Source organism: Silene latifolia, chromosome 2, assembly GCF_048544455.1.
Source record: "Silene latifolia isolate original U9 population chromosome 2, ASM4854445v1, whole genome shotgun sequence".
Lineage (NCBI taxonomy): Eukaryota > Viridiplantae > Streptophyta > Magnoliopsida > Caryophyllales > Caryophyllaceae > Silene > Silene latifolia.
The window spans coordinates 168197736-168269824 of NC_133527.1; the positions used below are offsets into that span (position 1 = coordinate 168197736).

At 36.9% G+C, this 72089-nt stretch overlaps 4 protein-coding genes and 1 long non-coding RNA gene across 6 annotated transcripts; 2 read left to right on the top strand and 3 right to left on the bottom strand.

Moving 5' to 3' along the window:
- Window positions 1-18395: 18395 nt before the first annotated feature.
- Window positions 18396-20066, bottom strand: LOC141631038 (2-methylpropanoate--CoA ligase CCL4-like). Its single transcript, XM_074443765.1, has one exon. The coding sequence runs from the start codon at window positions 20064-20066 to the stop codon at window positions 18396-18398; it is 1671 nt and encodes a 556-aa protein (XP_074299866.1).
- A 12648-nt stretch (window positions 20067-32714) lies between these two features.
- Window positions 32715-35609, bottom strand: LOC141643316 (uncharacterized). The gene is made up of 2 exons (XM_074452428.1): window positions 35520-35609; window positions 32715-34893 (listed from the first exon to the last, which is right to left on the bottom strand). Exon 2 carries the CDS (start codon window positions 34880-34882, stop codon window positions 32993-32995), a length of 1890 nt encoding a protein of 629 aa, XP_074308529.1. The 5' UTR covers window positions 34883-34893; window positions 35520-35609; the 3' UTR covers window positions 32715-32992.
- Window positions 35610-49219: 13610 nt separating this feature from the next.
- Window positions 49220-56283, bottom strand: LOC141643318 (nicotinamidase 1). 2 transcript variants are annotated; one of them, XR_012543680.1, is made up of 7 exons: window positions 56045-56283; window positions 55788-55971; window positions 55235-55368; window positions 54888-55073; window positions 54374-54436; window positions 50224-50340; window positions 49220-49328 (listed from the first exon to the last, which is right to left on the bottom strand). XR_012543680.1 is itself a non-coding variant. In XM_074452430.1 (6 exons), exons 1-6 carry the CDS (start codon window positions 56183-56185, stop codon window positions 50299-50301), a joined length of 750 nt encoding a protein of 249 aa, XP_074308531.1. In that variant the 5' UTR covers window positions 56186-56283; the 3' UTR covers window positions 50013-50298. The 2 variants fall into 2 exon arrangements, 1 of the variants encoding a protein (XP_074308531.1); XM_074452430.1 differs by lacking the exon at window positions 49220-49328 and having other exon boundaries at window positions 50013-50340.
- Window positions 49327-53694, top strand: LOC141643317 (protein NETWORKED 2D). The gene is made up of 2 exons (XM_074452429.1): window positions 49327-49580; window positions 50567-53694. The coding sequence occupies exons 1-2, from the start codon at window positions 49487-49489 to the stop codon at window positions 53542-53544; spliced, it is 3072 nt and encodes a 1023-aa protein (XP_074308530.1). The 5' UTR covers window positions 49327-49486; the 3' UTR covers window positions 53545-53694.
- Window positions 56284-61666: 5383 nt separating the features above from the next.
- LOC141631045 (uncharacterized) lies at window positions 61667-63174 on the top strand. The gene is made up of 3 exons (XR_012537581.1): window positions 61667-61747; window positions 61851-61903; window positions 62998-63174. It is a non-coding gene; the product is annotated as an uncharacterized LOC141631045 (long non-coding RNA).
- The last annotated feature ends 8915 nt before the right edge of the window (window positions 63175-72089 follow it).

Below are 72089 nucleotides of genomic sequence, written 5' to 3' on the forward strand. Positions count from 1 at the left end.
ACGACCCTAACGACGTTCTGTAACGTCCGTCTGGTCGGCCGAGGAGTCCGCCTCCTCGTAGAAACCCTCCTCCCGGAGGTACCAGCCTCAGAACCAGTCTGAGCTCTCTTAGCGTCGGTAGCCCCAACAACGGGCTCCACACGCACCTCAACGGCCCTCCCGGCCCCAATAGTCTCCGCAGGGGGTCCCTCCTCCTCGGAAGCGTCCTCCACTACCGCAGCGGGTACACTAACCGGCCCCGTCCCGAACAACTCTTCAAAAGTCGCAGCAAGGGACCCAACCTGTCCCGAACACTCTCCTGCAAACAAAAAAACGTCAGCCGAAATTTCGGCATTATGATGGCGTAAATTGGATAAACCCAGAACAAACAAACAACCTGCAAAGGAAAACAAGGGCAATCCCGCCCAAATCCAACCAAACCAAACAAAAAACAATTCACAAAAACGCACAAAAAACAACGACTCGCCCTTCTTTTCAAGCAAAAGACGAGTCAAAACAACCACAGCAAAAAAACGGCACCCCAAGACCCACACGAGGTCCGCCAACGAACCAAAATGCATTCTCAATGCAATGAGGAATTTTTCTACGGCTCAAAAAGGCAATTTATACGCCAATTTGAGCACAAACCGGTCAAAAATTCAAAAACGACCGCAAAGAGGCAAACGTGATTTGATCACGCCTCAAGGTGACCTAAACTACCAATAAGGTCCATTTCATGGCAAACTGACTCAATTCAAGCTCAAATAGGCGCTTATTTTGTCAGACATAAGACCGTCACAAAAGGCAAAAATTCCAATTTTGCCCACAATATCCAACAAAGGTCCACAATGGCAAATACGGTCTTTCCCGACTACAATGCAACCTAGTGGGACCCACTACCCAAGCAAATAAACTTGGCATTGTGAGATGAGACGGTTTCTCCACCTCACTCACGTTGTTTGAGCATAGGGAGCGGGAACGGGGACCAAAATGCAAACTAAAAGCACCCCTATACTCCCAAACGGGTTCCTAACCTAATGAAATCATCAATTCCACTCGAAATGGGCTCAATCAAAAACGCCCAAATCAATTTTCTAGGGTAAAATTTTCGCCCGAATTCAATCTATGAAATGACCAACAAATTTAAATGGATTCAAGAGGAAATACATACCTTGAGATGACATTATGGTTGATAGTACGAATGGAAGTGAGCAAAGGTCCTTTAATGGCGGATTTTGTGTCGAAGGATTGAAGATGAGTGATGAATGACGAGCAGCCAAGCCTCGCGTCTTTTACAGAAAAATAGGGAAGCCCCCTTGGTTCGCCAGGATGCTCGCGCCTAAACCAGGCTTCCCCTTGCTCTATTCAGCGAATTTTGGGCTTTGGCCCAATTTCCCGTAATAAACTTCAAGTTTTCAATGACAACATTAAGGACCGTCATTTTCTCAAATACAAAAAACAAATAGTGAAAATATAAATTCACTATTTTCCTTCAAAAATTTTAAACAAACGGCGATCAAAACCGCCATTTTCCCCTAAAAAAAACAAAATGATAGTGAAGATTCAAAATTCACTATTTCCTCAAAATTCAAACGACGGCAATCAAAACCGTCAATTTCAAAATAATAGTTGGAAATTAAATTCAGCTATCTCCCACACATGTCAACGGCGACACATAAACCGTCACTTCAAACATAATAGTGAATATTCCAAATTCACTATTTCCCACACATGTCAAGGGCGGCACATAAACCGTCACTTCAAACATAATAGTGAACATTCCAGATTCACTATTTCCCACATATGTCAACGGCGGCACATAAACCGTCACTCCAAACATGATAGCAAAATTCAAAATTTGCTATTTCCTTCAAAATTCGAACAGACGGCGATCAAAACCGCCACTTCAAATTCAAAAAGCAATGAATAGTGAAGATTCCAAATTCACTATTTCTTCAAATGTCAACAGGGGGCTTCCTCGCAGAACTCGCTCTTGTAAAAAACAGTGATAGTGAAAATTCGAATTCGCTATTTCCACGGCGGCATCATGAATCCGCTACTTTCAAAACAAGACCATCCGACGCGGCTATTCTCACGGTCCATTAACCGACCGCATCATGGCTGGCGAGCCTTACAACGCATCGCGGCTGGCGAGCCCTCCTCATATACGCACCATGGCTGGCGAGCCTTACAACGCATCGCGTCTAGCGAGCCCTCCTCATATACGCACCATGGCTGGCAAGCCTTACAACGCATCGCGGCTGGCAATCCCTCCTCATATACGCACCATGGCTGGTGAGTCTTACAACGCATCGCGGCTGGCGAGCCCTCCTCATATACGCACCATGGCTGGCGAGCCTTACAACGCATCGCGGCCGGCGAGCCCTCCTCATATACGCACCATGGCTGGCGAGCCTTACAACGCATCGCGGCTGGCGAGCCCTCCTCATATACGCACCATGGCTGGCGAGCCTTACAACGCATCGCGGCTGGCGAGCCCTTCTCACATACGCACCATGGCTGGCGAGCCTTACAACGCATCGCTGCTGGCGAGCCCTCCTCATATACGCATCATGGCTGGCGAGCCTTACTACGCATCGCGGCTGGCGAGCCCTCCTCACATACGCACCACAGATGGCGAGCCTTTGTCCGCATACGCGCAAGGACATATCCGAAGATGCCTCAGGTATGACTCCTTCTTATGGCTGGCGAGCTTTTGTACGTAGTCTAACGGACTTTAAACGACCCGCACGGATAGTAGACAGACTCTAAACTGTTCCCGAGGACACGTCCTTGGCTTGTACTCTCGAGTCGCCTTGGCGTCGCCCTTCCCGACGGCAGGTTCTTGGACCGAATCCTGTCAAGCCGCCTCGATGTCGCTTGGGTCTCCAGGTTGTAATCTTCGATTGACCTAGGGGCTCTACTTTGACTTTCGCCCTGTCCAAGCCTCAGTTAAAGTGGGGGCTCTGTAGATACCCAGTATCTGCTGAGACTCCAACAAACACCCGATAATTATCGGACTATAACATGTTTTGGAATCGCGGCGTTTGATTGACAGTTTGTGTACAACTTTACGTCGGAAAACTTAAAACGATTTCGAAAATAAAACATTTCAAAAGTACCTGGAGTGTTTAATGCACGACGACGGGGTCGCAATGACACTAACTAGAGTCAAAACTGACACCGGACCATAAACCGACTCTAAAATTCAAATTCCGACTCCAACAACGAGTCAAACCGAGTCAACCACAAAAAACAAACATTCAAAGCCTTCTATGCTAAGATTTCCCGGATTTATGAATGGTCAAGTACCAAACATATGACTACAAATCCTAGGATAGAACAAATCATGATTGCTCTTGTGTGAAAGCGACAAGACAACTCGAAGACCCGCGACGTAACTCGCGCCTCTTTGAGCAGCCTAGGTGGCCACGTCGCTCAAAACTCACACAACCACTCATTCTCCAATAAATACCCCTCAAATGCCCCCATTTGAGAACTTACGCGAGCGTCCGCCCCCTCCTTCTCCCTTAAACTTCTATACTCGAATTCCTAAGTCACAAAATCGACACGTGTTTACGACCTACCGATCGTAAACACAAGCCTTACACATATTGTTTGGTACCGTCGCCGTGCATTCGACCGACCCATTCGACCAACTCAACATTAATCAACATGTTTTAATTAACATATTTTCAAAACAAAATCCTTTTTTAAGGCACTCTTTTAAACTTCTTTGATCGCGAGTAGTCACAACGAGAAAACCGTCTCTAAAGTCGTCTACCACGCAAACATCAATACACGTAAGTTTGAGGGTGTAAACAACTCATTTATTTCATGTCTTTACTGTTTTTATGAGTTTATATGCATGAACAATGCATAACACGATTCAAATATAGGTTAGACGAGCCAAAACCGAGTTTTGGCCTGAGACAGAAGCTCCTTGCTATGCATGGAGGCTCGCGCCTCTTGTGGGTGTCCAGGTCAAACTCATCCGTGTTTGTTCTCATCTTTCCTCTTTATTTCATTTCTTATTTGTAATCGGTTTTTACCATTTTAGTTCATTTTTATGACAAACTTTTTAACCATAAATCATAATCACCCTTGGTTCCTAATACCATGACGGTTTAATCCGTGACTCGGTGATATTAATTGGTTAATTATATTTTAAAGGAAATTCTTTTCTTTTATTTACCATTTTAATTCATTTTTATGATAAACATATTTTGACCATTATAAAAATCATCCTTGGTTCTTTATACCATGACGGTTTATTCCGTGACTCGATAATTTTATGGTTAATTACATTTTAATGGGTATTTTAACACCCTTTTATTTTATTTACCATTTTTCTCATTTGTTTACATTTACAAACATATTAGTCATAATTCATAATCATCCTTGGTTCTTTATACCATGTCGGTTTAATCCGAGTACGATGATTAACTTGACTAATTACAAAGAAATGAACTTAACATGATTAGTTCAAATCAAATATTTTACATTTTTGTTTGTAAACTATACTTTTCAAACATGCAAATCCGACAACGAATGTTACTAACACAATAGTAATTATTTCGAGTCATGCAAACAATATTTGCAAATCTTTCATCATAAATACGGTTTTAAATAACCTTTTCTAGAACCAGGAGACGCCCCCTTAGGTCGGTTCATGGCTCGCGCTCCAAGCGGCCGTCTGTTTCCATCTTTCAAAACCAGGGCAGAGCCCTTTATCTCGCCAATAGGCTCGCGCCTTAACAGGCGCTGGCACTTTTTATTCGACCCATTTTGGTACTTGTCTAGGACGATCTCGATTTCGGTTTATCCGAATACGTGACGGATCAGATTGACAAGTTTACGTTTTTTACACTTTGTCATTTGACACCCTTTTTCAATAAATGGATCGTGTTAAGCATCATAACCCGAACTTGGTAAATGGATGTTTAATTTCCGTTTTCACATGTAAATCAATCTAAATCCAACTTGACATCTTATGCTTGATATTTGGATTAACAAACCGAGTTAGAAAGCTCACATGTTAGGTTAACACTTTTGGATGTGCATTCATGCATTTACACCGTTTTATCAACTTTTGCACTTAAACAACCACGATCGATCAGTAGAGGCCGCTAACGCGGGCGGGATTGGGTGTCCGATTAAAGGGCTTCCCAATACGTACCCTCACCCCTTACTCAGAACCTTTGGATAGTGGATGGCCTTATCCAGGGCGTACGAGAGTCATTTTGGAGGCGTGTTGGGTTGGGTGAAGTCGGGGTTTTGGAAGTGTCGTTGGTTGGATCGGATGTGGTGGTTTCCGCTTTCTAATTGATGATTCACTTTTATTGTTGCTGGTGTTATTTCCTGTTTTTTTCAATAATAATATCCCTTTGTTTATGGGTGCCATGTCCCTTAATCATCAACGAGGATTTTAGTAGTAAGATGTGGATTGGGTTCGACAGAAGATGTCGTCTTATGGCTTTTTGACTGGATTTTTGGTTAATGGACTGCCATTGTCCTCTCTTCTTCGTATGGTGGCTTCCTTGATATGTTGGTCGTTTGGCCAAAGGGTTCGATTTATAAGGTGTAGGAGATTTATCTCTGCCGATGGCAGACTTCGTCGTCTCGCTCATCTCTATTTCTTTCTTCGTTCTTTTCGCAAGAGTAGAAGTACACCTTGTCATTGTCACTTTAAGGCTTGCTTGCGTCGATGTATTCTGGAAGTCAAGTGTGCTTGTGAAGCTGGATCGGTTGTTCGTGGCCATTCCTCCGCCCCTATCAATCCTATCATCGCGGATCTAGTTTATCTTTATGCTGTAACTTCAATTTTAAATAATTTCTATGTATGTCTTAGGTATGGCTCTGTAGTATTAGATTTAGCAGTCGGTTTTCTGGTGCTACGTAGTTGAGTAGCTTACATTGTCACTAGTAGAACATTGTAAAATATTCTCTTTCCATTGTCAAAAAAAAAAACATAGAAATGTATGTGTATGTTGCAACCACTAAATCTTAATAATGATTCAAATTAAACAGGTTCAAATGGGTCTAAATGTCATGTCTAGTGAATTGAAAATGAACATGCAAACGTTGCTTTAAACCCTATTATGTGAATCGTTTCTATGTCAATTTAATGCCATTTTAATTCGTCGAAGTTGTTTAGCTTTAACTCGTCAAAGTTGTTTAGCATGTGGATTGATTCAGAAAACGATAAAAGGAGAAAAACAAAGAAAAGAGAAAAGGAGATAATAAACCGGACCAAGCTGGCCAAAAGCCAACTCCACCGACTCAACAAATAGAAATACGACTTGGGACAAAGCAAAATAAAAGTACAACTCATTAATTACAACTTGATCTATCTAAATAATACAAATGCCCACAAAAGTAATCATATCATAGGGTGACCAGGACTTTAAGGGACAACCAACCGAAAGTGAGTTCTAGTTGTTTGCTTGGTCTCATACGATGCACCACACACACATACTCATTGCTCACCCAAGGTTACCGTGTGCTATTTTCGTTTTTGAGCGGTTTTGCTCGTGCCATCAAGGCTCAAAACCATTGGTAATGTGATAAAGGAGCAAAGAGGGTGTGAAATAAGCAGGAGGACACTCAAAGTACCCAACACCCCCCCCCCCCCCCCCAAGGGAGACAAACTCACATGCATACAGACACTGCTCGCCCTGACGCGACTTACATGACTCCAAGTTAGCTACCAAAAATGCAAGGTTTGCACACTCGACACTTGGTTTGCACCTCCAAAGGTCCCCCACACCGAGAACTAGGCACCAGACCTTTTCGCAGAAAATGACCCGTCTTCCGAGACCCATATCTCAGTAAAAAAAAAACTCGGAATCACGATTTTTTGTTTTTCAACATCAATTACTCCAAGTTAGCTTTCCAACCATATATCAATCTCTGAACTCCAAACAGGCGATACAAAAACTTATCGCTATTCTGCACACTCAATTCTTAATTTCCTGCTACATGCGATACAATATTCTTTGGCCTATGAAAAATTCACATGAACTTGAATTTTATATTAAACAAAAATTCATGTGAATTGCCCGAAAAGTGTTTGATTGACATATGAGCGAGCATTAAATGAAATTCAGGCAAAATCTCATCTAAAATTGCCATCTAGGGGTTAGGTACATGATTTCCTACATAACGGGGCAATTGAAATCTCATAGGAAGTTTCCTATGTTATCTATATACAAGATTTCAAGCATCTTCATGCGTTCACGTCACATATGTAGTTTTTTTTTAAAACATTAAAGGTGTGACCCGCATCAAATAATCTAGAATTAATTTCGCAAAAACCACCATATTTTATACGTAAATGTTTATGATTTGTACGTATCTTGCAAAAAAAATATTAAATAATAACTAACAATTTAACAAGAATTTTCCCAATTTTGATTATACCAATTTTTCCATTATTAATAATCTTTATTATTAAGATGATTGTCACATATGGAGTAAAAATTAAGAAAATCAAAAGTAAAATAAATATATACAACCTACGAATTTAAAACTCCGTATATATTAAACTAAGAAACACACAAACTATCATCTCACTAAATAATTCTTACTTTAAATTTGCAAATAACTAAATATACAAAAATCAAACATAAATCTCAAACTTCAATTAAACAAAAAAATTACATATTTAAAAATTTATAAATACAGATATAACTATATAAGAATAAGAATTGATTTACAAATCTGATTAAATTATTTACCATTACATATTAACTATTAATAAAATATACAATTCACAAAATTAATATAGTAAACTGTTAATTATATATTTATTTATTGGCGATGGGTTGAAGAACATGTTTTTGTAAAAAAAAAAAAGAAAAAAAATAGACGCCAAAAAAGGTAAAAAAAATTGACTGGAAAAAATATCAGAACTAGCAAACAATACCAATTCTGGAAAAAGTATTAAATCTTTTTAAGATCGGGTAATACCTTAGATATTAATAAAATTAGCTCATAATATAAGGATTTTTTTTTGTAATGGAGTAAGTTAAAATTGAGTGAAAAGAATGCAAAATATGATCTTGGAATGATGATGAACAGTGAAACGAAAGGAAGGGCATTGCAGTAGTGATATTATTTAATAGAGTTGGTGATATTGACAACTGAGAACATGAGGTTAAGAAGGTGAGGGGCGGCTGAAAGAGTTGACAAATACGGAGAAGAATATATTTTTGGGTTATGTATAAGTGTACAACTGTATAAGGTGGGTAGGGTTTGTAATGGGTAAACAAGGCTCGGAAGTTTGACCCGTTATTTACTGTTTAAGTGACATGGAGTATTTCACATAATTAGCCCATTGTTTGTTCTATTAGAAAATATATATGTTAGTGATGTACGTCTTCCTCAAGACGATCTTGACAGAAAATGAAAAAATGTTAATATTTCATAATAAAAAGCGACAATTTAATGATAAAATGTTATAATTAAAGTTGTCACTTTTTAACAATAAAAAATGATGGTAACATATTTTTTAGGGAATTTTTGCATTTAATAGTAAAATTGTCACATATTTGTCTATTTTATTTTAGACGAAAAAAGACCGTTTAAAACAAAAATTTATTTATGATGACAAAAAAAAACAAGAATTCATCATATTAGTGTTGACCTATGAATATAGCTGGAAAAAGTGCAACATCGGCCGACCAGATAAGTGTGATCCGAACTTGACACGTTAAACTCAAACTAACCCAGCTTAAAATGGCCCTAAATGACTCAATCCTGACCTGAAACGACCCAAACGAATGAGAATGATTCGGCTCAATGACCTGATCCGGGGTGACCGACCCTGAATATGACCTAGTAATTATTGACCTGAAAATGATCTGACCCGAATGACTCATCTGTCAAGTCTACCTATGAACATATAATTATCATCTTAGAACAGGTTATATGGGTCGGGTCAAAATACAAATAAGGAAGTGTCAAAATACCCTTAAATACTTGAATGACATGTTCAGGTTAAGAGTCTAACTATCATTTTAGATCAGATTATATAGGTCAGATCAAATACCCGTAAATGCATTAAATTTTACATTAATATTAATGGTCATCACAAAAATTCATTTCATTTTATTTTTCTCATTTTTTATTCAGCCTCTCGATTACTGTTTCAAGGAGCAACTCACCACTTTAGCTAGCAAAAGAACAATACATACTTCAATGAGTACTCAATTAGTTAAACTTAAACCTTTTTATAACTTAAATTCGACATTTAGAAACTCCTATTTGTAAATGTAAATAGAATATAACTACATACAGAACTTAATCATGTTTTTTAAATAGAATTATTAGAATAATACTCCCTCTGTCCCGGTTATTTGTTGTCCTTTTCCATATTGTGGTGTCTTAGTGAGTTGTTGTCATTTCTATTTTAAGAATGAATTTGATGAATAATTTGCTCATTCACACTCAATTTGTTTCACTTGGCATTTAGTAATTGACCCATTTCTTTTTCCTTGGTCTTTATGCCAAAATTAAAGGACAACAATTGGCCGAAATAAAGGGAGTAATATTTATTTACACAGGTTTAAAACTAGTTTATTTTAACAACCAAACAAGTGCATCATAATATAATTCTAGCAAGTGTTGCTAGTTACCGCCACAATCTTATAACTTCTCACAACCCTATTTCTCTTTTAACATTATCTTTTATATATATATATATATATATATATATATATATATATATATATATATATATATATATATATATAGATAGAGAAGGGTTCTTCTAAGGTCCTTACATCCATTGAGTCCCTAAGTCCTTATAAGGGCCTTTGGATGGAAGGGATGGAGGGATGAGATTACATCTCAATGGAGGGCTACAATTCTCCCTCCCTAATCTTCTTCCCTAATTGTGTATAACTCTAACTAATTGTGTACAACTCTTCCACCATTCTAATCTCCCAACTCACTTCCTCATTCACTCATCCTTTCTCATTTCTCACATTCACTCTTTCTCTCTCATTTTCTCCCACCCTCTCTAAACAAAAAAAAAAAAACCAAGCTATACAAAAAAACCCAAACTAAAACAAAACAAAAAAAAAACCAAAAAAACTTCCCCCAAAAACCCCCACACCACCCCCGCACAACCCCGCACCACCACACACACACCCCGCACCACCCCCTAGCACCCGACAACAACAACAAGACCACACACCTGCCGGCCTCCTCTCCAACCCCCGACACCACACACCTGCCGACACCGACGACGCCCTCCTTGCTGCCGCCACACACCGACAACCCTCCACCAGCCGCGCACCCTTTCACGACCCGACACACCCAGATCCCGACCTCCCTTCCGCCGTCCTTCCTTTCTCCTCCTCCCGCCGTCCTTCCTCCGCCGCCCGTCCTTCCTTCCTCCTCCTCCCGTCCTTCCTTCCTCCCCTTTTCCTCTTCCTTTCTCTTTTTTTTTTCGTCCCAGCCCGCAACATTTTGTTTCTAATATTTGGGTTTTTTGTTTTTTTTTGTTTTTATTTTATATGGGTTTTGTTTTATATGGGTTTTGTTTTATTTTGTATGGGTTTTTGTATGGGTTTTGTTTTATTTTCATTGTCCATTTTTTTAATTTTTCAGATTTACTTTATTTTGTTCTTTGTTTTTTGGTTTTTTGGTTTTTGTTATTTTGATTTTTTGTTTTATTGTTATTATTGTTATTTGGTTTTTATTTTTTTTAGTTTAGTTATTTTTATTATTATTTGAGATTTGGTATTAATTTTGTGTGGTGGTGTTTTTTTTAGATCTATTGGTTTTTTTGTGTTTTTGTCATATTTACTTTATTTTGTAATTGTTATTTGGTTTTTAATTTTTGTTGGTTATTAATTTCTTTGTTGGTTATACACTTAAAACATTAAAGTCATACTATTTATGGCTAAAGTTATACACTTAAAACATTAGAGTTATACACACGATATTTAAATTTGTTTTTTTTTTTTATTGTTATTTGGTTTATTTTACATTTCGGGTTTGGTTGGGTTGTTGGTTTTTTGGTTTTATTATTATTATTTGGTTTTTTGTTTTTGTTATTATGAGTTTTTTTGGTTTTTGTTATTAATTTTTTTTTTTTTCATATTTTTCATATTTATTGTTTGATTTTTTTAGTATTTACGACTAAAGTTATACATTTTATGACTAAAGTTATACATTTTATGACCAAAGTTATACAAAAAAAGACTAAAGTTATACAAAAATTGGACTAAAGTTATACAAAAAATTGGACTAAAGTTATACAAAAAGTTGGACTAAAGTTATACAAAAATGAACCAGAGTTATACAACAATGAACCAGAGTTATACAAAAATGAACCAAAGTTATTCAAAAAACGACCAGAGTTTTACATCTTTTGACTAGAATTATAAATATTGTGACTAGAGTTATACATTAAATGCCTAGAGTTATACATTATATGCCTAGAGTTATACATCATATGCATAGAGTTATACATTATATGACTAAAGTTATACAATTTTGGACTAAAGTTTTACAAATATGAACTAAAGTTATACATATGAAGGACTAGAGTTATACAAAAATGGACTAAAGTTATACAACTATGGACTAAAGTTATACAAAAATATGGACTCAAATATATAATGGACCTTAGATTTTTAGATTTGTTTTAGATTTTTCATATTATTTTTTTTTGTTTTTTTGTTGTTATTTTTTTTTTTGACTAGAGTTATACATCAAATGCCTAGAGTTATACATTGTATGTCTAGAGTTATACAGATTGTGACTAGAGTTTTACATCTTTTGACTAGAATTATAAATATTGTGACTAGAGTTATACATTAAATGCCTAGAGTTATACATTATATGCCTAGAGTTATACATCATATGCATAGAGTTATACATTATATGACTAAAGTTATACAATTTTGGACTAAAGTTTTACAAATATGGACTAAAGTTATACATATGAAGGACTAGAGTTATACAAAAATGTACTAAAGTTATACAATTATGGACTAAAGTTATACAAAAATATGGACTCAAATATATAATGGACCTTAGATTTTTAGATTTGTTTTAGATTTTTCATATTATTTTTTTTGTTTTTTTGTTGTTATTTTTTTTTTGACTAGAGTTATACATCAAATGCCTAGAGTTATACATTGTATGTCTAGAGTTATACAGATTGTGACTAGAGTTTTACATCTTTTGACTAGAATTATAAATATTGTGACTAGAGTTATACATTAAATGCCTAGAGTTATACATTATATGCCTAGAGTTATACATCATATGCATAGAGTTATACATTATATGACTAACTGTGGTTCATTTTTGTATAACTTTGGTTCATTTTTGTATAACTTTAGTCCAATTTTTGTATAACTTTAGTCCATTTTTTGTATAACTTTAGTCTTTTTTTGTATAACTTTGGTCTATAGTTGTATAACTTTAGTCCATAATTGTATAACTTTAGTCCATTTTTGTATAACTCTAGTCCTTCATATGTATAACTTTAGTCCATATTTGTAAAACTTTAGTCCAAAATTGTATAACTTTAGTCATATAATGTATAACTCTATACATATGATGTATAACTCTAGGCATATAATGTATAACTCTAGGCATTTAATGTATAACTCTAGTCACAATATTTATAATTCTAGTCAAAAGATGTAAAACTCTAGTCACAATCAGATAACTCTAGGCATATATGTATAACTCTAGACATACAATGTATAACTCTAGTCACAATCTGTATAACTCTTAGATGAAAAAAAGTATCTCACAAAAAAAAAACGAGATTTAAAAAACGAAATCGAAAAAAAAAAAAAAAAAAAAAAAAAAAAAAAAACCGAGACGAAATAAAAGACGCAAAACTGGAAAAAAAAAAAAAAAAAAAACGAGTTTATATAATTACGGCGGTGGTGGAGGTGGCGGTGGATGTGGGCGGTGGGTGGTGTCAGTTGGGATAGTGGTGGGTGGTGGTGAATGAGGAAGAGAGAAATGAATGATTTATTTGGTTTTTTGATTTATTTGGATTTTTTGATTTATTTGGATTTTTTGATTTATTTGGATTTTTTGGGTTTTTTTATTTATTTGGATTTTTTGGGTTTTTTTTATTTATTTGGATTTTTTGGGTTTTTTATTTATTTGGATTTTTTGGGTTTTTTTTTTAGAGAAGAGAAGAGTGAAATGTGTGAGATGAGAGAGAAATAGGTGGGTAGAAAACAAATATATAGTAAATTAGTGGTTAATTAGGGTGGATTAGTAAAGTGTGTTAATTTGTTTGTATAATGACTTTTGGTGGGTTCATCTCATCCCTCCATCTCCCTCCATCCAATGGCTCACAAAAGACCTTATGGACTCAAATATATAATGGACCTTAGTTGATCCTTCCTCTATATATATATATATATATATAGAGAGAGAGAGAGAGAAGAGATCAACTAAGGTCCACATTTATTTTGAGTCCATAAGTTCTATTATGAGCCATTGGATGGAGGGAAATGGAGGGATGAGATCAACCCCAAAAAGTGTGTTTATAAAGCTAATCTCACCATCTCTCTCCTCCTTCACTAATCCACTCTAATTAATCACTAATTTACTTTATATTTCTTTTCCACTCATCCATTTCTCTTTCATCTTACACATTTCATTTCTCTCTTCTCTCAAACTCTAAAAAAAAAACCCAAAAAATCCAAAAAAATAAAAAAACCCAAACTCGTTTTTTTTTTTTTTTTTTCCAGATTTTGCGTCTCTGTTTATTTCGTCACTTTTTTTTTTTTTTTTTTTTTTTTTTTTTTTTTTTTTTTTTTTCGATTTCGTGTTAGAGTTATACTATTTATGACTAAAGTTATACATTTGGTGGTGTTTTTTTTTAGATCTATTGGTTTTTTTGTATTTTTGTCATATTTACTTTATTTTGTTATTGTTAGATCTAGTTTTTAGATTTTTAGATTTGTTTTAGATCTTTCATATTATTTTTTTTGTTTTTTTGTTGTTATTTTTTTTTGACTAGAGTTATACATCAAATGCCTAGAGTTATACATTGTATGTCTAGAGTTTTACAGATTGTGACTAGAGTTATACATATTATTTTTTTTGTTTTTTTGTTGTTATTTTTTTTTTTGACTAGAGTTATACATCAAATGCCTAGAGTTATACATTGTATGTCTAGAGTTATACAGATTGTGACTAGAGTTTTACATCTTTTGACTAGAATTTTTTTTTTTTGACTAGAGTTATACATCAAATGCCTAGAGTTATACATTGTATGTCTAGAGTTATACAGATTGTGACTAGAGTTTTACATCTTTTGACTAGAATTTTTTTTTTTGACTAGAGTTATACATCAAATGCCTAGAGTTATACATTGTATGTCTAGAGTTATACAGATTGTGACTAGAGTTTTACATCTTTGGACTAAAGTTATACAACTTTGGACTAAAGTTATACAATTTTGGACTAAAGTTTTACAAATATGGACTAGAGTTATACAAAAATGGACTAGAGTTATACAATTATGGACTAAAGTTATACAACTATGGACTAAAGTTATACAAAAATATACCAAAGTTATACAAAAATGAACCAAAGTTATACAAAAATGAACCAAAGTTATACAAAAATGAACCAAACTTTGGTGCATTTTTGTATAACTCTGGTCGTTTTTTGAATAACTTTGGTTCATTTTTGTATAACTTTGGTGCATTTTTGTATAACTCTGGTTCATTTTTGTATAACTCTGGTTCATTTTTGTATAACTTTAGTCCAATTTTTGGTATAACTTTAGTCCAATTTTTTGTATAACTTTAGTCCAATTTTTGTATAACTTTAGTCCATTGTTGTATGACTTTAGTCCAATTTTGTATAACTTTGGTGCATTTTTGTATAACTTTAGTCCATTTTTGTATAACTCTAGTCCTTCATATGTATAACTTTAGTCCATATTTGTAAAACTTTAGTCCAAAATTGTATAACTTTAGTCCAAAGTTGTATAACTTTAGTCCAAAGATGTAAAACTCTAGTCACAATCTGTAGAACTCTAGTCATACAATGTATAACTCTAGGCATTTGATGTATAACTCTAGTCAAAAAAAAAAAAAATTCTAGTCAAAAGATGTAAAACTCTAGTCACAATCTGTATAACTCTAGACATACAATGTATAACTCTAGGCATTTGATGTATAACTCTAGTAAAAAAAAAAATTAACAACAAAAAAACAAAACAAATAATATGTATAACTCTATGCATATAATGTATCACTCTAGGCATTTAATGTATAACTCTAGTCACAGTATTTATAATTCTACTCAAAAGATGTAAAACTCTAGTCACAATTTGTATAACTCTAGACATACAATGTATAACTCTAAGCATTTGATGTATAACTCTAGTCAAAAAAAAAAAATAACAACAAAAAAAACAAAAAAAATAATATGAAAAATCTAAAACAAATCTAAAAATCTAAAAACTAGATCTAAATAAATAACAACATAATAAGTAAATCACAAAAAAAAAAAAAAAAAAAAAAAACCAACAACCCAACCCAACCCGAAATGTAAAATAAACGAAATAACAATAAAAAAAAAACCAAATTTAAATATCGTGTGTATAACTCTAATGTTTTAAGTGTATAACTTTAGCCATAAATAGTATAACTTTAATGTTTTAAGTGTATAACCAACAAAAAATTAATAACCAACAAAAATTAAAAACCAAATAACAATTACAAAATAAAGTAAATATGACAAAAACAAAAAAAAAACCAATAGATCTAAAAAAAACAACACCACACAAAATTAATACGAAGTACCAAATATCAAATAATAATAAAAATAACTAAACTATAAAAAAATAACCAAAACACAAAATAAACCAAACAAAAAAATACAAAAAATAAACCAAACAAAACAAATAACAAAAATAACAAAAACCAAAAAAAAAAAAAAAAGGAAGAGCAGCTAGTAAGGAGAACAGCCGAGATCTAAACAAAACACCAAAAAAAAAAAAAAAAAAAGAAAACGACAAGGAGAAAGGAAGAGCAGCGAGGGACAAAGGGAGGTGCGGTGGTGGGGAGATGCGTCGTGGTGTCAGTGGAGGGAGGCGGCGTTTGAGGTGGGTCCACGCGAGAGGTTTTGAGGTTGGTGGTGAGTGGCGGTGGTGGTGTGTCGAGGATAGAGGGAGAGGAAGGAGAAAGGGAGGTGCGGTGGTGGGGAGATGCGTCGTGGTGGCAGTGGAGGGAGGCGGCGTTTGAGGTTGTTGTGGTTGCGGTGGTGGTGCAATGTTGGTGTTGTCAATGGTGGAAGGAGAAAGAGTAGAGGAAGGGATGCGGGTTTGTGGGCGTCGATGGTAGTGGTGGAGGCGGCGGTGGTGCGCAGCGAGTGGAGGTGGAGGTGGAGGTGGGTGCGGGAGTGGAGGGCGGAGGGCTGGTGGTTACCGAGAAGGAGAGGAGAAGGTGAGTGGGTGAGGAGGAGAGAAAGGGTTTTTTTTTTGGTTTTTTATTTTGTTGGGATTTTTAGAGAGAAATTGGTTTTTTTTTTGTTTGTCAGGTATTATGAGAGGAAATGTGAGGGAAATGAGATATAGAGAGAGGGAGGGGATTATGATTATGGGAGGAGGATGAGTGGATTAGTAAGAACTTTAATTGCAATGAGGAGCAAATTAGGGTAGATTGGTTAGTGGCCATCCAATTTAGATGTAATCTCACCCCTCCATCCCTTCCATCCAAGGGTTCTTATAAGGACTTAGGGCCTTATATGGTATGAAGACCTTATAAGAACCCTTCTCTCTCTCTCTCTCTATATATATATATATATATATATATATATATATATATATAAAACTGGGTTGAAACGATGTGGATGCGCCACGTGTCAACCCAGCATTAAATACAAGTATTAATTACAGCTGAACATTAAATATAAATATAATAAATGCTACATAAATCTCAGCAAAGTATTAATTAGAGTTTAATAAATGTATTATAAAATTACCTATTTACCTATAACAATTACGGTGATTTGATTTTAAATTTATATAAAAAAAATTGATAAAAATTCTAAAATGTAAATAAATACGTTCATTCCGAAAAATGCTTTCATATGAGTATAATTTTCATTACATTTATTAAAATATTTTGATATGTAGATGATTAAATTAAAGTGAGTGTCTCACAGTGTTTTGCATTTACGTAAAAGAAACATTTTGAGAAAGTTATAAAACTTAGACCATTAAATCCATTAATAAAAATATATTTGGAAGAGTCATTGTGTTTATTAAAAATCGAACTTAAAGAAAACTACTGAGAGATGTTTTTATAGTGTGGGAATGAAAAAAATTATATTGCGAGAAATTGAATACATATGATCGAGATTTTGGTAGGTTTATATAGTGTGATAACGGGTATGTGTACGAGTATGTATGTACACAGTGATCGCGATTGCAATTGAATAATCAAATCAAAATTAATAATTATTAAGTAATATAAAATTATAAACGATATGTAAAAGTAGAAAACAAGTTACATTTTTCTTTAATATCTTCAATTAAATATGTATACGTCAAATATAAATTATTGATTATGACTAACTAAATATTACTTTTAGTTAAATATTTTATATGTTATCTTTTAACTACTTTAAAGTTAAACCTCAAAAAATAATATTTGAGAAAGTTCAACCTATTTTATTTATAGATAAACTCTTAAACATCGTTATATATAGTTGTTTAAAAAAAATAAAAGGTGCAAATTTTTTACAGATATGTTTGACACATAGCATATGCAAGACATAATCAAAACATTTGAATAAGTTGAGTTTGGACCCTATATATTTGATACATAAATATCACATACACTTTATACATAAAAAAATAAAAATTACATAAAAATTCTATTCAAATAATTTTGAACAATTTTAATTGATTTTGAACATAACGTATCATGAAATGATATAATTTGAGAACTTAGTGTTGATTGTTGCATTATTCGAATAAATTTTATTTTAATTAATATGATATTTGATAAGTCACAAATTTAGTTATAAAACGTTGATCATGCATAATTAATTATCACTTATTAGTTTTAATTAAAATTGTATGTATTTTATTTTAAAACATTGAAGTTAAACCTAAAAGAATTAATTTGAGAAAAAATAATTTATTTTTATTTATAAGTAAAAATATTAAAGCTTATATATGAATTATATTATTTTTCTTCAATTATAATAATAAAATTATAAAACTGGATGCGGGATACTACCTAGTTTAAATCAAAAGCGATTTGCTACCAGATTGTGAGTCGTCACAAATTCTTTTATTCGTGAAAGTTTCAAAATCCCTAAACAAAAGGGATAACCAGACAAGTCCATACTGAACAAACAAGAAAGAAAAAGAGAACTATACAACCTTCAATCCTTGATCACAACCGACTTACTCTTGAACTGCCTAATTCCTTGGCCATTTCTCTAAGCAAAGACTTTTGAATCTTCCCAGTAGAAGTCTTAGGCAACTCATCCTTGAACACAACCGTTTTAGGCACCATATAATGTGGCAACTTTGCCCTACAATACTCAATCACATCTCTTTCACTTGGACGCTTCGTCACGCCCCCCTTCAAACTAACAAAAGCACACGGCGTCTCGCCCCAATAATCATCGGATTTCGCCACAACCGCCGCCTCGTTAATAGCCGGAAAAGTATAAAGCATTGACTCAATTTCAACACTACTAATATTTTCACCCCCACTTATAATTATATCCTTTGACCTGTCTTTAATTTCCAAGTACCCATCTTTGTGCATTACCCCAATATCCCCTGTCTTAAACCACCCATCATTTCCCATACTCTTAAGGGTTGTTTCCGGGTCTTTAAAATAACCTAGGAATAAACTCCCACCTCTTATAACAATTTCTCCTGAGGATTTCCCGTCTTTCGGAACCGGGTTTCCAGTTTCGGAATCGAGTATATCTACCTCGGTCGTAGATAATGTACGAATACCTTGGCGGGATTTTAACTTAGCCCGGTCGAAAGGGGGGAATTTATTCCAACTTGGCTTCCATGCACAAGAAACAATTACCCCACAGGTTTCAGTCAGCCCGTACCCATGGGTTACGATGAACCCGAGTCTTTCTGCCTTTAGGAGGACCACGGTCGGCGGAGATGAGCCGGCCGCGAGGAAATGGACAGGAATAGGAAGCGGGGTCAGGTCAGGTTGGTTGGAGAGCATGTTGAGTACCACTGGGGCGCCGCACATGTGGGTCACCCCGTGGCGGCGGATGGTATCGTAAACGGCGGGGCCATTGAATCTGCGGAGGCAGATGTTGGTGGCCCCAACCGCTGCCATCCCCCACGGGAAGCTCCACCCATTTGCATGGAACATTGGTAGGGTCCATAGGTAGACAGGTTGTTTGGGGATTGACCAGTCAACTAGAGCGTCCATCGACATGATGAACGCCCCACGGTGACAGTGGACTACCCCTTTAGGAGCTGACGTGGTACCCGAAGTGTAATTCAACACAATCGGGTCCCACTCACTATCAGGTTGTATCCACTTGAAGTCAGGATCCCCATTCTGCACCATGTCCTCGTAACTAAACACAAATTTATCACTTGTGCCACGAATTTGAAACTCCTCCTCCGTGTCATTCTCTACACTGTCTATAAGAGCGATCATTGGTTGGGGACACGTAGGAGGTAGAAGGGACACAGATTCAACGAGAAGCGGAGTCAACTCATAGTCAACAAAGACAAGCTTGCATTCGCTATGGCGTAAAAGCACGGATATAGTCCTAGAATCAAGACGGGTATTGATATTGTTAAGAATTGCACCAGACATAGGAACAGCAAAGTGGAGCTCATACATGGCTGGAATATTAGGAGCTAGGACCGAGACGACATCACCCTTTTTTATACCAGTCGATGCTATAGACGATGCGACACGTAGGCATCGACGGTGGGTATCCGACCATGTATAGGTGGTCGTGTTGTACACGATGGAGGTACAATCACCGTAGACATTTGCTGCTCGTTCTAGGAAGCCTAAGGGAGTCAATGGTGGGGAGTTTGCTTTGCTTGGTTTTAGTTGATTCATTTTTTAAAATTTATATTTGGGGAACTTAGACATTTAGGGAGTTAAATAAGTATAATCGTGAAACAAGAGTGAGTTGTTATCTCAATTCTCAATTCTCAATTCCCAACATAAATTGGACAATAATTGTGTATTTTTTAGGGGAACTGCCAAAATGTTCAGTTAATGTATGCTAAATGTACGGTGAAGCGTTCTAGTCTACACGTTGGTTTACAACTCAACTTGAGGTAAGCCACGTAGAAAAATACTACTGAAGAAGTATGTTTTTATCTATAATAATATGTTTTGTTTTAGACGAACTTAAATAAAACGGATTAAATGTTATCATTTTTTTAAAGAATATAATCATTTAATAACAAAATATTATAATTAAAATTGTCAATTTTTATCCTGAAAATAATGGTAATATTTTATCAGAAAATAATAACATTTTAACGTAAAATGGCTACATTTATTCCGTCTTATTTCAGACGGGAAATTTTCCGCTGAAATAAGAATTTGCGTTTTATCTAAGGTCAACTCGTGGTCGTAGACTCGTAGTGGGAGACGGGAGTAGCCTAGTTGTAGTACCTTTACGGGAAACAATTGGTATCCCTTAAGATGAGTATGTCCGTTTTAAAAGTTAAATGAATTAAATAATACAATAAATTAAAAATAATTTCCTTTTTAAATTATTGCCTCAGATAAGTTTTTTTAAAAATTACTCTCTTGAGATATACTTTTATCAAAAATTGCTTCAAAACTTCAATTTAGATGACTTATTCCGTATGTTCATGAACTTATTCTATTTGTAGCTTAGCCAATTTATACTTCGAAAGGTATAACAATGGAGAATAAGTTGAAAAACAACGGAATAAGTCACCTAAATTGCAGTTTTGAAACAATTTTTAATAAAAGTTTATCTAAAAATTTTAGGAAAAAATTATATAAGAGAGTTGTTCCGGGTGTAATTCCAGAGCAGTGATTAGTTACCACCCGTGGCTTGTAGAATAATGTCTTGAGTTGAATCCTTCTTGCTCCTATCGTTCCTCTCGGCCTCTCCTGCAACAATGAACGAGGCGAGGGCTTGTTTGTGTGTGCCAAGCGTACTCACTCCGACGCTCAAGTCAGTAAACTTAAAGGATTAAGCTGTGTTACTTGGCTAGATGCGTATTGTAGAGAGATAAGGGAGATATTACCAGATGAATAGTGCATTTAGGTTATAATTGTGAGATCCTTTCCTCAATGAAGGTTGAGGAGTATTTATAGACTTTCACCTTTTGTCACGTAGTGGCCAAGTGGCCAAGTGGCTAGCAGGTGGAAAGACTGATCTACCCCTCGGCCGAGGGACCTATGGCAGCCGGCGGACAATGTTGACTCGCCGCCGAGGGGTCTTGGATATGAGTACGCGGATGTGTGTCCCGGTGGCGGGTTGTCACGCCGAGACCCAGTGGCGGGCCGATGGGATGCATCGGCTAGGCTATCTAAGTCGTTGACTTGCTGTGGATATCTTTGACCTTGCTCGGTGTGTTGACTTGGTCGGTCGGTGCGAATATGCCCCATCAATTTGCCCCCGGCGTAGTCTATGCCGTGGTATGGGCTCCGATGTACGTTGAGCATGTATTTCGCACAAGTAATTTTTAGAAATTTTCTGATCGGCTTCTTCTTGTGCATCGGCGTGGCTCTTGCTAGGCCGTGCCGTATACCATATCCTAGGCCGTGCCGTATACCATATCCCCCCTCCACATGGATGCGTAAAGGGCACTCGATGTGGAAAAAAGAATATATTTGGCCGTGACCAAGGCCGAGAGTCTTAGGTTGATTTTGATTGCCCCGCCGTGCTTCCTAGCTTGGTTGATCGGTGGCGGCGGAGACCGGATACCTAGGAATTTGTTGAGGAAAATGAATAGTTGAAGGGATGTGAACGGGCGTGTTGAAGACGCTTGGTCACTGTTGCATTGATTGACGTTTAACTGTTGCGACGATTGACATTCCGTGGTTGCATGCTCGACACGTGTTTGCTCGTTGATTGGTTGTTGCTTCATGGGTCGTGCTCGATTGGCCCTTTATTATGGGCTTTTTCCCTATAAATAGGGCAGTTTTTCCGTGATTTTGGTCACTAATTTCATTTCCTCAAATTTTCTTCAAAATTTCATCTTGCTGTTGAAGGGCTTCTTTTTCTTCCAATCTTGAGTTTTTGATCCGGCTAGCACTTTTTCCTTTGAAGGTAAACAAACGAATTTTTCTTTTCTTTGCTAGTAATTTGTTGTGAACATGTCTTCTGCCGATCTTTGGACCTAGTGGGCCCGTGTCGGAGGGTCCTAGGTCTCCTTCTCCAGAGGTTGATCCTCGATTCGGAGGAATGGGAGGATGAAGATTCTTGTGGTGATTTTGGTGATGATTTTGGTGAGGAGGAGGAAAGGCCTCGTCCTAATGAGAGGCAGTACGTCATGGATCACGGTGATGCCTGTAAGGTTCGCCTTGACCGTGTTTGGTCCCATAAGCTTGCCAGTTGTTCTGGTGAGAAACTTTTCGAGGGCCATTTTTTCTTGGTAGCGGATCGAAATTGTCATCCCTGGGGAGGGTCGGTCCGTCTGTTGTCCTCCGCCAGGCCACACCGGTGTGTGACATGCGGCATTTGGAGTATGGTCTCCGGTTTCCCCTGAATGGGTATGTTATGGCCATAATTAAGGCCATGAACGTTGCCGTTGCCCAACTGCACCCGTTGGCCATAGAACCATAATTGGTTTCGTCTGGCTTTGTCTCTTTAAGGGAGAGGCTCCGACGGTGAATTTATTCCGTCGACTTCATTATCTGAAACCATCAATCTCTGGCCGTGTCGGATGGTACAGCGTGCAAACGGAGCAAGGTTACGTCTCTGTTGACAAGCTCTCTTCTTGCAAGGACTGGCAGGGTCGGTGGGTGTACGTTAAGGTACCGGACGACTATCCGCTGCCCCGCTCCTTCCAGCACCAGGTTAATTTGCGGTGTGAGACTAGGGCGGAGCATGACAGATGGGTCACCGGAAACATCCGAAAATGGATGCCAGCGGGGTCCATCCGAAGGAGGATGAGAGGTTGGCGATGAGGCTCTTCGAGGTGGACAAGAGTGGGGTGCCGAAAAGATGGATTCCCCGACGCGAGATCATTCTCCAGGACGAGCCACTTTGCTACGTCGGCCTCATACCGGCCCTGGCGCAGGGTGAGTGGGGTCGGTGTGAGGCCCGTCACCGCTCTCAATGCTCCTGTTTTCTCGGACTTCAATTTATTTCCTCTTCTTGATTCCTTGTTTCTTTTGCAGACCACTTCGGACCGGACCTATCTGAGGATCTTCTTCGGAGAATGGGGCTGCATAAAGACAAAACCGTTGCTAACTTGCATCCCAAGGCTCGGCCCATGATCGCGGGGACGTCGTCGAATGACCTCATGGGCAAGCGGTGAAGGGCTTGAGCAAGGAGGAGGCGCGAGCCGGGTGATTAGCGGCGTAGTGAGTCGGACGCGGAAGACGGCGTCGAAACCGGTTTCAACTCCCGTCCTCTCCCCTAAGAAGGTGGAGATTGTTGATATTCCTGATGAGGGGGACTCTGATGCAGAGGGATCTCCCCTTATCTGTAGGAGGAAAAGGACGGCCTGCTGCTCTTTGGCAAGGAAGTGCCTTCTCCGGCCAAGAAGGCGGACATGGTATCCGTCTATCCGTGGTTTAAACTTAGCCGTGCCATTAGGTGTTCCGATAAGTCGGTTGATACCGATGCTTTAATTGAATTTTTGCGGATCGGCCCGCGATCGGCCATCGCTCACGTTGGGCGGCGGGCGGTGGGCTTCTCTGCGCGAGCTCGCGATCGGGCGCCACCGTCACTTCTTCATCCCGAAGGTTTCCTTCTCCCGGCCCTTGCAGCTGGTGGCCAAAGTACCACCGCCGTTCCTCCCCCGGAAGGCTTCCGTCTCCCGGCTTATAGAGGAAGGCACAAAGGCGATTAGGGAGGTGGCGAGGTGGAACGTGGCTACGGGGCTCGCCTCGAGGAGCAGGAGAGGGTCATTGCTCGAGTACATTTGTTTCCGAGTGTAATGCCACTAAGCGGTGGGCTGCGTCGGCGAAGGCGAGTCTCCATAATGAGCGAAGCTCGGGAGATCGAGAAGGCGCTCTTGGCCGAGCGAAAGCTCCGGGAGGACGCCGAAAAGGAGGTCCTTCTTTGAGAGAGCTAAGGCCGAGGCTGCGGCAACCGAAGCCGCGAATTTCTTTGGAGGAATGTAGCCTTGCTCGAAGCGTGCGACCCTCTGTCTCAATGAAGGATCAATACGGGGGCATGTTTAAGGCCCGGGCCGAGCCGATTCGTGGCAAAGAGGCCATCATCAAGCGAAGGAGGCGGACGTCGATATGCTCCAAACCGTCATGCTCCCAATTTGTCGTGCGCCGAGTTAGGGACTTGGCCGAAGATCTTTGTCGGGGAAGTTATCGGGGAGCTTTTCCCTCTTGATGGCTCTTTCCGTGGGACGGGTTCGACGTCTTTGCTTGATGAGACCAGTCGCGGCTAAGGAGAAAGCCGCGGTGGAGGCGGCCAAAGAGGCGGCGAAAGCGAAGATGGAGGGGGAGGCGGCCGCGGAGAAAGCGGCTCTTCTTTGAGAGGGCTAGAGTGGCTAAGGAAGAGGCCGAAAGGATGAGGGCGGTGAGGATGCCGAGGCCAAGGCCGAGGCCGCTAGAGAAGCTCTTGGGTTGCCCTCTTTGGGGAAGATGCGCCGCCGATATGCGATGGCGGCGACGGCGAGGCCTAGGAGAGCAAGTTTCTGACAGATCTGTTTTGACTCCTCACTAACATGTCTTTGCTTGATGAGAACAAGTTTCTGGTGATCGATTTGATTGTCCGTGGGCCAATTACTCGGCTCTTCCTTCCCGCTATCTCTTGGTATAAGCGTAGCTTTTGCTTTTTGTACAACTTTTAGTAGGTTGTGTCTCGGATTATCCCATGACCACGGCCGTCGTCGTATTCTTCTCACTTGTAAATCTTGTAACTTATCTTCTAATAATAATTCGTTTCTTTCGCCTGCGGCCTGGCCGTGGTCTTTATCTCATCTCTGTCAGAGTTGTCTTCCTGTATTCTTAATTGAGCGCCCTTTTTTGTTTTCGCCTCGGCTTGGCCGGGACCGTTTTATCTCAACTGTGTTTCAACGCTTCCAAGACACTGTGAATGTTTTTGCGAGTGTAATGTGCGATGGCTCTTGTTGGATTGACCGGGGAAGCCGGCGTTGGTTCTTAATAGCGTGTTACGTGGCGTCTACCACTTGGAGTGACTGCGACGGCGTCTACCTCTTGGGGTGACTGCCGTGGCGTCTACTACTTGGGGTGACTGCGACGGCGCTGTATTTCTTCAACGATGCCGCTCTTGTCGGTATGACGGTGTGAGCGGCGTCGGTATCTTGATAGCGTGTTACGTGGCGTCTACCACTTGGAGTGACTGCGACGGAGTCTACCTCTTGGGGTGACTGCCGTGGCGTCTACTACTTGGGGTGACTGCGACGGCGCTAATGTCTTGATGGAGACTGCCGCTCTTGTCGGTATGACAGTGTGAGCCGGCGTCTGTATCTTGATAGCGTGTTACGTGGCGTCTACCACTTGGAGTGACTGCGACGGAGTCTACCTCTTGGGGTGACTGCCGTGGCGTCTACTACTTAGGGTGGCTGCGACAGCGCTAATGTCTTCGCAATGCTGCCGCTCTTGTCGGTATGACGGTGTGAGCGGCGTCGGTATCTTGATAGCGTGTTACGTGGCGTCTACCACTTGGAGTGACTGCGACGGAGTCTACCTCTTGGGGTGGCTGCTAGTGGCGTCTACTACTTGGGGTGGCTGCGACGGCGCTAATGTCTTGATGGAGCGCCGCTCTTGTCGGTATGACAGTGTGAGCCGGCGTACGTATCTTGATAGCGTGTTACGTGGCGTCTACCACTTGGAGTGACTGCGACGGAGTCTACCTCTTGGGGTGCTAGTGGCGTCTACTACAGGGTGGCTGCGACGGCGCTAATGTCTTCGCAACTTGCCGCTCTTGTCGGTATGACGGTGTGGCCGGCGTCGGTATCTTGATAGCGTGTTACGTGGCGTCTACCACTTGGAGTGACTGCGACGGAGTCTACCTCTTGGGGTGGCTGCCGTGGCGTCTACTACTTGGGGTGACTGCTGACGGCGCGCTGTATTTCTTCGCAACGATTGCCGCTCTTGTCGGTATGACGGTGTGAGCGGCGTCGGTATCTTGATAGCGTGTTACGTGGCGTCTACCACTTGGAGTGACTGCGACGGAGTCTACCTCTTGGGGTGACTGCCGTGGCGTCTACTACTTGGGGTGACTGCGACGGCGCTAATGTCTTGATGGAGACTGCCGCTCTTGTCGGTATGACAGTGTGGCGGCGTACGTATCTTGATAGCGTGTTACGTGGCGTCTACCACTTGGAGTGACTGCGACGGAGTCTACCTCTTGGGGTGACTGCCGTGGCGTCTACTACTTGGGGTGACTGCGACGGCGCTAATGTCTTCGCAACGACTGCCGCTCTTGTCGGTATGACAGTGTGAGCCGGCGTCGGTATCTTGATAGATAACTGATGGGAAAATTTTGCTTTGATCGAAGGCTTGACGGTTTCTCATTAGGTGAAAACATGCGTTGGGGTGTCCACAGATATTTTGGACACCTCCGCGGCTACATAAATTCTTGCGAGATTACCGATGCCCTATCGGCTCATTACGAGCACACTTCCTCGTCGGCCCCTAGTGGTATCCATTTGGTCGCCCTCCTGCTGCAAGGACGGACTCTTCCCTTTTTCGGACTTTCTCGCCTCTTTGAGGGACTGCATGTTGCATCCTCGGGCAGCTATCTGGACGTTGATCACCTCATCCTTCTCGTCTTTGGAGACGAGCTTATGCGCTTCCCCCCGGTCCGAGACGTACATCAGTGTTAGGGCCCGGATGGACATCACTGCGTCGGCCTCGCTTAGGGTGACCCGGCCTATGAGGACGTTGTATGCGGACGAGCCGTCGATGACCACAAACTCGGCTAGGACGTTCTTGGCTGACGTCTTTTCGCCGAATCTCACCGGGAGCCTAATTGACCCCAGTGGTACCAGGCCGGCCCCAGAAAAGCTGTATAGCGGGTTGGTGCAGGGGCTTAAGTCTTTGATCTTCAGGCCGAGGCCGAGGAAGCATTCTCTAAACATGATGTTCGTGTATGCGCCTGTGTCAATCAGGCACCTCTTGACCAGGTGGTTGGATATGTCTAAATTGACTACGAGCGGGTCGCTGTGAGGGGCGATGACCCCTTCGTAGTCCTTTCTTCCAATAGTCATGTCGGGGATGCTTGCAGAGGGGATCCCTGAGTTGGGCACAAAGTTGATGGCCTGATATAGCTCGTTTAGGTGTCGTTTGTGCCCATGAGCGGACCCTCCGTTCTCGTTGCCCCCGATGACAACGTGAATCACTCCTATCCGTTCGAAAACGGACTTTTTATCTGAACTGCCGGCGTCAGTCTTTTGGCCTTTTGCGACGTACTTGCCGAGGCTTCCCTTCCGGATCAGTTCCTCTATGGCATTCTTCAGATGGCGGCAGTCGTTGGTTAAATGGCCGGTGTGGCCGTGGTACTCACAAAGATCTTGGCTCGTGTCACCGTCACTTTTTGGCTTGGGGGTCTCTCCCACTTCTGGCCCTCGTTTTTGCTCAGGGCGAAGACCTCGGCGGGCGATACGACGAGGGGGTTTTTTCACTATACCGCCTCGGTGGTACGTTCCCGAATTCCACCCGGCGCCCACCGAGTCTTGTCTCCGGTCGGATCTGTCCGACCGTGATCTATTATTCTCACGGCGTTTTCCATCGGACCGCGAACCGTTGTTGTCGCGGCGTTCTTCGTCTGTTGTCCGATGGTGACTCCTCTTTTTCGAGTGCTCGGCTTCACTGGGATCTACCCAGGTCTTGTGATAGTCTTCTACCTTGATGGCTGGTCGGCCGCCTTCTGGCGGCGTCCCGGCCTAAGCCTCCGCTCTTGATGAGCTCGTTTTTAAGGCTCCCCTCGGGAGGCCCTTCATCGCCGCGAAGGCCGCCGGCTCGGGATTAATTTCTCGAATCTGCTGGACCTTTCCATCAAACCTCTTCACGTAGCTTCGGAGAGACTCGCCCCCCTCCTGTCGATAGTTAGGAGGTCGGAGGTCTCTACGGCCCTTCTCTTATTGCGCAGAGTCTTGGGTTAGGAAAGCGCCCTTCGAGGTCGGCGTAGTAGTATACCGAGCCATCGGGAAGCCCTTTGTACCGGCTCCGAGCCATCCCATGCGGGGTTGTTGGGAAAATTCGGCACGGACCTCGTCGGGCTGCTCCCATACCGACATGTAAGACTCGAAAGCCTCGGCGTGGTCGGTGGATCGCTATCCCCCTTGTATGATAGGGGTGGCGTTTTAGCTTGTTTGGCAGGGACTTCTAGGACGTAGGCGTTGAGGGTTGCACGACCACGTGTTGAATGACACGTGGCGATCGGCTCCTCGCATCCCTATCCGGGCTTCTCCCCTCGTAGCGGGAGGGGCTCCTTCTTCGACTATGACTCCTTCTCCAACTCGCCGAGTCGGACTCCTCTCGGCTCCTTTGGGGTATGCCTCGTTCGTGTGGCGGGGACGCTGTCCTTCCGCGAGTGCGGGAAGGACTTAGGTCTACCGCGCCCACTTTGGGCTCCCCCGGCGTCTTGACCGGGTCAACTTCTCCTAGTGCTCCGTTCAGATTTCTCGGAGTCACGTTTTGGGCCCCGGTCTCTGGGTGGTTTCCGCCGCTCTTGTCGGTGTGTGTGTGTGAGAGACGCATTGCTAATTAGGTCCAGGACCATTTTCGATTTTTGCTATGTCAACCACATGTCCCATGATGGTGACTGGTTGGTGGCAGCGGCGTATCTGGTATTATCGGCATCCCGAACTCCGGTTGGATTACTCCGCCGGTGGAGGGCCGCTCGACTCGAGAATTGTTAAAGGTATCATCTGGGTGGAGGGGCTCGTCGATTTACGAACACCTCTTGCTGTTTCGACATTTTCTTAGCTTTTTGGGTGGGTTTTTGTGTTTTTTTTTTTTTTTTGTTTTGGGAATGAATGTGACTAGCTTCTAGTGTCTATCCCCACAGACGGCGCCAATTGTTCCGGGTGTAATTCCAGAGCAGTGATTAGTTACCACCCGTGGCTTGTAGAATAATGTCTTGAGTTGAATCCTTCTTGCTCCTATCGTTCCTCTCGGCCTCTCCTGCAACAATGAACGAGGCGAGGGCTTGTTTGTGTGCCAAGCGTACTCACTCCGACGCTCAAGTCGTAAACTTAAAGGATTAAGCTGTGTTACTTGGCTAGATGCGTATTGTAGAGAGATAAGGGAGATATTACCAGATGAATAGTGCATTTAGGTTATAATTGTGAGATCCTTTCCTCAATGAAGGTTGAGGAGTATTTATAGACTTTCACCTTTTGTCACGTAGTGGCCAAGTGGCCAAGTGGCTAGCAGGTGGAAAGACTGATCTACCCCTCGGCCGAGGGACCTATGGCAGGCCGGCGGACAATGTTGACTCGCCGCCGAGGGGTCTTGGATATGAGTACGCGGATGTGTGTCCCTACCGGCGAGGTTGTCACGCCGAGACCCAGGTGGCGGGCCGATGGGATGCATCGGCTAGGCTATCTAAGTCGTTGACTTGCTGTGGATATCTTTGACCTTGCTCAGTGTGTTGACTTGGTCAGCGGTGCAGAATATGCCCCATCAAGAGTAATTTTAAAAACCTGAAAAGGAAGTTATTTTTATTTTACTCTAAATAATACTAGTTTTAAACCCGTGCAAAATTGCACGGGTTTGTATTTAGGACGGTATGAATGTTTTTTGATAAATATTTTATTTTTACATTTCTATTGTAATTATCTAATTGTTTTATATCAGTGATCAGTGATCTAACTGGAAATGAACATTCTCCACGTAAATAGGATGCGTTAAAACCACAACTACCGGGTGAATGTTCATTTCCAGTTACAGACGGATTAACATCAGTAAGAGTTTCACCATATTCGGCATATAGATCTCTCACTAAGCGCTCAACAACATCGTACTATCTAGTTTTGAAAAATATTTAAGTTATTTAGTTTATTCGACTTACCTTATCGTGTTTTTATTATTTAAACAATATTTGTTATAACAATTGTGAATTATTTATTAAAACAATTTACTAAAAAATTTTTAATCACTTGTAAATTAAAATAAAATTTATTTATTTGTTTTTTTAGAGTAAAAAAAAATTAAAAATAGCTTTAAATGCTTGTTGAAGACTGTATTAACTCGGTTTCCTATCATTGTCACCTACCAATTTCGGTGTGCGCGGCTGATAATTAAGATACCGAGTTTTATATTCCAAGTACATATGCCGTCATTATTGTTTTTTGAAAAAAAAAAATTTGTACCCTGTAGTTTTAAAAAATTATGTTGTGAATTTGTGGTACAATAATATTAACAAAAATACATGTAATTCATTTCCGTTGTAGGTTTGATCCCGTATATAACTGTAATTCCTTCCTGAAATTATGTAATTTTATTGTGTAATTTTGTTTTAAAAATTATGTAATTTAATCACATTTACTCGCATTTGTAATTAATTCTGCGTAAATGTTATGTATTTTCTTTACACGGAATGTATAAAATTTTATCATAATATTAATTCGAAGAAGTATTCCATAAGATTATTTTATATAATCTGTTGCGACACGGAATTTAGCGCATGTTCGAAAAGACGGATATCTGAATAATTAAATTAAATTTTGCAGACACTCGGGTCCCACCATAACCTGGATTTTCCAAAAAAAAAAAAAATGCATTTATGACGTGGCGCGTTGTACAATGAGTATTGTCTTCTGAATTTATATAGATAAGATTTCACATGACTAGATAAGACGAATTTTTATTAGTCCCTAGGAATTTTGTTTTTGTCTTATCTCTTATATTTAACCTATATTAAGCTTAAAACGCGTATATATGTCTTAAACAAGAATTTATGGGTGGAAAAAATAATATTAGGATTAGTCTTTCTTAAACGAAAGTAAAGATGAATTACTATTTTGTTGTGTGTTTGCATTGAGTACCAGGGAAGCACATATACTGAGAATGCTCCTCTACAATGACTGATTGACTGCTGGACAAAGCCATGTACTAGGACTAACTAGCTGACTCTACCTTTGCTCCTTTTTACAAGTCATAATAAACAATTCAAATACAATGTACTTCCTCCGTTCTCATATGATCTACCTATTTTACACTCATATATTCAACAAATATATAATCCGTCCTTGTGCAACAACCATATTATTAGCATTCCTGTCATAGAGAAGCACATCGAGGTGTGTGTACTGTGATGGGTTAATAGGTGAGGAGCATTGCAGCGGCAATGGACTATCCTCACGCGTGACTAGGGAGTTATTCTCATCTCGATGGAACAAACTCAATGGCTCGGCATCACAACCAAGTCGGGTATTGATAACCCGGATGTGACCATAGATCTCAAAATTGAGAGACCTCTGGGCTTGTTCATCAAACTTTCTGTTTATCTGTATGCTGACGGAGAACACGTCAACAACAGGAGTGGCTAGAACATGACGCCTAGGCTTAAATTTATCGTCACTAGTATCGAAAATCTTGTGCAGTGTAGATAGCTGCTGGTAAACTTGGAATCCATGTCCAAAAACCATAAAACAGAAGCAACAACAGGCACATCATCAAGATAAGATCATCAGGCGAGGCTGACTCGCTATCACGCACTAGATGCTCTAATTATACTGCGTAATTCAACGAATTAAATGGTTCTCATGTACAATTCTGTCTGATTACAACGTAACAAGGTCACCCAATCAAAAGTAACAAATTACTAATATGACTACGAACTTTGCAATTTTTCACTATTCCATAACTTCCCTGGAATTCCAAGATGTGTGAGTCTAGTGGAATTCCAGGGTAACCTCAAAGCCTCCTAAGGAGGAATTGCGAGGTCCTGGGTTCGATTCCCTAGATGAACACTTTCCTGGGGACCTGACGCCGGAGAGGAATAATCGCGGGGAAAAACTCACGCGTGACGGGCGCCAGCGAGGGTGGGGTCCTGTATCCGGGGAGGATCCAACCTCCTCGTCATCAAAAAAAAAAAAAAAAAAATAGCAAATTAATTTTCAATTTAATCCAAGGAAATAAAAGGTTAGGATGTAGAATTCTGATTACAACGAAGAAAAATTCCCAATAAATACAGAAAGATCACAACTTTAATCGAGAACCACTAATTGAATAGAGTACAAGGAGATGATTGAGATGACAAAGGTAATGAATCAAAACCCTAATTACTAACACAAGATCAATTCATAAAAAAAGGATAAGAGTAATTGAATAAATAGAGTACAAGGAGATGATTTACAGAGTGATATTTGGTAAAACACCTTGGTATTTGAGGTTGTTATAATCGAGCATTCTAATTATTCATTATGATAGAAAATTAGTCAGGTTAGTAAATTTTGATAATACGGAGTTTTGTCCTTGATAAAATCTTTAAGAACCAACTTTGCGATAATAAAATATTTTAACTTGAGAAATTGCTGATATTAAAACTCGGTACCAACTACCAACCTAGCTATATTATTATTGTTATGTTATTGTGACATCATACGGAGTAGTAAAAGTTGCTAGAATTGAATAGGTTCCATGTTCGATTCTATCGCCATGATAAAATCTATCTTTGTCCTTGATAAAATCTAAAAATTACAAATTATGTCCTTAACATGATGACATCTACTATAAGTTTGGTATGATGGGGTTTCATATAAACGTTTTTTTAACATGTGCATAAAGACGTACGTTGCAAATTAGAAATAAGTATCAAAGTTGGCTCGTGTGAGTGGTAAGAGCTCTCATCTCTTAAAAAAGTGGTCAGACATGTAAATGTAATGGAGTCAGGATAGATAATCGAAGTGCGCCTCCCAAGAAAGGATGGTCATAGAAACATCTATGTGAAACGTTTTGCCATTCAACTGCTGGTCACATTGATCACGTGTGAGTTCCACTCCGCCTTTCAATAATGTTGCATCTTGGCAATAATCACTGCCATCTAAAATTGGCTGCGAAACCACAGCTAAGTCGAATTCAATGACAAGGTTGGAATCAACGGGCAAACAGACTACAGATTTCAACAACGGCAAATCTAAGCCACTTTCTACCGCTGCTGGCTTCAATCCATCAGCTTCTGATTCCCTATCAAACAGTATATTCTGATAGTATTTCTTCTCATATGCACTTGAATACTCATATGTGGTATAGCGAGCGACAATCTTCCCGTAAACATATCCTGGTAGTTTTTCACCATAAAGTTTAACATTCACACGAGCTGACTCAGCATACTCATCACAGAAGGCAGTGTAGTGGACTGCAGCAAAACCTAGTTCACCGCTAATAACTGAACATAACCGCCTCTCATTAAAAAACGAGATAAAGCGAGAGTCCCATGCCGCCTGACCGTCACTAACCTCACCCCCAGTTGTACCGTCCTTAAGATGCACACGTATCCAAAAATATTCCGATGTCCTGAAACTGCGGGAATGAGGGCCTTTAAGAGGTGCAAGTAGTGGGCCCGCTTGGGGGCAAACTTGGGGGCAGCTCTTATCTCTGCTGTACATGCAAAATTGATTAATGTCCTCTACATCAACTCTTCCATAGACACTGAAATCCCTGGTTTTTTTTCTATGAACAGCTACCGAAAACACTTCAACTCGGTCAGATGCAGGAAAGCGCTGCTTTACATATTGATATTCCTGTTTCTTTTCATGGTAAAGCTGTTGATCATATGCATGATTCCAGGTGACTCGCACTCGGACACGCCCATGTTCTCCATCAAGGTCCTCCTTATAAGTCTGCTTGTATTCGGGGTGGAACTCTAAGATGCCCGAAGCCAATAATGGTTTGTTATTCCCAAGTGACGACAAATTCACTTTAACGGTAAGAGAAGATGAGTAAGCAGGTACAATGACAAGCGATCTTGACAGCGGAATGAAATCACCCGACTTAACACGCACGGCTTTTTTAGGAGACTTCCAAAACAGTGAAATCGGGCTTTTTCTCTTCTCTTTAGTGACATTGCAATAAGCGGAAACACTTCCAAAAACATCGGCATCTACGCCGCCATCTTCACGCTCTCGTCTGTCGTAATTGATCACATCAATCTTATCATACTTCATCTCAAGGCATGGCTTGTATTCCTGTTCTTCAGTCTCCTCAGTTAAGAGATCAAACTTGTCATCTTTTCTGAAGAATAAGACATCGACAGTTGCTGCAACAGCATACTGGAAAACGGAATAATGAAATAGAACAAAGGACTGACTGTTGTTCCCGAAAACACTTGTGACGCAATTTTCTTCGCATGCGTCATTTTTTTTATTTAAAACAATCTGTCCTTTGGCAAAAACCATATTGTTAGCATTCTTGTCGAAGAGACACACATCCAGCAGTGTGTACTCTGATGGAAAAATACATGAGGAGCGTTTCAGCGGCAAGGGCTTACCCACACGCGTAAGTAGGGGGTTATTCTTATCTCGATGGAACAAACTCAACGGCTTAGCATCATAACCAAGTCGGGAATTGATAACCTGGATGTAGCCATAGATCGCACACCTTCGAGGCCAGCGGGTTAGGTTAGCCGTTCTTATGCGGGCGGAGACCACGTCAACAAGAGGAGTGGCTAGAATATGACGGTACCTCGGCAAACTTTTGGTGGTTTTAGTTTTCGTTTTATTGGGACAAGTATTGATAATCTGGCTCACTAGTTCGCTGCTGCTAGACTTGCAATCCATGCCGAAAAACACTAAAACAGAAGCAACAACAGGCACATGAAGATAAGATAATCAGGCTAGACTTGCAATCCATGCTCTAATTATACTGCGTAATTGAAGGAATTAAAAGGCTCTGATGTAGAATTCTGATTACAACGTAAAAAAATCCCCAAAAAAATACAGAAAGATCAGAACTTTAATCTAGAATCACTAATTTAAAGCATATAAAAACGATTGGAACGACAAAGGTGATGAATCAAAACCCTAATTAGTAACACAAACAAGGTCACCCAATCAAAAGGAAGAAATTCACTAATATAACAACGAACTTTGCAATTTTTCACTATTCGATAACTTTCTCAGAAAATAGATACACGTGTAAGCAAATTAATTTTCAATTTAATCGAAGGAATTCAAAGGTTAGGATGTAGAATTCTGATTACAACGAAGAAAAATCCCCAAAAAAATACAGAAAGATCAGAACTTTAATCGAGAACCACCAATTTTAAGCATATAAAAACGATTGAGATGACAAAGGTAATGAATCAAAACCCTAATTAGTAACAAAAGATCAATTCATAAATAAGAGTAATTGAATAAGTAGAGTACAAGGAGATGATTTAATTTAAGTTTGAAATTAGGGTTTTCAAAAAGTTACCTGAGGATCTTTACTGCTGAATGCACGGTTGATTCCGATTACAAGGTTGATTCTGATTACAAGGAAATGGTTCGAGGTTTTAATTTACATAATTTATTTTCGCACTACAGATTTTACTCATCGCATGGCAGTACTTTTTAAACAACATTTTCCATTAGTATGCCCTTGATTAAAAATGACGGTTAATCAAATTCTCTCTAATTTCATCCCTACAACCTCAAAAATCTATCAAATAAAATTGATTATAAATCCTGATTTAATTGAGAAGCGAATATTAGATCTGTAAATTAAAATGAAGTGCTAACATTATTATTTTTTAAGAATCTTGGTTATGGTTGAAGTCAAGGTTTGGATCCGATTTCATTTTCTTGAGGGAGTCGTTGTTGGGTGGGTGTCCGGAGGCGGTGTGTGGAGGTCGGCTCATGGTTGGAGGCGAAAGATGGATGATGAATAGACGATGTACATCTTCCCCTTTTAAACCAAAATGTAATGTAATGTGGAGTACAATTTTGTGAACTTGATTGCATTTTCGATAGATGCAGTATGATAAACATTTGATTTAATTTTTTGTTTTCAATAGTACACCACAATATGTTTTAGTTTAATTTTGTTTTCCTAATTGTAGTATCAATCATTTTAGTGTACTTCAGTTCTGTGGGATTGAGCGAGAAAGATGATAGAGGAGATGTGAAAGGAGATAAGAGATAGAGGGAGGGGTGGGGGAATGAAAGGAGTAAAATTGTCAAAAGTATACTCTAATGAGTAAAATGTGTACTGCGAAAATCAACACCCTTAAGTTACACTACTATTATCGATTGTAATTAAGGATGGCAATTATGGCCCAAATCAAACCGATCCAAAGAAAAAAAAAACTGTCCAATCCAACCCTTAAATAACACATATCTCATCCAATATTTAAAAGCCAATATCCAAATCCATCATTAAAGACCCAGTCCAAATCCAAACCCGATCCATTTTGTACCCGAATCCGGTCCAATTAAGTTATTTTGACATTTTAGGTTTTATTGTACTTGAAATTTCAATTTTTACGGTTTTCCTAAGTCTGTTACTCGGTCGAGTAATGCGTCGCGTGTTTCTGGTCAGGTTACTGTCCAGGAATACTCGGTCGAGTATTCTTAATACTAGACCGAGTATGACATACTAGACCGAGTATTCTTAATACTAGACCGAGTATTCGGTCTGATGGGTATTATTTCCGCGGTTTGATTAAAATAATTAGAGAAGTATAAATAACGTGTTGAGCAGTTTCTTATCAGTTATAAATCATTATTTTACAAAACCTAACGACACTCTAAACTTCTCTAATCATCTTCATCTCTTCCTAAGCCAAGGGAGATCGATTGTGACCTTTTGGATCTCATTGTCCGTGTCGTCTGTGTTATTAAGTCTCTAGTATTGCTAATCAGTTTATCATTGTTATTGTTAGGATTTGTACAAACCCTAGTTTGGGTTAAATTGGGGGAAGGGTTTATAGTGATGGTATGTGATTATTTGTGTGTAGGTGACAGTGTCATAGAGTATCAATATGCTTGTGTATTCTTGGATTGAGAAAAGGTAGGGTTTCCCTAATCGGTTTACTGTTTAATCATTATAAGTATATGTTTGTATTGTTGTACGATTGTTTATCTGCCGATCGTTGTTGATTGGTGTGTTGGAGTTGATGATGTGATGGTTGTTGATGATGTTCGCAAGGCGCGTCCTCGGCTGAGTGGAGTCACTTGCGAAAGTGGCTTCACGCCCTAGTTTCGCCATCTGTGGAACCCGTCACAGGAGGGGATGTGCACATTAATGAACAGGGTTATCGCTCGTTGATGAGCAGGGATTTGGTGGAGATTGGCTTCGGTCCCCCACTGGCAGTGTGGATTACCTGTTGCGATGGATAATCTGGCAGGGCTACACATTTTAGTGTGTAGTCAGTTACTATGTGAGATCGGGAGTTGGAGTTAGATGGTGATCAGCAGTTTGTCTTTTGTACTTGTCTTATTTTGATTCTACAGTAACTGACCCCGTTGTTGTTTTACAAAATCTGTGGTGATCCATTCGGGGATGGTGAGCAGATTATGACAGGTGATGATGTTCCTTAGCTATGGGGTCGTCATGGGGAGTCATCATTCGAGTCTAGCTTCCGATGTCAAGAGTTTTATCATTCAGTTTTAGTTGTTGAACATTAGTAACATGTACTTTGGTTTTAGTTGTTGAACATTAAATTATTTATACTTTTATAATTATGTTTTAGATTGGTAACTTTGATATACTAACCTCGGGCAACTGAGATGGTAGCAGCTTTAAGGGTGGTACTTGGTAAGGCACCTTGGTATCTGAGGGTGTTACAATCGAGCATTCTGATTATCCATTATGATAGAAAATTAGTCTAGTTAGTAAATTTTGATACTATATGCTCCGTATAAAGCTTATAAAGTTTTGTCCTTGATAAAATCTTTAAGAACCAACTTTGCGATAATAAATATTTTAACTTGAGAAATTGTTGATATTAAAACTTGGTACCAACTACCAACCTAGCTATATTATTATTGTTATTGTGACACCATACGGAGTAGTAAAAGTTGCTAGAATTATACAGATGTTGGTTAGCATAAGTTCGTATAAGACTCGAGTTTGACACTCGAAAGTTTTATCTAAATAATACAGATGTTGGTTAGCACAAGTGCATAATTACAATGTAGTAAGTACACTAAGTAGTGAGTGATGATACTAATAACATGATTCAAATCGAGTCAGTATTGTAATACCCTGGTAGAGGTAGACTGTGGATAGGATTGCGGCAAGTCAGGGCGGGTTGAGAGCGAGTTGGCATGTGTATTGGGTGGCCGAGCCCGCAACACGGGTTTAAGTGTGCTGACACATGCTTATAAAATTTACCTGTGAGGCCTGTAAAAGCTCTCCGCATAACATCTCTCGAATTTGCCGCGTTATTACTATATACGGATTATTAAATCCAGAAACCAAGGGATTTCAATGTAATTAAAGAAAGTTATATAAAATTATACTCCCTCCTATTCTGATTAAGTGTCCCATTTGGACAATGGCACGAAAATTAAGGAATATAGTTAAAATAGTGAAAATTATTGTATAGGGGTAAGAATATATGAGTTAAATAATGAAATGTATTGAATATGATGGATTATGGGTGGTTGGGGTGGTAAATAAAGAAAAGAGCTAAGGGTAGGAAAGTAAAAAACCATGTCCAAATATGGCAAATGGGACAGTTATGTGAATAGACGGAAATGACAAATGGGACAGTTATTTAGAATAGGAGGGAGTATGTTGTTTCACTTTTTCTAGTTCTAATAAATGTGAGTAGTATTTTATTGAAAATGGAACAACATATGAAATAGGAAGGAGTATTAAATTTAAGATCTATGCAATTTTATTAAACTTTATAGTTTATTATATGTATAGTGATGTTAATTATTTAACATACAAAATATAATATAAGTAGTTATAAATAATTCAAGTTAGATTCCAATATAATATTGCATAATTCTTTCGATTTGGTTTAATGCATATATGTTATATATTTATATAAATATATAATTCTCTTAAAATTGAATGCCTAAGTAGTAAAAGTAATTTCGTCAGTAAAGAAAAGAATTGTAGTAACATTGAATATAGTTATATGATAGTAATAACTCATTTGAATAGTAAAAGTAACAATATGGTAGAAACAACAACGAGAGTAGTGAAATAATGAACATTAATGCAGCAATAGTGAAAGTAACAATAACTATGGCGGGAGTAATGAAATTATCAATATTAATGCGACAGTATGGACAGTAACAATGGTTACGGGCAAGTACTGAAATGTTATTACTATTGTTTTATTAATAAGAGTAAAATATTAATAGCGGGAGTAGTGAATTTGTCTCAAAATATATTTTATCGTAATTTTAGGATATGTCATAGAAAAATATATTAATGATATATTGATTTTTATGCAACTTTAAGTAATCAATCAATACATATATATAAAGCAGGAATTTTTCGAGCGATATTAGAGAGTCCAACTTTTTTAGAAATCCTAACAAGAGTAGATTTCGAAAAAAATTAAATAAATAAAATTATCCTAATAAAAATAGATTTCTTAGTATTTAAAACAAATTTTAAGAAAATTATCATAATATAATTTAATCAAATATATTTTAATAAAATTATCCTAATATAAGTAGATTAAAATTATCAAATAGATTATAGAAATTCATAATATTTCAAGTTATCGTATTTATTTTCCCCCACTTATGGTCTCATACATTTTTAGTTTGTATTCTCGGATTAAAATTCAAGAAACTGGCGAATAAAAGATGAATTTATCTTATTAAAGTGTTATGTTAAGATGATGTAGTGTAATCTTACGTAGTTACACGAAGTATAAATTACGATTTCATCAAAATGTAATCACTAAATAATCATTGGAGTGTGTGTATAAAAATCATAAACATAAATGCTTCCATATACATTCAAGTTATCAATACATAAAAAGTAGGTCTCCTGAGAGACGGTCTCTTTATAAGCTTTATTGAGAGACCATTGTACAATTTTAAGAAAAAATGGTACTAAAGGTAATAAAATAGGTACAAATCATAACTAATAATAAAATGGGTACATTTATTATGTAAATAGGTACGAAATTACTATGTCACGCTCAATAATAAAAAGGGTACGAAATACAAATAAAAGGGTACAAAAGATTGGTCTCTCAATAACTTAATGAGAGACTGTTTCTCCCAAGTTTTAGTGATACATAAAACATTTCACTAATTTATTTATGTTACTATTTTTGTTTAACTAATTTACTTTCTATAAGAATGTGGAGATCATTAGATGGAGGAATGAAACCGAGAAAAACTGAAGTAGAATTTGGGGGTTTAAACAACTCAAAGCTTTTGTGCAACAACTAACAATGGAACAACTTATAGTGTTATTTATATGATGAATTGATGATCGGTTCTAGACTCACGCTTAGTAGTATCACCTAATTTCATCTACTAAAAAATTTCATATATATCACCAACGTATATCCAAGTAATCTAACCATTACGAAATAGCAGGTGCTACATACTCAAAATACACTATGTAACTAATTATATGGTATATTAATGTCATACACATTATTCATATACTATATCACATATTTCATTATAAAAATTAACTGAAACCTAAAAAACGACCTTAAAAGATAACTGAAAATTCGGAACCGATCAATTAACCGATTAAATAAAAAGGGCTTTTTAAACTAACAGAAAGTTAGCTTTTTTTGATAATATGGCATAAAAGGACATAGTAAGTACTCAATATTTAATATTATAAATTGAAATATTAAAAAAAAAAAAAAAAAAAAAGTAGCTTATTTCTCACATGCTTCGCTTATTTTGGAAAATAATTTATCCACCAAATACTTACAAAAAAAAAGATAAATGAAATTTTGGTCAGATAAATTTAAGCTTATTTTTTTTCGAAATAGTGCCTAAATATGAGATTTTTAATTTCATGATCTCTTGACCTTCATAATATCAAATTAATTTCTTTTTGATATTTTTTTTGCCCATGTTTACTTACTTTTGAACCTATTGTTAGGAGTTAATCTCATGTTCCATTTTTAATTTTCTAAACTTGATTAATAAAATAAATAGTTATTGGTTTAGAATAAATATTAGCAATGAGACATTGTAATAAAAAGTACGTATATATTATAATCATGAGAAATAGAATAAATAAGAAATTGGTTCAAAATAAATACCGTTCCATATAAGAAAATCGTTAACTCTACAATAAGAAAAAACAAATTTGATCAAAAGGAAAATCTATCACAATTGTCCAATTATATCTTTTTTGTCTTGGATGCAGCGAATATAAATAAAGTTTCAGACTCAAACTGAATTTTAAATCATGTCAACCATGGGTGTTAGTTCGAGTTGGGTAAATAAAACATCAGAAATATTGGAAAACTATAGAATAAGCGAGAATATAACATTTATATGGAATGAACTATTTTAAGATCTACACAAGTTGATCTATGGTTTTGAATTTTTTTACTTGTGACAACTAAGGCATGTAATTTTTCTAATTAATATGGGTATGAGAAAGCCTACATTCATCCTGTCCCCTCGCCCATATGACATTCTTGCCTTTAGGAGTCGTTTTTTTCCCTACTATTCGAGACTTGGTAGAGTATTTTAGTCCCGTTAGACTTTGGGAGCAAAATTAATTATCTTGTAGGAATTTCATACGAAATGTACGTCATCCTCTTCGCAATGATCCTAGGTATTTCTTTTGCAGAGTCGTCAATACATTAGTTTGACCATGATTTTTGACATATTAATGGTCAAAGTTATAAACGACGTTTGACCCTTGAGAAGCAACGGGAAAGACGTTTATTAAGATGGGAAGGGAGTATACATGATGAATTTTTTTAACATAACTCATAATGGTATGTTCTACCAAGTGTGGTATGTCGGTTATGTTGTTGAGGAACATCAACTCCGTAAGAGGACTATCTAAAGAGACATTATCTTATTATCAATCGCCTTGGGAAATTCGAAATAGAAAGGAAGATAATTACGGGTTTCAAAGTTGGCAAAAGGTACTGAACCGAGCATAGGAATGACTTCCTCGGATACAAAGATTCCTTTCGTTCTTAAGCGGAGACAATATACATTGAGGCTATGCTACGCTAGACAATAAACAAGAGTCAGGGACAATCACTTGATCATGTGTTGCGTTTTTGTGAGAGGAACTGATGATTAATCACTCCTCATCTAAATCAACTCCCGTAATTTTGTTTGCTCTTATTTTCAGTATGGTTTGACTTTTTGCTACATTTAATAGTTTTCTATTAGCAGACCATGGTAATGTAAACCAACGTTTCAGCGTTGCTATAAAATACTAACTTGGTAACTCAACGATTTTAAATGATGTCATAAAACTAATAAATGATGTTGGCCCGTGCATTCTATGCAATAAAATCACAGTTATTTTTTATTGTTGTTTAGAGATTAATAATTCTATTGAAATTCAGTTTGGATTTGATGTTGCGAGAAGTTTATAAGGAGCAAACATTATTAATTATAGATATATAATCAAGGTAAAATTATGTTTAAGATATCTAACATTTTCTTTGAACACACTATATATAATTACGATAATTGTTGTTTTACGTAACATTATTCAGTTTTACGTAGTTGTTGTAGGTTAAAATAATTTACAAGACTCATAAAAGTCTGTCTCCGTTATTAAGGATTCATTTTGTTGAGCTGCACTATGTTTACAGAGAGAGCGTTTTTTATTGAATTAAAAACCAGTTGTGCCCGCGACAATGAAAAAGCAAAGTACATATTATAACTAAATCACTTGATGTTATAAGTACTATTGAATGTCAATTTTTTACGGTAAAAGCACTAATAATTCATCAATGAACTATATCAACCATGAATTTTTTTTCATCAATGATTCAACATAGTTGGACTTTTTTATTAACTTAAGAATATATTTTTACAGATAATTCTAATAGGAGCCCCGTGCATCGCACGGGCTTTCCAACTAGTTTTATTTAATGAAAAAAAAAAATTAATGGTAAGTAGAGGTAGTCCGGACGAAACCGGTCACCCAATACTAGTGAAATAAGAATTGTGATGTTGAGAGCATTAGATAAGTCACATATGCAAGAACTCTTATGTGTAACTAGTTGTCAGAATGCTAAAAATCGAATCTGTTTCATCCGCAAAATGTGCATCAGAAAAACACCAACATAAAGATCTTACAACACTTATAGAATTAACTTAAAATTACAAATAGCTAAATAATAAGCTTATAAAGTACCAATAGATAATAACAGGGAGTTCATGCTCAATTGGAGTCAGGATAGATAATCGAAGTGCGCCTCCCAAGAAAGAATGCTCATAGAAACATCTATGTGAAACGTTTTGGCAATCAACTGCTGCTGACATTGGTCGTGTGTGAGTTCCACGCTGCCTTTCAATAATGTTGCATCTTGGCGATAATCACTGCCATCTAAACTTGGCTGCGAAGCCACAGCTAAGTCGAATTCAATGACAAGGTTGGAATCATTGGGCAAACAGACTACAGATTTCAACAAAGGCAATTCTGAGCCAAATCCTACCGCTGGCTGCAACCCATCATCAGCTTCTGAATGTCTATCAAACAATATATTCTGATAGTATTTCTTATCATATGCACTTGAATACTCATATGTGCTATAGCGAGCGACAATCTTCCCGTAAACATATCCTGGTTGTTGTTGTTCACCATAAAGTTTAACATTCACACGGGCAGACTTAGCATACTCATCACAGAAGGCAGTGTAGTGGACTGCAGCAAAACCGTGTTCACCTCTAATAACTGAACATAACCGCCTATCATTAAAAAACGAGATCAAGCTAGAGTCCCATGCCGCCTGACCGTCACTAACCTCACCCCCAGTTGTACCGTCCTTAAGATGCACGCGTATCCAAAAATAGTCCGATGTCCTGAAACTGCGGGAATGAGGGCCTTTAAGAGGCGCAAGTAGTGGGCCCTCTTGGGGGCAGCTCTTATCTCTGCTGTACATGCAAAAGTGATTAATGTCCTCTACATCAACTCTTCCATAGAAACTGAAATCGTCCCTGGTGGAATCATCTTTGCTATGAACAGCTACCGAAAACACTTCAACTCGGTCAGAATCATCAAAGCTCGGCTTTACCTCTTGATATTCCTTTTTCTTTTCATGGTAAAGCTGTTGATCATATGCATGATTCCAGGTGACTCGCACTCGGACACGCCCATGTTCTCCATCAAGGTCATTCTTATAAGTCCACTCGTCTTTGGGGTGGAACTCTAAGATACCCGAAGCCAATAATAATGGTTTGTTATTGTTATTCCCAAGTGACGACAGATTCACTTCAACGGCAAGAGAAGATGAGTAAGCAGGTACAATGACAAGCGATCTTGACATCGGAATAAAATCACCCGACTTAACACGCACGGCTTTTTCAGAAGACTTGGAAAACAGTGAAATCGGGCTGTTTCTCTTTTCCTTAGTGACATTACAGAAAGCAGAAACACTTCCAAAAACATCGGCAACTACGCCGCCATCTTCAAGCTCTCTTCTGTCGTAATTGATCACATCAATATTATCATACTCCATCTCAAGGCATGGATTGTATTCCCCTTCTTCAGTCTCCTTAGTTAAGAGATCAAACTTATCATCTTTGCTGAAGAATAAGACATCGACAGTTGCTGAAACAGCATACTGGAAAACGGAATAATGAATGCGCGCAAAGGTGTCATCATCCCCATGAACGTCTTTGACGAGTTCTTCTTCATATGTAGTATCACTACTTGTTTTATCCAAAACAATATCTCCTTTGGCAACGACCGTGTTATTAGCGTTCCTGTCGAAGAGATGCACAACCAACCTTGTGTACTCCGAGGGTATACTAAGAGACGTCGGATTCAGACACAAGGGGTCACCCAAATATGTAAATTCAGGGTTATTCTCGTCTCTTTGAAACAAGGTCACCACCTCAGCATCAGCATCAGCATCAGCATCAGCATCAGCATCAGAATCAGAATCAGAATCAGAATCAGAATCACCAAGTCGGGTGTCAATAACCTGTATGTGGCCATAGATCTCTAACAACCTATGGGGGGCTTCATCATCAGCGCGTCTGTTTATGCTGATGGACAGCACGTCAACAAGAGGAGTGGCTAGAATATGACGGTACCTCGGCTTGCTTTGAGGTTCCATTATATTATAATTATAATTATAATTATATGGTGATTAGTAATAATTACCTTATTATGATATAGACTCGATCTCTAAGGTTGAAACAGAAGGCAGAGCACGTAGAGAATGGCTGAATGCGTTGCGTTCTTCTTCTTTCTTTTCTTTTCTTTTCTTTTCTTATACGACTCTTACCATAATAGGAGTACTACGTTTACATAGTTTTCACTTTTCAATATATAATGATGATTAAGAAGGTTGTGCAATTTGACTTTGATCTCACCAAATAAAATAGGAAGATTATCGTGACTTGGAAACTCCAAATCGCGATATATGTCATACATGTGACTTAAGGAAATTAGGGGTCATTCGGTTTATGGTAGGAACTTGCAATGCTTAGGAAGTTGTTTTTATCTCATTTACCTAAATTTCATGTCAATTGATAAAAATATTGTTTGGTTGCCTGTGGGAATTAGATTCCCACATAATACAGCCTTCGCATATTATTATTTATTAAAAACGATAGTTGTATCATATTATTGAAAAAAAGTTCTCCTTATTTGATTTTAAAAGTGGAACGAGAATAATATAGATAGACGTTCATGTTATCCGTAAAAGTGAAATAAGAACAATACATACGAATAATATAGAAATATGGGTTGGAAAAATCGGGACTATTTTGATCGTATTACACAATACTCATGTGGTAAAGTGGTTTTATGTTCTTTTGCACATTGATGAAGAAGTTGGTGGAAAGAGAGAACTATGCCAAGGGGTCTTCTTCATTCTGGTTATATAAAAACATAAATATTGTTTATGGATCCATTAGCAATACTAAATAAAGCCTTGTGATTGTTACAAGAGAATAAACATTGGAAAAGGCGTTAATATAATTCGTTACTGACCCTAATTAGACCCGAAACTTTTATAAACCCGATCCATACAAATCCGAGATAAACCCGACTTATATTTTACTCGAACTTGAAATTCGTTTGCCTGACGCATTTTACAGGTCTAGTCATATGTCAAGTGTGAAAATCAACAGAGATTAAATAAGGAATAACAGTAAACTATGCATTTACATGTGGCACGATATTACTCGTGGTATAATAGGAGGCCCCATACACTGAGATATAGAATTTTTTTTAACATATGCAAAATTCTTATTTCAGAACAGGCTATTTCGTAGGAAACAATAAGACGAGATTTTGAAACTATTTTATAATCAAACTAATGTAGATCCCGCGCAAATGCGCGGTAAATACATGTCTTTTAATTTTTAGTGTATAAGCAACTAGTGTTTACCGCTTACGGTAGCTTTTTTAACAGTTGTCATATTTAGTCGTAAAGTTTAAAGTGATCTCAAAACTATATCTTATTATTTAAGATAAAAATAATCATCTTAAAGGGGATTTGCTATTCAGCATATGAACGAATAACAAGAGAAGGAACTATCGTTGTCAAAAAAAAAAAAAAAAAAAAAAAACAGTTGGATTGAGGTGCACGAAAGGGAGCTCAAAAAGGTTTGAAAAGGAAGGATTCACTCAAGCCACTTTGGCATGGTCGGCAACTCAGAGCTGACACATGGGCATCGATCGGATCACACAACTCTTTGCTAGGATTTCTATTTTCTTAATTAAACACCCTTTCTAAATAATGTTTAAAAATTAGCAAATTAATGCCTATTCAAACTATTACTGTATTAATAAAACAGGAGTTGTGTAGAATTAGAATTTTGTGAAGTGACAAACTAGAATTAGAATTAATGTCCCTTTGTTGCCCTTTACACGATTCAGTGACATCACATCAAGTTGCGTTCCTTGTAGGTACCCCATGCAATGTGCCATATTTGCCAACGGTTTAAAGGTTTGAAATGATCTGAAAGATTTAATTCCAAAAGATGATTTTATTAAAATTATTTTTATTTGGTGGAATGTATAGTTTCATAAAAATAATATTATATTGAGTAAATTATCAATAACTCCCTTTTAAAATACACTTTTTTAAAATTTACTCCCTTTTTAAAAAAAGTTTAAAAATTATACCCAAAATATTGCAAAAATTTAAAAATTGCTACCAAACCCCTACTTTTGCATTTTTATGACAAAAATGCCCCTTATTTTATTTCTTATATGACGATTATGGTGGTGAAGTTTGGGCGGAGGATTGTGGTGGTTAGCCGTGGAGTCCTTGGGTGGTTGAAGGGTGGGCATAGTTGTAAAGGAGTTGGGTAGTAATATGAAAAATAAAAAAATAAGGGGTATTTTTGTCATAAAAATCCAATTATTGGGGTCTGGTAGCAATTTTTAAATTTTTGCAATATTTTGGGTGTAATTTTTAAACTTTTTTTTAAAAGGGAGTAAATTTTAACAAGTGTATTTTAAAAGGGAGTTGTTGATAATTTACTCTATTATATTTAATAATGTTAATTTAAGTATCACCAAACTTATTACTACAATTCCGAGATAGAAGAGTCAGCTAGAAAAAACTCTAGTAAAGAAGAAATTTGGTGGGAAAAACCTAGAAACGGTTTTCTAAAGCTAAATTTTGACGGATCGAGAATATAGGGTAATAAAGCTGCTTTAGGATATTCTATAAGAGATCACAATGGTAAAATTGTTTTGTTGGAAGCAAAAAAGTGCGGATCCAATAGTATCCTTATTGCGGAAGCTCTCGCTTTAAAAGAAGGTATTTTAGCGGCTAAATACTTAGGAATCTCAAAGTTAAATTGTGGAGGGTGATAATTTATGTGTTATTAACTCAATTCGAGGTCCTTGGGAAATTTATAGTATTATCAAGGATGTGAAATTATACCTTTTTTTCGATTAAGTGATAATTAAACATTGTTTTCGTGAAGCTAACAAGGTTGCTGACTTCATGACTTCTATTATTCATGTCCAACTCTTTTGAGGTGGTTTGATAGTCGGTGGCTTCAACTTACCTCCCTCATTCGAAAGGATGAGATAGGTTGGTTCTATCCTAGAGGATCAACCTAATTTTCTTAAAAAAAAAAAAAAAAAAAAAAAAAAAAAAAAAAAAAAAAAGCGCAAGTCCTATATGAGTACTATTTTCCAAATGAGTTATCTTTGACCTATTTTTCAAAATTTCTTACACTCCCCATACCAATGAATTGATATCTACTTTTATTTTAAGGTTTATTTCTATTACGAATTTGTGATCTATTTATATTTTGGGTACATACCGGATAAATGGTGAATGTGTGCAAATGAACATAATTTCTTTATTTTATTGGTTTATTTCACTTATTTTGATCTTTTGTACAAAGGGAATAGATAACAATTCATCTAGGAATTCGTTTCATTACTGCTGTCAAAAAAAAAAAAAATACAATTCTTCTAGGAGTGTATTGTGTATTACTCAATTGTTTACCTATCTCTATTTTTAGAAAGGTTTGCACAAGTGAACTAGTGGGTATGTGATGTGCATAAGTGGACATGTGAGATAACTCCTTGCTTTAACATTAATTTTCATTTATCTTTCTCATTTTCTTAAATTTTTTGCCAAGGTAAATAGATAACAAATGATCAGGACAAAAAGAGTATTTTTCAACATTGTGTTTTTGATCTTTTGCAAATTCTCATTTGTAACGAGCTTTTTTTCATCACAAATTGTGACGGACCCAACTGTGACAATTTTAATGACAAAATGTGACAAATTATCTTTTTATCTTAAATTGGTCACATTTGGGCCGTCACAATTTGTGACTGTCACAAGAAAGACCAACTGTTGATCTTTTTACATTGAGCATATTTATTTGACTTTTCATTCAACTAGGAGAAAAAAATAAATATAAAGTACTAAAAAATAAATAAAGAAAAAAGAAAAAATCAAATGAAAATGAAAGTAAAGAAGAAAATTTCTTGAGAGTAACTAAAATTCAAGCGAAGTTTTCTCCATGCCACAATGTCTCTACTCTTTTGCACATTCTTTCTTCAGATTTAATTCTTTTTTCTTAATTATTTTCTCTCTCCTCCATTACCATAATCACTGCATTTTCTTTTGATTGGTTGGTTTCCACGTTCTGCTCATGTCTTAGAAACAAACATGGAATAATGAACAAACAATGACAGAGTCAAAGGACATCAAAACTTAAAAAAAATACAAAAAAATTTAAATTTTTTAATGTTTGGACATATTCCTGCATATATCAATCAGAATTGTACAGAAACATAAGATTCAGGCTGAAAAAATGTTGCAAAGGGCTGCAAGCAATGCATATTCATGGTGGTGGGCAAGCCATGTTCGGACTAAACAATCGAAATGGCTCGAGCAAAGCCTACAAGGTAATCCATTCTTACCCTTTTATTTTTCTTATGAAACCATGATGATCCTTCATTATCTTTTTATGTTTGGGTTCTTGCCGGAAGTATGTCTTTCGACGAGATTCATACACATTAGACATCTAACAGAGTATCAGCTACATAATATATATGATGATTGATCGTCTAAGATTCATACTCCCTTCATCCCGATCAATTCTTAACAAAGGTCAACCTTTTCATCATCTAAGGGACAAAGTTGGGAATAACAGAATAAATAGCAGAAAATAATAATTTTTGAATTTTGCTCAATGATAGTATGTGATCATATAATTATGCTAGTTTCTGGTTCTTTGATCAAGTCCTGGACAGATGGAACTTGATGATCTTGACTTTTAAGAGACATAAGTCTACCAATAACAGGAAATATAAAAAAAAACCGATTGTAATGTCGTGTAAATAATGTAAATGATGATCTATGAAATTTAGTCTCTACTGCCTAGCCAATTCATACAATACATTTTTTGCATGATTTGATTTTGCAACTTTGACACTGTAGCTCAGATATCGAGTATGGCAGTATATATTTGCACTTTTAGAGTAAACAAGATAAAGATGTATCGTAAAAGATGACCAATAAGGAGTTTAATGTAAGGTTAATCCTTACATGGGTTTGTTTCTTGACTCTGCCTCTGCCATACTTGAGCACTATGCCAAAATGTTGTAGAGAACTCTGTGATTTTCAGCATGCATCAAGTATCAAACAATGGAAATTAGCCGCCTCCTGAAAAACCATTAGAAAAGTGAACTTAGTCCATGATTATAAATTTTGGTGTAAGAGGATCCACACGAGAATTTAATGCTAACGTGTTTTGAAGCTAGGTTATAAATATTACTCGTCAATGTCCTTGCCACCTGAGCTAGCTGACATTTTGCCGACTTGAACTATGATATGAATAATGCATGAGGTTCTTAGCTAATAGTAATAAAAAGATTTATGACTACTGCAGATATGGGGGATAAGGTGGAGACTGTGCTAAAACTCATTACGCAAGATGGAGATTCTTTTGCCAAGAGAGCAGAGATGTACTACAAACACCGACCTGAATTGATAAGCTTTGTGGAAGAATCATTCAGAGCTTACCAATCATTGGCAGAAAGGTATGATCATATATCAAAGGAACTGCAAAATGCAAATAGCACCCTTGCTTCAGCATTTCCGGACCAATTCCAGTATCAAATGGATGACGATGATGATTTTGATGATGATGGTCCTCCGAGAAAGCCAAAGAAATTTCAGTTTGAGAAGCCGCCAAACCCAAATATCCCAAAAGCTCCCCCAAAGTTCCCAACCAAAAATATTAAGGCTATCATTGCACTGAAGAATTCAACGAAATCCCCTCCTACGCCGGCGCCTAAGTCAACGGCTCATGCTAACAAAGTGCCCAAATCTGGTTTGTCCAAATCCGAAGCCCTTACGGAGATTGACAAGCTCCAGAAGCAAATTCTGACCTTTCAAACAGAGAAAGAATTTGCAAAAAGCTCGTATGAAAGTGGATATGCCAAGTACTGGAGTATTGACGGAAATATAACAGGAATGCAAGAAAAAATATCCAAATTGCAAGATGAATTTGGAATATCGCAAGCTATAGATGATGATGAAGCTCGGACTCTTATGGCAGAAGCAGCTATTAAATCATGCCAGGACACTCTGGCTCAACTTCAGGAGAAGCAGGAGAGAGGTGCGATAGAAGCCAACGCAGAGCGACAAAGAATTAAGGAAGCTCGAACCAAAATAAGGTCTCTTAAAGGTGAATTAGCTCATGAGAATCAAATGGATGCTTCTGAAACTGGAGATTCCTTCAAAGTAGATGAAAATGGGAGTAGCTTTGATGGTCAGGAGGAAATCTTGGGAGAATCAAAGGATCTGGAAATGATTCGGGACAAGATTAAGGAGCATTTTGATGTGGGGGAGACTAAATCGCTCACTGTAACAGCAATGGCTGAAAAGATTGACGAGCTTGTAAATAAAGTGATAAATCTTGAAACTGCAGTTTCTTCTCAAACGGCTCTGATACACACATTAAGATCGGAGACCGACGAGCTTCAGTCACACATTAATAAGCTTGAAGAAGACAAGGCAAACCTGATTGAAGGGAAAAACGATTTGACCGACAAGATGAGCGAAATGGAGAAAAAATTGAAAGGACTCCACGAGCTAGATCGTAGCTTCCAGCAACATGATAGCAGCCTCAAAACTCATTTTAGTGAAGCCCGTTCCAACCTTGATACCATCTCAAAGAAATTGCATGATGTGAAGCCTGATGAGGAGTTTGAGAAATCAAGTCAGTCACTAGAGAGCGAAAAGGTTATACAAATTGTAGATGCAAACACAAAGTTGAATACCTCAATATTTACTCAGAACAAGGATGGAGAGGGCACTCCACAACTCGAGCCAGCTATTGAATCCCTGATACCTTCTAAAACGAATGATTCTCAAACACAGACACAGCCTAGCCTAGAGGAATCTAAGCTGGTCACCCTTGAAATTGGTCAACATGAAGAACAATCAAACAGTAAAGTAGAGAAAAAGGTAAATCCTCAAGGGACTCATCAACAACAGCTTGTAAATCTGCCTACAAACGAGCCAGTTATTTCTCAAGAACTTCAACCTGAAGTAACAACAAAAAGTACAGCACCGGAACAAGTACATAATCAAGGCACTCAACAACAGCCTGCTACTCAACAATCTCAAAAAATAGAATCAGAAAGTGTCACAAAAGATGAGCCAGTTAGTCTTGAAGATATTTTCCACAGCCAATCGGTGAGCAAGCCAAATGATGGATTCGATTCTGCTTCTGTTCATCGAGAGGGACAAACAAGGAAAGAAGAAGATGAGCCAGATTGGCAACAATTATTCACGAACGGATTAGAAGGGAAGGAAAAGGTTCTATTGGCAGAGTATACTACTACTCTTCGAAATTACAAAGAAGCAAAAAAGAAGCTTGGCGAAATAGAGAAAAAAAGTCAATCAGACATTGCAGGCATTGAAGCACAGCTTGATGAAATGAAAAACTATAACGCAATGAAGGATGCAGAGATTCATACTTTACGTCAGAGGTTAAATGCTCTGCAGAAAAAGCTGGAGGAATATAAGAACGCAAAAGAAGACAAAGATGTCGGCCCTGTAAGAAATGAAGAGCCATCGCCGTCACTCGAGGATGAGGACGATATAGGATTCTTTGCAATAGAACAGGAAATTTCACCAGCCGAACAAAAATTACGTGCAGACATAGACGAAATTTTGGAAGAAAACCTGGATTTCTGGATGAGGTTCAGCGGTTCATTCGGTCAGATCCAAAAGTTTCAGAATGGAGTTCAAGATTTATTTTCAGAGTTAGCAAAGCTGGAGAAGGACAAAGAAAAAAAAGAAGGAAGTAGCCATGGAAATGCTAACGCGTCCCTGAAATCAGATATCAGGCCGATATACAAGCACTTAAGAGAGATAGAAACTGAGTTAACAGTGTGGTTGGAGCAAAGTGAAAAGCTGAAAGAAGAGTTGCAGAGAAGATTTTCACAGCTGTGCCACATACAAGGAGAAATTAGACATGCTGTGAATGCTGGTGCCGAAGATGAGGACATGAAATTCACCAGCTATAATGCTGCAAAGTTCCAAGGAGAGATAGCGAACATGCAACAAGAGAATCACAAGGTTGCTGATGAACTGCAAGCCGGGATGGATCATATAACCAGTCTCCAAGTTGAAGTGGAGCGTACCACAACCAGGCTGAATGAAGAACTAGGGTTGTCAGGAATAAAAAGCCAAAATGAGAATGACATGGGAGCTGGAAACAGGAGTAAAGTACCCTTGAGCTCGTTCATTTTCGGGGTTAAACCACAGAAGAAAAAGCAATCAATTTTTTCATGCATGCACCCAGCAGTGATGCATCGAAAATACCAACATTTAAAAGCTGATAAGTCAGAATAATAGCACTGATGCATTCCTTAGACAATATTTTTGGAGCTTGAATCTGTATTATTTTGTTATATCTAATTATATTGCACAGAGGTAATAAGACCATTTGCTCATTTGTCTTTTGCCGCTTGAATAGATTCAATATATTTTGGTTTTGGAGTATATTACCACTGCCTTAGCCCATCACAAGCACGAGTTTTTAAGTTTTGAGGTACATCAAAGGCACAGAAGGGTACTTTTAGTCAAAATAATTTTTTCTAAATACAAGACAACCTGTGGGAAAATAGGAACTATTGGGACTCCTCCCCTACATGGACATTCATCATAGCAACAAAATGAGCAAGTACTGCCCCTTTTTGACATTTACATGATGATAATTAATAAAACTAGGTAGTAGATGGGACACATCCTACACTAAGAGCCCCCAAGATCATCGAGTAAAACATCCACCAAAATAGCAAGAGAATGTTTATTTTGTTTACGACAAATTTCATTCGTAATGTCATAGAAACAGGCCGTTTCTCAAATATTCAAATTTGAGATAATGATCATGAGCAAGCAACTATTGACTCTCTTGACCTTGACCTCTTTGGACAAGGTAAAGAAAATGTCTGCATGATAATTCGAGTGATAATTCGAGTAATAAAACAGAGATCATGCAAGAGGAACATTTGTAGAACAAAATATACCGTGAAATATGCCAGTAGTGGCTCGCTTATATGTGTTTCAATTTATCAATTATAGGTCTGTGTACACACAAACAAACAAACAAAAAAGCACACAGAATGTGTATGAACATTGGAAATTAAAGCACCAGGCATCATGACTCTTGAACAAAAACCTCTGATGCCACTATGGCTCCCCTTCCTTGAGCCATGTAGAGCGCAATATGATGCATCAGGTCCTGTGGTGAAAATATCAAACATAACTCAGCAATGTGTCTGTTAATAACAAAGCTTTTCACACCAGCGCCCAGGAAAAAAAACGTGGAAGAATATATAAGTGCCAAAAGGAAGAGATAATCATTACTACAAATAGTTATGCCAAATTAGTATGCTAAAATGATAACCTTTTCTCTTTGATCAGTCAAATTACCGTGGTTTTGCCTGCATCCTTATGCCGTGAAGCAAAGCAGGATGGGGCCTATTCAATAATTAAAAAGAAACCAGTCTGATTCAGCTTAATAGAGGTTACTCCATAAGTCCATATTACTGTTAAAACTTCATATGATGAAACATGGAAGTATTAAAAATAAACCCAGTGTCATAAACATACAAAAGCTCACAGTAGGAAGCATGCAAACATCATCACCAGTCCACATATTTTTACCATAGAACAAAGTTTAGGTAGGTTACCTGTGGATGCGCAATTGCATCTCCAATGGATTCTGCAACATGCAGAGGGAGATCATAAGTAGCACAGGCCCTTGAATACACAATCACATCTAGAAGAGGAGCAAGGAAACCTCGATTTCTGGCAGCAAGCGCAGAAGATGTGAAATCCAATACACATATGTCTGTACATATCCCTACAACCAATACCTTCAACACAAAAATGTTTGTTAATAAAGACTCCTCAGATAGGATTTAGTACATACCAGCTCATCCATTCGGAACTAAATGTCGAATACTATGAAACAGTGTTTCCGAAGGAGTGTGCTGGGCCTGGGCCTAGGGGGGAGACAAGGATTCAGCAAACTTACAGCCTTGAGCTGGTTTGTTTTCACCCAATTAACAAAGACATTGGATCCGTCTTTATCCATTGAACCAAGAAATCCATCAATGCAATCTTTGAGCCTAATTGTAACATTTGGTTCGCCTTCCAACCACGCCAATGCTATAAACAATAACAAACCCAATAGCAAACGTAATTAGAATACACACCACCTCACATAAAAAATTCATATAAAGGGAAACAAATTTGTAGCATTGATCTGAAACTAGTGGATGGTACTCTACCATAGCTGGAAAACCTAACAAGGGTATCTTTTAGAATAAATTTATGTTTGTTCTTTCGAGAGACAAACTACTGCCTTTCATTTTCATTCTCTTCAGTTTAATTCCAAAGTTCAGTCAACTCATTGAATGAACACGAATGTCTATTGTATTGCCATTTGCTTCACCATTCAAATTTCCACCTTTCCGTTATACAACAGACCAAAATTGGCTAACCCTGGAATTTAGACACGGAGGCACTGTGGTAATGTTGTACGGAGTAGTTGATTAGAAAACCGTAAAGGTAAGAAAGAAACAAACCAGGAACTAATTTGGTTTCAAGAGTGCCAGCAATACAATGAGGAGGGTAAGGAGGTTCAGGAATATCAGGATGATGAGAATCAATGAATGCGAAAATAGGCCATTTTTTATCGGTAAATACCCGAGCTAATTTCGCGGATTCTTCCACCATTGTTTCTATCTGATTATCAGCTACTCTCGGCGCCTGTATATTCAAATAATAAATCAATGAATTTAATATAGCAGAATTGAGAAATTGATTGTATAAAGGTGCGTACGAGGTTGCCGGCGCCGACGGTGCAGAAGCCATTGACGAGGTCGATGAGGACGAGGCCTGTCGGAACGTCGCCGTTTAAGGTTAATGTTTGTTGTTTCACGGGAAGTTCTTTCTTCAGCTGATCAATTGTTTTAGATGCCATGGGGTGTTGTCTTCTCACTGTTCTCTCGATTGACTTGGATTTGGATTGGACGTGTGTTTAGGACTCTACTTTTTATTTTTTATACGTACGTGTGTCTGTTTAGGAAAAGGCTGCCGTATTTGACGGGAAAAAAAGGTTAAGGACTTAATGGTGTTGTCTGCTATACTATGGACTCTATGGTTAGACTTAGACCATATAAAATTTACCCGGTTTGATTGACCTAATCGAGAAAAACTGACCTACGGTTTAAAATCTATCTATATCTATCTATCTATCTATCTATCTATCTATATTAATAAAGGAAGCTTTTTTCGAGCGATTATAGAGAGTCCAATATGTATAGAATCTATATTAATAAAGGAAGCTTTTTTCGAGCGATTATAGAGAGTCCAATATGTATAGAATTGTACGAGTATTAGAAAACAAATAATGATAAAGAAAAAAATATATTATCTTATGCGAAGTATTTTAAATAGAATTGCAGACAACTTCTACGTGCAACAAATTAGAAGAATTATTATATTATTAATTACGTACATTATACTAATAGGGGGCGTTAATAACATTGTTATTGATGTCAATTCTTAATTAGTATCCTACCACAACTCAATAACCATAACAACCTATATAAAGATGGGTCTAATTGTCATAGCTAGATCAGTTCATTTTTCTTTTTCAAATATTCTTTCGTTTCCGTGTCATTTGTTTTTCGAGTTAGCAGTATTGTTTTGTATATATGATTTGTATACGATAGTATATTCATCCCGTTTTATTAATGTAAGGTTTTTCTGCTTTTGTTATTTCCTTTATTTTATATTTCAATTTTTGTTGATACTTATCTCAATCTTCTTTTTTAATGCCCAGGATATCAACAAACTTAAACGGTGTCTATATTGTTTTATATTTTTTGTAGGTTTTAATTTGATTTATGTACAAACGAGGTTATTATTTTGTGCAACGTAATTTTGTTCTAATTTTTAATTTTTTCCTTGCTAATAATTCATTTGCCCATTATGATATAACATGCATAACTTCATACGGTTTGTTAGTCAATACTAATTAATGTAATTTGGTTGAAATTTCAGGTACAATAATAAGTCGAGTGTTTAACAGGTTTGTTCTATCATGATGGAGTGATTACATCTTTTTTCTTTCTACAAAGTGTCTCGCTAGCTCGATCTATTTTTGACTAAATATACTTTGCTCATTGTATTTATAGTTGTATTCTTAAAAACTTAATGAGCATTCATGCTATCAAATGACTTTGTTTTGTTTTCCTTTTGTTAGGTTTGTCTTACAGTACTCTTACGGAGGGGATCAAATTTTATGGGGCAAAACATGTGATGCTAAGACAACGTGTTTGTGGAAGTTGAGCCAAGCACGTCCATTTATTAACTTTGTCTCACCATTAAAATTATATGTACGTAATTTTTATCCGTCTAATGAAAATAATTCTCAGTATGTAATGTAATATTAGTAATTATTTTCCCATAATTAGGTATTGTGATTTTATGATTTCGCGTTTATATTTCGATTTTATTTGTTGACGAGAATTTTTCCAAGAACAAAACATGTGATAGTATATATAAGAGCATGTAGAGTCGTAGAGACATGGTGGTGGAGGTATATAATTATATACTTAATTTTTTGATTTTTTTTTCAAAATAGGGTTATTGCACAAACTATTTCTTGCTTTAGTGTCGATTTCAAACTATTTCTCCCCAATGGGTCCATGTCATCATTTTTCTATTTCTTCCCAGATTTTAACAAAATCGCCATTTGAAACAGCGATTTGACTCTTTCTACGGAGATCCAACAAATAGACACAAATAGAGCCAAATCGCTACTTGGTTGAGCGATTTACTCAAATCGCTAATCTATTCAGCGATTTAGGCAAATAGAGCCAAATCGCATTGATGAATACTGGTATGCACTGTTGCAGGTATTCTTAATCATTGCATTACCCAGTATCGACACCTACGGACGACGACGCCATCACTTTGGCAGCTTCCACGATCTTCATCTTTGTGATTTGTCGTATTTCTTCAACTATTATAATTTAGTTATGTTATACTCGATATTATAAATGCGTCATCGTATTCGTATGAATTTAGATATGTTTATATTTAATAAAAAAAAGCTACCAAATAGTATTTACAAGAATTGTGCGTAAATAGCAGATTTTAACAATTTGTAATTATTATTATATTAAACATGGGAGAATACTACAAATAGGCTCGTGCATCGCACGGGCATTAAATCTAGTCTATATTAATAAAGGAAGCTTTTTTCGAATTTTTATAGAGTCTCCAACATTGCCGAAACACCTAAGACTAATAAATAATGCTTAAAAAAAAAAAAAAAAAAAAAAAAAAAAAAAAAAAAAACGTACGTACAGTGCAACACAAAATCTTCAATTTGAGTATGAATTGAAGACTTGCTCCCACTACATACATATATATAAATAGGAGCTATTGGTAGCCCTAATATGATCTTCTTACGTACTTCCCCTTCCTATAGTATACGGACTTTTTTACATATCTAAATCATATTCCTATGTTTTTTATTTATTTATTATAATAGGTTTACTAAATGACCTTCGTCTTTATCGCAGGAAATATATATGAAGACTAAAGTACGATGTTCACTTTTTGGAGTTTCAATCGACGGGGAGGACCAATATCGGTTTCCTTATATATCGTTATTGGGATACTCTGCGTTTTTATTTATAGTCTTATTCTTAGTTTGATAGCATAATATGTTCATGATATATCTTCTTTAGAGTTTTATAGCCTTACTCTTCATTAAACATTAGATGTTTTGTATAGTTTTTTTCTTAGTTATTATTATTGTATTAATATGTACGACATATTATTTTTATACATAATGAGTATCTTAAGTTTTGTTATTAATTTAATGATTTGTTGTTTGATGACAGGTATGTATGGGTACAATAAACCAAGTTTATTATGATGCTCTCGACAAGTACACCATTAAGGCTGGAATTTTCATTATAAACCCTTCATTATTTGAGTTGTGCTTATTAGAATTAGTAATCGGTAAAAAATATTTATTTTAGATGAACGTATTGCTTATTTTTCACAATCTTAATCATTATTATAATTCAATTATTGTTTTTTCCTATTCACGCTTAATAATTTTTGGATCAAAATTTATTTGTTTGGATATGTAATCTGCGGTACTTTTTATTTTTTCTCAAGTTTTGTGCTGACTCCTAATCCTGTTCCAACACTGAGTAAATAGTTTGTATGCCTCCGATTCTCTGAGGTAAAATACAATAATTCAATGTCAAGCAACCTTGAAAGTAAAACGATTATCTATATAGTTAATTTTTGTATGACGATTTTACTCTACTATTGTTTAAAACGGATGCCCCTAACGTGTAAGTAACCCATACATGCTAAAATCATAATCTTTACTATCCTAAATCAATTTAATATATATCAACTCTAATATCAAACAGATCCAGAATTTACGATATACATATAGAATAGAACGAAAAATATTAAAATCAATTACAATTGTTTGCGTATCCTGTTATTGCAGGTAGAAAATCACCAAATTATATGGCCAACGGACGCTATAAAAACATGTGCATATTATGCCCAAGGTACCACCAATGAAGAGGGAGGGATTATAATAATAAAATTAATGATTAGAGAGTTGAAGGGAGTTTGAACTCTAATGAAAATAAATTACTATTACTAATATGATTAAAATTGTTGAGTATTCGAATTTTGTACGCATATTTAGACCAATTGAGTTTTTTCTCATGTCTATAAGTTTAAAGATTACACCCCAAATAAAATAAGTAAATAAATAATCGGGACGGAGGAACTAATTTATAGTGCCAAAATACACACTTATTATCAGCCGAAAATTAAAAAGAAGTACTTTGTATCTAAAATCTAAAATAAAGGTATAAGAAGTACCATGTGTATAAGAGTCACCCGAGGTGAAAAAATAATTTCCCTATCATATTTAGGTAAAATGTAGAGTAGTTTTACTTACACGCTTTTTGACAAATGTTGTATATGGATATACTCACCCGATATATAAAAAACTAAACCAAATGCAACACGTTCTACTCTTCTATTGAATTCACATTAGTTTGTGATGAAGTTCATAATTCCCTTAAACAGAATTAGAAAACAGAGAAATTAAATATCATCTAAATAAACGTGCCATAATTTTGAGCTCATTTCCTCTCCATTTCCTCAAAAGAAATGGAGAGGCAAGTACCTATTAATGGTCCGGATCGTATCTTGATATCATCTAACGGTTCTAAATTTACGCATAAAAATAAAGGAAAATGTGGGTGAGAGAAGAAATTATTATTTAAGGGGATTGTGAGAGGAAATGGAGAGAAAGGAAATGGAGAGGATCCATTTCCCATAATTTTGACGTTCCACCCACAAGGAGATGCAAGTGTATTTGATAGCCATATACTCATACGTAGTAGTAGTAGTACATTATAACGATGGAGTATACTTTCCGATAATGTAAGAGCTGAGAAAAAACCGTAATTATTATTATTGAAAAACGAATGTATTTATATATAAGAGTGTTGGAGAGTTATATCTAAATTAGAATATAGACGTATAATAAGAAAATCCTAATGAAGAAAATAAAGACGGAATCAAATAGGAAAGTTACTTTTTACCTACTTTTGTAACTTCTTTACTGTTGATCGTGATTCGAGTTAGAATGACTTATTTAATACCCAATTTCATAGTCGTTGTGTCTAAGTTGATAGTACAATTTATATAAGTAATTATTTTATATCTATTTGTACCTGGTTTATTACTTTTTGAAACATTCTTGCTTTTTTTTTTTTGGAAAAGAAGTGCATAAATTAAAGGAAACAGACAAAGTTCGGTTACATTACGGGGGTGGGTCGGGGGGAAGTGGCTCGATGGACGTCAAGAAGTCGTTAGTACAAAGTTGTAGTACAAAAGAAGGAGCGAAGTCTCAATTAAAACTACCATTACAATGAGTAGTATCCTTTAGTGCAGCTTTTGCAAGAGCGTCGGCTACTCCATCTCCGCTACTATTTTTGTGCTTCATCTTAACCATTTGGTTAAGACATCCTCATAGTTGATTATGAAGATTTAACAACTGATTATGAAGACTTTACCAAATGGCCCATGCATCGCACGGGCATTAAATCTAGTCTATATTATTAAAGTAAGCTTTTTTCGAGCGATTATAGAGACTCCAACTTTTACGAACATTTTAGAATTAATTAAATTAAAATTAAAATTACATTAATCTAGATAAACTTTTGAAGTTCCAGCCATGTTAGGACTTATTAGAAGTCTTAGATTAGATTAGCGCCACTTAACTACCAGAACAAATATATTAACGTAAGAATTCTAGCTCAATGTAAAGATCGTGTCCTTATAAATAGAAGGTTTTTCTGATATTCTCAACTCAAATTTCTATTTTTTACCAAAAGGCCGTAAATCATATGCATTGCATCATAGTGTGATTTTTTTGTTTTTGTTTGCCTTAGAGAATCTATCTACATTTATATTTGTGGTAATTAGTATTCATATTAATATTATTGATTGATTGATTGTGTATTTTTCTTCTTACGTATAGTTTTGTGCATACAATTGATGCTTATTCTTTTTCGTCGCAGGTTACACAAAGCTCACATTTTATGGTACATGATCATCTATACGCAATACGCGGGTAAGAATTATTTGTGATCATTATATCTATATATTATGCATTGCATTTGTTTTGTTTAAATCGTTGAATTTAATTACTCCTGATGAAGGTTATGCATGTTTTGTTTTACATATTTTTTTGGTTCTAAGGAATCACGTACTTGGTCGCATTACAATAGACAACTTCTGCGAAAAACTTTCGACCAATAAATTAATGCAAATTGATAACACAATAATAGAAAATAAGGTGGTGTTCCTATAACAATAGAAGTTCACGTACTCTCAAAAACAAAACAAAAAACAATGGAACCTACGGCAAGAGTGTCTATATTAAATAACATTAATATAGTACGGAGTATCAATTATCAATTAATAATTATAAAAGAGATTATATTTAAGGTATAATGAATTTGAGACCCTTTTCATCTTATTTTCCTCCTATCTTTTCTATTTCTTCTTCCAATACGCTAAATAAACTCTTACTTCGTTTATGATATATTGATTGATATGTATATTACTCTATGTGCTAATAGTGTGTTTACTTATTGTGTTAATCGTTATATCATATTGTTTCGTAGCCTATATGCCCATACAAATATACTAATAGTGCAATTTGAATAAAATTCCGTTACAATATGATGTACATATAACATGGTTATTCAATTTAGCATGGAACAAATCCAAATATGATTCTATTGAAAAAGGTAGCATTCGATAGCCTTATTATTTTTATAGCTATTCAATTGCCTGATATTCAAATAAGTTCTGTAAAGTTGGATTTTTTTTAATATCAGTACAATTTTGCGATAGAATTATATCAAATGTTTTTCATGATGTTTTATTCCCTTCTATATAAAATAACATATTTCCTTCCGATGAACTTCAACGATATTCAACTTTGTAGAAGCAAAAGAGTATACAATTAGTTTGATAGCAATATAAAAGTACGTCAAAGGAAAAATTAAAGTTAATTTTACTAAATAAATGGTTTTACGTTTATTTACTCTATCTTTTGTTCGATTGTTTTTTACGTAGTGATGATTACTTTCTAGGATGCTTAATTTCTCGATATTTTTGATAAAATAATTTGATGATATGTGTTTTTGGTGATTTCAGGTCATTAAACAAATGGAATTTGATTGCACAACCATGAAGATACTACGTTGATATATGGTTTTGTTTCTCCTCTTATTTGCATATTGATTCCTTTTTGTTAAGTAAAGCGTACACTTGAATTTGAGAAATCTAAGGACTCCTTTCATAGTTTCATGATAGGTTACTTTTCTTTAATTAAATAAGATCCTGTTTTACGATAAATTTGTGTAAAAGTGTCTTACACAAGTATCTTTCTTCTTTATATATATATATATATATACATGTATTGATGTATGTATCTGTTTGAGGAATTATATATTTACCGTCAATAGTTATCTATTCCATACATTATTCATTTAGATTTGTGAGGTATTTTTTCCCTCTATTAGTTTTCGACTCAGATTTGAAGAAAACAATGATGTTATTTAATGTTGTTGCATATGTACAACGGTTAATAATTCTCAGAAAAAACTTAGATTAATCTACTTTCAGAAATGACGAGTGACTCCCAGTATTGTACGTACTCCGTATTATTCCATGAATTATATTCTACTCCTTGTGATACGAGTTAACGAGTATTACTCCCTCTGTCCCGGTCATTTGTTGTCCTTTTTCATTTTGGGGTGTCTCAGTCATTTGTTGTTATTTCTATTTTAAGAATGAATTTGATGAGTAATTTGATCATTAACATTCAATTTCTTCCACATGTCATTTAGTAATTGGCTCATTTCCCCTTCTTTGATCTTTGTGCCAAAACCAAAGGACAACAAATGACCGAGATAGAGGGAGTATGTTTTAAAAAAATTATGGTAAGATTACTCTGCATGTGTGTAGGCCGCAAGCAAGCGTGTGGTAATGTTTTGAAGGAGTTGTAATTCTGACATGTGCCCTAAGAGTATATGATAATAATCTAATTAGAGAAATTTTGTTGAGAATATTTCATGATAAATTAGAGTTGAAACTCATATTTATCATAATTAGTGTAATAATTTTGATAATCTTTCATTACTTATCTCTTGTAGAGTCCGGAGAAGCTTATCAATATGAATGAGGCATATTTGTCCTACGAAGCTTTCCCTGTTGCTTTTCTGATTTTTAAATATAAAAAGCAATAAGAGTATTAGTACACTTCAAACAATTAATACTACTCCGTATTATATAAAGATGATTTTAATTTGACCTTATTCCCTGTTGCTTTTCTGTTTTTTTAATACTCCCTTCTATTCACAATAAACCTCCCATTTCATTTTGGCACAAATATTAAGGAAACACACTACCCCACCATATAATTAAATTTGGACCACACAAATACACTACCCCACCATACAATTAAATTTGGACCACACAAACACTTACCAAAAAAGGAAATAGGGAAGTTATTGTGAATAGACGGAAAAGGAAATAGGGAAGTTTATTTTGAATAGGAGGGAGTATTTCATTCAACACCTATATGGATTCCGAAGATAATGTCACATCCAATTTAATCACTTGGAATTAAGAGTGATATTAAAATTCAGCCATGGATTACAAAGATAATGTCACATCTAATTTAATTACTTGAGATTAAGAGAAATTTAAATTCAGCTGGTCTCTCTTGTGAGTTGTGACGATTACAAATATGATTACTTATAAAAATTAACCATTCATAAAATATTACCTATAAAATAATGGTTATATTTTCTCATTAAAATGGTCACGATTGGACCCGTCATAATTTCTGACGAAAAAGAGCCCTATCAAAAATGAAAATTTGCAATTTAAATTAGTGACAAAATTTTAGAAGTTGGGCCATGTTTTTTTTTTTTGGATTTAAAGTCAATCTCTTTAAGTTCAATTCAGATCTTATAAGTTTAGTTCAGAAAAGTTGAGCTCTTAAGTTTAGTTCAGTTCCTATAAGTTCAATTCAGAAAAATCAGACTCCTATTAGTTTGGTTCAGCTCCTATACGTTCAGTTCAGAAAAATCATCAAGCTCCTATTAGCTTAGTTCGGCTCCTATAAGTTCAGTTCAGAAAGTTAAGTTCAATTTATACGTCATATAAGTCCAGTTCAGAAAAAGTTAAGCTCCTCAGCAATTGACTCATAGAATATTACAAATAGGCCCGTGCATCGCACGGGCATTAAATCTAGTATATATAAAAGAGAGTTTTTTCGAGCGATTCTAGAGCGTCCACATCATCAAAAATTAATTTAGGAAAGTTTCATAAATAATATTTTTCAGATAAAAAATAAATTGGAGAATCTTTTAATTATTATAATATCTATATTTCCTATTTTATATTCATGAGAAATTTCTAATTTTTATATAAAAACTTTGACATTTCATTTGGCAAAAAAATTTCATTATAAAAATTATGAAGATAATATAATTAGATTCGTGGTAAAAAATTCTTTCATTAGAGTATAGATTTCATATGATTTGCACATATTAAAGATGGTGTACTTCTTAATATGTTATATGTCCCTCATTGAAAAACAATGTTAGTATGATGATTATAATACGTATAAATTATAGAATTGTCCCACATCAAAAGAATAACATAAGGTGGGTGATCATATGATTATAAATAGGAGTCATCATTGAAACCTATATACCAACCAAAACCCTATTGAGTCTCTGAAGTATTGTTTTGGAGTGCTCTTAAGAGTTTATATCATTATCTTTATATATATATATATATAGAGAGAGAGAGAAGGGTTCTTATAAGGCATTTATACCATATAAGGCCCTAAGTCTTTATAAGAGCCCTTGGATGAAGGGATTGAAGGGAGGAGATGAGGAGAGAGGGCGTCTTTTTTAGAGCGAAAAAAAAAAGGAAATGCTGATGGTGTGAGAGAGGGACCACTTTCACTATTTCTGTACTTCCTCCAGTGCATATCCCGCGGATAATAGGAATAAACAAACACAAATATATCATTTTGCATGCTTTCCCTCTTCATTCACCATTCAAAACCTCTCAACAAGCAAAAACCCATAAAAATCCCCACAAAAACGATCCTAAATCTTGTAAAATACAATATAAATCATCAAAAAAATAAGAGAAATTTCAGCGTAAATGTAAAACTACTTCAGTGATCATCAGATAAATAAAGTGGTATGAGATAAAGTACGTTATTGTTCATCCGTTAACATTCATTAGCTTTGTTGAAGCAAAATAAATTGTCATTGTTCATCAGAGAAACAAGCAGGAAATGACAGTCAGTGTTTGTGAAATGGATCATATGCAGATTGAAGTTGCTGTCGATGGTGAGTTGTTTACTTTCTTATTTGTGTCTAGGTTATTATTGTAGCTTGATGTTCAAATATAAAGTGCTATATGTAATTTTGGATTGATGTTCATTATTGTAGGTTGTAGTTATTACATTTGTGTTCATTATTCTTAATGCTGTTGTACTTACTTGGTGTTCATCAGATTTGTTCTTTCATTTTGGTAACTTGTTGTTGATGGCAAAAAATGATGGAAATTTAAAAGCTTTATAAAGTACGAATTATAACTTCAGTGGGTTTTAGTAAAACTCTGACCCAAATATGTATAACTTCAATAATACAGTGTACACATGCAGTTCTTATATTCATCGTGTTATAACTCCGGTGGTTTTTTGTAAAACTCTTTGACAATTTCTGCTGACTTCAAGTAACAAGAGTAATTCAAACCCTAAATTGTGCGTAAAAACTCTTACTAAACAACCAATTTTGATATAGTTATTCATGTTATAGCTGAAGTTATACATTCATTAAGTGAAGTTATAGGATGTGGAGGGTTGTACATTATATGACTAGAGTTATACAGGATATGTCTAGAGTTATACATTGTATGATTAGAGTTATACAGACTGTGTATAGAGTTATACATTATATGCCTAGATTTATACATTATATGATTACAGTTATACACGTTTTGTACAGGAGTTATACAACACATCACATAGTTATGAAAAAAGGGAAATTTTATTAGACAGCTATGAGTTATACAAAAAATATCAAGAGTTATACAAATTGTGTACAACAGTTGTACATCACATGACTGCAGTTATGAGAAAGGCAAAATTTATTACAGTTATGAGTTTTACCAAAAATAACAAAAGTTATACAAATTGTGTACAAGAGTTATACATTCTGTGAAGTACAGTTATCCATATATAGGTAAGAGTTATACATTGTATGACTAGAGTTATACATTATGGAACTACAGTAATACACTCTAGGGATATAATGTATAACTCTAGGCATATAATGTATAACTCTTAGCATATACAGACTGTGTTTGGAGTTATACATTATATGCCTAGAGTTATACATTATATCCCTAGAGTTATACATTATATGATAAGAGTTATATAATACCCGTCATTGTGAGTACCAAAGATAAAATTTATAATCTCCTATTAAGACTAACCTAGGCTAGTGGTAACAGGGTCGAACCACAAGGAGGCAGTTGTAAATTTTAGTTGATTTATGTTGATCGAGGTAACTATTGTGGGGGTTGAATTGAATTGGTCTACAACTAAAAGTGAATAAAGATAGTAAACTAAATAAACGATTTAAACAGATAAAAGAAGGGTACTAGGATGATCGGTTCATTATAGCTTCGGCGGCAGCAAACTAAGTCGGTCTGAATCAAACACAGGTAAGGCGGGAGATAAAGAGGTCCTCTCGGTCCACTCTTAGCAAATAACATCTTTCGATCTCGCTATAGGTCCCTAATATCACTAATACTAACTTTCGTCCTGAAAAGTGACTAACGGTCTAAACTATACCTATCTTTCGATCTTAGCACAGTTTAGTCGATTTAATTGATGGTCAAATAACTTTCCCTATCTTTCGATCTAATGGGTGGGTCACAAAATAGGTATCTAACTGGTCGCATGCATTCGATTCGTTAAACACAAGATTAAATTCAATTAAAATGAAAAATAAAACCCTACGAGGTCAGTCGATCGACTGACAATGTCAGTCGATCGACCAACACGCGAGACAGTCCGTGTAAAATCTATTGCCGCCTATGCCATAAATCGCCTACATCCTAGCACTAAAGAATTAGCTACTCATGATGAAAGTGATAACAACAATAAAACTAATAACGATTACTGAATTCATGCTTAAAGTAAATAACAAACAGCGATAATACGATAATTGGCTTTTGGGATACTAACTAGCAAATCTATACTAATGATGAAAGTAAAACAATAAACTGGAATTAGGGCAGAAGGAATACCGAGATTTCAGAGGAAAGATTAAGAACAAGAACAGAATTCCAATGCTAAAACGATGTTCCAAACCCTAATTACTATAATGAATCAAACTGAAAGTTAATGTGTGAAATTGTGATAAAAACTTTCTCCTAAACTGAATGTTTTATGTTACGTTATATAGCAAAAAACGTAACATCTTATTTCCTAAACCTAGCATCATGGGCTTGCGCTTTCTCGGTCTTCTAATTCTCGCGGAATAGCAATCGTCGATCGATCGACCGATAAGGTGGTCGATCGATCGCTCCTCAAAGAAACGAGTAGCTTCGGAACCGAACATTGGTCGATCGACCGAGGGTGATGGTCGATCGACTAATGGAGCTGCTACTTGACTTCTTGAAACTCGTGGACTTGTCTTTTGGGCCTTGGATTGCGCACCAAGCTCGTTCCTTAAGTGATTCCTTTACGTCATTTGCAATGCAGTTTACTCGGGGACGGATTTGGCTTGATTTCCCGTTGAATTCTTCACATTTCTGCAATAATGTACAAAATACGGAAGTAGACGGAAATAGGGAGAAATGTAGCACAAACTACAAGAATGAGCTCTGAAATGCGTGTAAAATGGGATGTAAAACATCATATAAATAACACGCATCAAACTTCCCCAAACCAAACCCTTGCTTGTCCCCAAGCAAGAACTAGACTCGATCTAATGACCTAATGGAACGAGTTCAATCTCAGAGCGAAATGCAAACTGTTAAGCCTAAACCAATTTAATGCACAACCAACAATCAACTAGTAACGTGAATCATGCAAACGAGTTATGAGGTCGTTAAAGACTGCTGAGCCATCAACTGTAGAGACTTATCAAATTGGACTCTCGCGGGTCGCTCAAATCACTCAATAAGCACAGGTGATATATATGTAAGATAGAAAGAATTAATTTTGTAGTGACTCTCACCTAACTACGACCTATGAAAACATGCCAGCAATAAAATATGAAAATGACCTCTACGACCGTACATACGCATTCCAACCAAACAGATGACCAATGACACATGCCGAGGTATATATGGGATATGTGAGGTATGGGTAAGAAGAGGCAAAACATTTTATGGTAAAGTGGAGGTACAAGTGATCAAGCTAGTACCAAAACGGAACCAAGTGGCAACATCCAACTTCTTGCTCGAAATCAAACGAAACAGTGCTATAGCAAGCACAAAACTCACAATCTCCAAATTATCAAATCAATAAACTCCCCATAGGATATCAATGAAATATGGGAGCAAAAAATCGCCAAAAGATAAGGATTAAATTATGCGAATTGACTTTTTCCTCGAATCTCAGTCAATCGACCATATGTGGCAGTCGATCGACTGCTTAAACAGTACAGAACCTCTTTTTTCATTTCTTTTTCGAATCATTTTTTTTTCATTTTTTCTTTCTTTTTCTTTTGTTTCTTTCTTTCCTTTTTTCATTTTCCAATCATCATCTCAACAGAGCAAATGCCACCAAAAACGAGTAACAATCCCAAGAACACAGACTACTAGCTTGACGAGGGACAGGCTAAATGTAGGATGTAGTAATGGGACAAAAAGGCTATTTTTGGCAGTGTGAAGCTTATGAGTAAAATGAGAAAAGGCAACCTCTACCACATGTGTCAACAAACCACAAACCGAATGCATACAGGTATTAAGTAGATCAAATTCATATTCATGCAAATTAAGGAAACATGTCTCATAAGGAGTACTACTCACATTCCTAATTAAACCGGTCATGAATGTCACCAGTTATAGGCTCTAATTCTCAGAAATATGATGTAGTTTGCCAAAAATCAAAGTCAAGTCTCAAGTTCAGCAAGAATGTAACGAAAACTCGTAGATATGCATATACGATTCTACTAATAACATGTTAATCTAGCAAGGCTCAGGCAAAACAGGTGCAAATGCAAAATTATCATAGAAATACTACCGTTCCGACTCGACCTATATGCTAAAATAAACGTGCATTTTATGGAATTTTTTTGAAATTTTTCAATTTTTTTGAATTTTTCTGTATATATATGAGAAATGAAATAAACAATGCAAAACAAAATTAAACGTGAATGCAAGCAAATGATATGCGACACAAAACCCTTCCCCAAACCAAATCGCACAATGTCCCCATTGTGCAAAATTATGTAATGAAGGAAAGAGAAATGGAATTTGCGAGAAAATAAACAAGCTAGACACAAAGGAAAGATATGGAACTCACAAGACTTTAAGCGCAGCAAAGGAAACCTCCCCAAACCAGCGTGAGCTAGGAGGTTTCAGTAGCTAGCAGTGCTACCAATAAGAGTGCCTGAAAGACATAAAGTACCACGCATAAGACTGAGGAAACAATTTTGAGGCGGTAAAATTGTGCACAAATAAGAGAACTTGAAGAAAGAAGTAATATGACGGAAAATAAAGCGGAGTAGAAAACTCCCTTAGGTCCGCATATCGACCAAACACAGCAGGGGAGAGGTCGGGAACAAATACAGCAGCAGAAGCGGTCGATCGACCTATAGGGGCAGTCGATCGACAAGATGAACAGGAACAGAAACTCCTGGAAAGCGCAACTCAGTCGATCGACCATGATGGCCAGTCGATCGACTGAAGGTACTGCTGTACTCCTTATTTCTTCGTATTTGCTCCATGATTTGAGCTAACAAGCTCTAAATACCTGCAAGTACACAATAACACGCGCCCAAAAATTGCGCAAACCCAGAACGAAGTCTAAAGTACTTAAAAATCCTAACAAGCAAAATAAAATGCGAAGTTTTCGCGCACACAAAAGCAATAAAAATTGTCTTAACAAAGCAAATAAAATGAAGTTATTAACGAGCCCGATCAACTAATAGTTGATCAAGAAGGACCACGGTATGGCCCACTTCGTCGGCCTCTGGCTACTAGAGGTAGCCTCAATGGTGCTCATCTCATCAGCTGCACCCTTCTTAGCTTCGACAGTCGAAGGGCTCAACGGATCAACTTTGTCAGCTCCCCAATCAAGAATTTCGTTGGGTTCAACGGAATCCAAGTCAGACCGTCTCACCTTGGTTGGCTCATCTTCCACTTCCTCATCAGTCCCATAGCTTGGGCATCCAAGGCCTCCTCTTTGAATGATCGGCTTCTTTACAGCTGGCACAACTTGTAGCACTTTCTTCCCCAAACCAACTCCTGCATTATCTAAAACAACAGATTCTTCCTCCTTCTTGCTCCCAATCTGGGGCGGAGGGGTTAACACAGCAGTAGTGATAGGGACAAGCAATTCAGGAAGCACAAAATACGATTTCTTTTCAGAAACCGTATTACATATAACATGCCACATGAGATCCTTCTTTTTAGCAGGTTGGGCAAAAATGATAGAATGTTTCCCAACTTTGAAGGTCAAAGTTCCAGAGCCTACGTCAATAACTGCACCAGCAGTGTGCAGAAACGGCCTACCCAGGATGATCGGTATATGGGCATCCTCAGGCATGTCAAGGACAACAAAGTCAACAGGGAAGAAAAACTTCCCTATTTGGACGGGTATGTCCTCTAGGACTCCTATAGGCTCGACCGCAGATCGGTCAGCCATCTGAACTGTCATGTCAGTGATAGCAAACCGGGTCAACTTAAGCTTTCTAGCTAGACTCAAGGGCATGACGCTTATGCTAGCCCCTAGATCACACAATGCCTTCTCAATTGAGAAGGTACCTATTTTGCAAGGAACAGAAAAGCTACCCGGGTCCTCTAACTTAAGGGGTGCAGTGTGAGACAGATAGAAGCAAGACTCCTTAGTAAGTGCGACAGTGTGCACTGTTTCAAGTGACCGTTTTTTGGACAACAGTTGTTTCATAAATTTGGTATAAGCGGGCACTTGGTTAACTAACTCAAGGAAGGGTACCTGAACATTCAGACTACGG

Excerpts from the sequence above, each read along its gene's own strand:
- LOC141631038 (XM_074443765.1), bottom strand. The coding sequence starts at position 20,066 with ATGAATCAACTAAAACCAAGCAAAGCAAACTCCCCACCATTGACTCCC.
- LOC141643316 (XM_074452428.1), bottom strand. The coding sequence starts at position 34,882 with ATGGATTGCAAGTCTAGCAGCAGCGAACTAGTGAGCCAGATTATCAAT.
- LOC141643317 (XM_074452429.1), top strand. The coding sequence starts at position 49,487 with ATGTTGCAAAGGGCTGCAAGCAATGCATATTCATGGTGGTGGGCAAGC. Across the intron at positions 49,581-50,566 it reads GCTCGAGCAAAGCCTACAAG|ATATGGGGGATAAGGTGGAG; the intron begins GTAATCCATTCT and ends TGACTACTGCAG.
- LOC141643318 (XM_074452430.1), bottom strand. The coding sequence starts at position 56,185 with ATGGCATCTAAAACAATTGATCAGCTGAAGAAAGAACTTCCCGTGAAA. Across the intron at positions 55,972-56,044 it reads CCGTCGGCGCCGGCAACCTC|GCGCCGAGAGTAGCTGATAA; the intron begins GTACGCACCTTT and ends TTGAATATACAG. Across the intron at positions 55,369-55,787 it reads TGAAACCAAATTAGTTCCTG|CATTGGCGTGGTTGGAAGGC; the intron begins GTTTGTTTCTTT and ends TATTGTTTATAG.